The sequence below is a fragment of the Gordionus sp. m RMFG-2023 genome, chromosome 2, assembly GCF_954871325.1.
Source record: "Gordionus sp. m RMFG-2023 chromosome 2, tfGorSpeb1-WG-v2, whole genome shotgun sequence".
In the NCBI taxonomy this organism is placed as follows: Eukaryota; Metazoa; Nematomorpha; class Gordioida; order Chordodea; family Parachordodidae; genus Gordionus; species Gordionus sp. m RMFG-2023.
This window is the reverse complement of record NC_088776.1, coordinates 63957677-64013782: the sequence shown is the minus strand read 5'-3', so window position 1 is coordinate 64013782 and position 56106 is coordinate 63957677. Positions and strand designations below refer to the sequence as shown.

General features: G+C 30.1%; 3 protein-coding genes and 1 non-coding gene across 4 annotated transcripts; 2 read left to right on the top strand and 2 right to left on the bottom strand.

Annotated features, from left to right (window-relative positions):
- Positions 1-2905: 2905 nt before the first annotated feature.
- On the top strand, positions 2906-22301 carry LOC135924714 (pre-mRNA-processing-splicing factor 8). The gene is made up of 47 exons (XM_065459820.1): positions 2906-2966; positions 3013-3193; positions 3235-3403; positions 3514-3678; positions 6360-6575; positions 6711-6923; positions 7051-7176; positions 7447-7552; positions 7699-7901; positions 8017-8136; positions 9032-9221; positions 9585-9704; positions 9933-10067; positions 10113-10322; positions 10438-10554; positions 11107-11223; positions 11332-11585; positions 11654-11780; positions 12048-12240; positions 12520-12586; positions 12821-12941; positions 13350-13514; positions 13865-13938; positions 14153-14299; positions 14484-14697; positions 14821-14937; positions 15328-15575; positions 15675-15854; positions 16174-16309; positions 16558-16727; positions 16846-16975; positions 17023-17169; positions 17260-17420; positions 17515-17712; positions 17852-17961; positions 18110-18237; positions 18424-18579; positions 18658-18819; positions 19048-19206; positions 19581-19714; positions 19895-20025; positions 20082-20315; positions 20476-20573; positions 20792-20932; positions 21095-21234; positions 21463-21680; positions 21921-22301. The coding sequence occupies exons 2-47, from the start codon at positions 3022-3024 to the stop codon at positions 22073-22075; spliced, it is 7194 nt and encodes a 2397-aa protein (XP_065315892.1). The 5' UTR covers positions 2906-2966; positions 3013-3021; the 3' UTR covers positions 22076-22301.
- On the top strand, positions 3936-4032 carry LOC135925601 (small nucleolar RNA U6-53/MBII-28). Its single transcript, XR_010571686.1, has one exon. It is a non-coding gene; the product is annotated as a small nucleolar RNA U6-53/MBII-28 (small nucleolar RNA).
- Positions 22302-29738: 7437 nt separating the features above from the next.
- Positions 29739-31680, bottom strand: LOC135924548 (uncharacterized). Its single transcript, XM_065459610.1, has 4 exons — positions 31652-31680; positions 30965-31224; positions 30533-30670; positions 29739-30481 (listed from the first exon to the last, which is right to left on the bottom strand). Exons 1-4 carry the CDS (start codon positions 31678-31680, stop codon positions 30369-30371), a joined length of 540 nt encoding a protein of 179 aa, XP_065315682.1. The 3' UTR covers positions 29739-30368.
- A 95-nt stretch (positions 31681-31775) lies between these two features.
- On the bottom strand, positions 31776-39305 carry LOC135924547 (gamma-soluble NSF attachment protein-like). The gene is made up of 9 exons (XM_065459609.1): positions 39172-39305; positions 39058-39125; positions 38920-39004; positions 38859-38876; positions 38616-38756; positions 35923-36063; positions 34907-35065; positions 33533-33665; positions 31776-32063 (listed from the first exon to the last, which is right to left on the bottom strand). The coding sequence occupies exons 1-9, from the start codon at positions 39234-39236 to the stop codon at positions 31776-31778; spliced, it is 1098 nt and encodes a 365-aa protein (XP_065315681.1). The 5' UTR covers positions 39237-39305.
- Positions 39306-56106: the final 16801 nt, after the last annotated feature.

The window sequence follows — 56106 nt, the reverse complement described above, 5'->3', positions numbered from 1 at the left end:
TGACTAAATTAACTTCTATTAAAGGGGGTGAAAATTTTAAAAAATTAATATAGAATTGTTTAGCTTATTGAGATTATTTCGAAAATGATATTTTATATTTTAAAAACTGGTATATTCAGCGTCTACATGAGCGGAAGGGGTATGAACAGTTTGCATCCTATTTTTTGAAAGGGTATGGGGTAAGCTGCTTTAATGGGGGTAGGATAAATTTTTTGGCGGGTTATCTATTAAATTTTGAGATGAAATAGGACAAAATTTAATGCTGTAAAAATTAATACTTTTATTATAATATTATCATAATACAATTCATCGACCAAATCTATATATTGCAAATAATCATACACATGGTTTTGCAAATAACTATCCTTTTAAATGTAATTTAAAAGTTTTAGATATAGCAAGCTCATAATGCCATAATAATTATTTCATTGTAAATAATGGAGGTTTTAGATAGATTAATTTAAGTTATTCTTTATAAATTCTTTGAAAAGAGTATCAATAAATAAATAGGTAATAATAATAATAAGAGACACCGCCGCCGAAGACTGCGAGAATTTTTTAGGGGGGTAGGCAAAGGTTTTTGAAGGGGGTTTGCATCCAGTAAAAATCTTGTCATGTAGACGCTGGGTATATTAGTAAAATATCAACAATAAAAAACCTTTTTGGAAGAATAACAAGCATCCCTGGCAAAGTCATACGCATTCGATAATAATCCACTATTTAAAATATATTCGATGGAATTCATAAAATGCTAATATTAGTTTTACTTAAGCATTCTATATTAAAGGGACTAAAAAAATTATTATTGATTTGGGTTTAGTTTATTGAGATGATATAGAAAATCTTATTTTTAATTTTTTAAAAAACTTGTAAATTGGTAAAATTCAAAATAATTTTTGGATAACTAAAATACACATCCCCGACAAAGCCTTACTCAAATTCGATAATTATGGGCTATTTTTAAAAAATAAATACAAGTTCATGTTTAGCTCTTCGAGGGTTTTGTTTTATATACAAATTTTCATAGCCCAACTATGCATCAATTATAAAAAGGATTACAATTTTAAAAAATTATTATAGATTTAAGTTTATCTAATTGAGAAGATATAGAAAATCTTATTTTTAATTTAAAAAAACTAGTAAAAAAGTATAACTAGGGGGTCGCCCTAGCCTTAAATTTTTTTTGGTTTATAAAATTTTCTTATACCCATCAGGGTTTAAGGTTTAAAAGATGTTAGAGAATAAACTTTAAATTTTCGTGAGATAAAATATTTACATATAAGAATTAAATATATAAATTAATTTTAACTTTTTGCTTGAAATAGAATACTCTGCAATTTACAATTTCTGAAGCCCCTTTATTTCAGAGATTTTTGCAATGTGGCTGTGATAGGGGGGGGGGGGATTGAAATGTCATCTCTCCTTCCCTCAACCCCTCCCTCCGCTGGCTATGTGTTAGTATTTCTAATATTTTTGTCAAAAAATATAAGATTTAATTATATTTAGGACTGATAAAATCAAGATATATTATGTTTTATATTCTTAAGTTGATACATCTTAATTTATATATATTATACAAATTTTATTAAATTGAATACATTATTTATATTATCTAAAATCCGGGATCACAAATGTATTTCCGTGCAGTTGGAGCAATTGCATATTACAAAAAAATCTTGCATAGAGATGTTACAAGCAGTGGCGTAGCTAAGAATTTTCCGTAGAGGGGGGTACATACAATTAAAATAGTCTGGGAAGCGAATCCCACCAGACCCTATTTTAACGGACCTTCGGCCATATTGCTTGGCCAAACCGGCTTTATCTTAAAAATTATATTTGTTTTTCTTATAACATAAAAGTCCTAGAATTATTGATCATGTGTTGTTAAACGGCTTGATTTGAGCCGATTTTTATAAACAGTTAACTCAATATTTTAGCCAAAAAAATATTGATCAAGCTTAGAGATTTCACGGATAATGTCTAAATATTTGTATCATCAATGAGAAAAATTTTCAGGCTTGCATAATTTTCTGGCTAATATATTAATAGCCATATCGGCTCAAATTGGCCATTAACAACACTAATTTTAATTAAAATAACACATTTCGACATAACTTTTATAGATACACGTTTCAATTTATTATACTTTTTTAGAAATCAATTTACAAATAAAAAGCGATTATTAATATAAATATTATATTGCTTTAACTATAAATATTATATTGCCTTAATTATAAATTATATACTTTATAACTATCACTAATACACATATAAATTGCTGATTATAAATGATATAAATTGCTTTAATTATAAATGTTATATTTTATAATTAGTAGTATTATATAACACATTTAAATCCTTCCACAAACGTCAAAACCAGAAAAATATAAATATTCATGATATTTATTCGATATAAAGTCACTTTTGAGTCTTTCGAACGTGTAATCTAAAAAAAGTTTGCTCTGGAGGGGGGTCGAAATTAGAACCCCCCCCTCTTAGCTACGCCACTGGTTACAAGATTAAATATAATTTTGTGATTCATAAAGTTATCTTGTACGCATCGCTTCGATGATTTAGATTTAAATAAATGTAAGAAAGTATGCTTTGAATTTTTGTTTTATAAAATATTAATACACAGAGAATAAACATTAAATTAATCTTCACTTTACTAAAATTTAAAATAACCTGTATGAAATAGAATAGTTAACAATTCACAAAAACCTTATTTGATAAAATTAAAAATATTGATAAACCAAAAGTAAAATATAGAAAAGATTCTTTTATATAATATTGACTATTACTCTCTAAATTGGATTAATATCTAGATAATCTTCTAATAACTATATCTAAATATTTAATTTACATGTATTAAATTATTTCAATTGTAATAATATCAAATATTGCTGTTTGTGTTAAGCATGCATATTGTTTATGAATGAATGAGTTATTAAACGTTTAAAGTCAAAGTACGTGAAAATTAATACATTTAAAATAATTTTATTGTAATTTAAGAAATAATAAATGTCTATAATACCTCCTCCTTTTCCGCATATGATGCCAGGAGGTAGACCTCCTATTCAACCAATAAATGTGATACCTCAACATGCTATTCAGATAACTCCTCCACCAGCCCCTAAACCTCGGGCTCAACAGATACCTGAATATTTAAAAGACGAATACCTACAAGATAAAGGTAATTATATTACAATTTAATCTTAAACATTTGTTTTATAGCAAAGAAATGGCAACAATTGCAGACTAAAAAATATGCTGAAAAGAGAAAATTTGGTTTTGTCGATAACCAAAAGGAAGATATGCCACCAGAACATATAAGAAAAATTGTCAGGGATCATGGGGATATGACAAATCGCAAATATAGACATGATAAAAGAGTATATTTGGGGTAAAAATTATTTGATATCTCAAAATTGGTTACAATAAGATTTTTAAAATATTTTATTTTTATAGATTGCCTAATTTTAATATTTTTTTATTATTTAAATTTTTTTATAGTGCACTTAAATACATTCCACACGCCATTATAAAATTAATGGAAAACATGCCAATGCCTTGGGAGCAAATTAGAGATGTTCAAGTACTCTATCACATTACTGGTGCCATAACATTTGTCAATGAAATCCCATGGGTTATAGAACCCCACTTCATAGCACAATGGGGGTATAATTAGATAATATTTTTTAAATTGATAGGACTTTTTCCAGAAAAACTCATACAAATTTTTTTAAACTTATTTTTATTTTATAAACTATTCTATCCTTGAAATATTTTAAACACTGCTTATAATATGATATAGACCTATAATTCTGAGGTAGGATAAACAACGCATATTAATATAATAGAAAGATAAATTTTCTCCTAAAGTAATACCCAAGTATATTTATATTCATTATTAGTTTTACGATGTTATCACAGCAAATCAATGATGTTAAGCCATGCTAATACTTATACAAATGGGAGTATTTTTAATATTCACATTTGCAAATGAGTTGAAAATTTGTATTTCTGAGATTTGCTTTTTTGAATTTTGTTTAAAAAAAATTAAATGACATATGTCAACTTGAAGGTTGAAGTTTTTTCCATTCTTTAAGTTGGAAATTTACAGTTATAAATTAAATCCTTATATAGTAAATTATCACCAAGGTTTACAAAATCTTCATTAATAAAAATTAATTTATTTTATGAATAATTTTATTTTTGTATGTAAATAAAATCGAATATGCATGTGTAATCACTTGGTTTGTAATTATTAAAAAGTTATATTTTCATATGAATAAATTTTAAAGTAAGAAGTTAATTTTATTGCACAAATTATTATATCCTTTTTTTCATCAGGGTTCACCTATATATATATATATATATATATATATATATATACATTAAACAATAAACATTAATGCTAAATAGTAATTAAGGTGTATAAATTAAAAATATAAATTTATACAAATTAATCATTAAAATACATTATTTACAATAACCATTGAAATAAATAATTATAATAATGTTATCCACCAGGCTTTTACAATATAAATTTATACAAATTAATCATCAATGGTATTAACAATAAAATGAAATAAATAATATTAAATACCAGGCTCACTAACTATTTACAATATTTACAGCATTTTGAGATTTATCAATATCTCAAAACAGGGTATACATGGGCCTAAATCTGGGTTGGATCGTATATTTTAAAACGCCATTATTAGCAATAAAAATTATTAGGTGCAAATGATACCTTTCAGGTTATATATATTAATAGTAAAATATAAGTTTAAATTTATAGTTTTTAAAAAAAAGAAGTTTTATTACTCAAATGAGTTTTAGGTGGGCCTGAAATATATATATATTTTTTTTTATTATTAATTCACCAAGAAGAGGAAATGCTGTCACAGATTTACCTTATCGATTAGCCATAAGTTGATCCACCAGTAAAGATAATATTACATTATTACAAAAATCATGGGATTTTTGGTAACTACCCATTAATACTTGTACCAATGAAGGAACATTTTATTCCTTAACAACAATAAGAACATACCAGAGAAGTAGTTTTGTTAAATGACCACCAAATTTGACATTGTTTAAAAATGGCTAACTCAATATTTTAGCCTGAGATTTGGCTAATAGATGTCCAAATTTTTGTGCCATCTATGAGATCAAAAAATATTGAATCAATATTAATTAAACAGGACAAAATAACACATCATCTTAATTTAACAATATTATAATGAATTCTTAATTAACATTACATCAAATTATTTACATACTAAATAAAATTTAACAATTAAATAAAATGTTAACATTGGAAAATGACTATTATTTAAATAAAAGCAAATAAAAGAGAAAATTATATAAACTTTGAACTTGTTCATCTATCCCTGTCCGATGGCAAAATATTAGATGGGTTTCCAAATATTCTCTTCTCTGGTGATAAGAGGAAACATCCCATTCGGGATTACGCGCTGTCTCCCAGTTCTCTAACTATCGAAAATATCCGATCTTAACAGTCGAAAGATGCAATATCAGGAAGTATTACCATCTTTCAAATCTTCATATCACCCCCCCCCCCCCTCCAATAGTTATTGGGGCTGGGCTCTTAGATCCCCAAGGCTACAATCTATTTAAAGATTTTAGATACAAAAGATTCCTAGAGTAATGAGGATCATGATTCTTTTAAAATTATACAGTCAGCTTTAATCGTGGTTTCTTAGATAACTGTTTATATTTTTCTTCTGAACTAAATTAAATTCACTTCTTATTAGTAATACACATACTTTCTATATAAATATGTATATATTGTCCATTTGAGAGTGTTTTTATTTTAAAATTCATAAAATAATAATACAATTTAAATGAAATATTTTTATTTCTTTATCATAGTAGACATTTTATAAAAATATCCATATTTATTTATTTATTATCCCTTTAATACAAGTTCCTATTTGGAGTTTTTAAATTCTTTGTTTTGTTTTTAAGAATACATTTTCATTATTTTTCCTATGTTTATTCATACTTTCTCTCCTACTAATCTCACTTCTTTTTCCCCCATACTATTAATATTTATTATATATTAACATAACATCTTATATTTTCCTAGTTTTTTTAAAATATATCTTACGCTAAATATTTGAAATATATACAGTGAATGGACAATTTCGATTTCTAAATAGTTTGAATTTTTAACAAATAAAACACTTTTTAATACAACTTAATCATCCTTCTGGTCATAGTTTATTTTATTTATTTGAACTCCATGTGGTTTGGGAGGAGAATTTTTCTCATTCCATTTCTAATCTTCATTTCTTTATATACCCACATTTACCGCCTTTTTTCAACAGCTCCATGTGGATCATGATGAGACGCGAAAAGCGGGATCGGCGCCATTTTAAACGTATGCGTTTCCCCCCTTTTGACGATGAAGAACCCCCATTGGACTATGCGGATAATGTTCTCGACGTGGAACCGTTGGAACCTGTTCAGATGGATCTGGATCCAGAAGAAGACAGGGCCGTTCTACCTTGGTTTTATGGACATAGGGCACTCGTCGGAACAAAGTTTTGATACAAAATTTTATATTCTAATTTAGGTAGGTTAGTGATCACAACCATATGAGCTTTGATTTGAACCTTGATTATAAGAATGAAACAACAAAAATAAAACAATAATTATTTATCTATTATTGTTTAAAGGTACATAAATGGTTCGACTTACAGGAAATGGCAACTTAGCCTGCCTATCATGTCCACCTTGTACAGACTCGCGAATCAGCTGTTGACCGACTTGGTAGATGATAACTATTTTTACCTCTTCGACCTGAAGTCCTTCTTCACCGCAAAAGCTCTTAACTTAGCTATTCCTGGTGGGCCCAAGTTCGAACCCCTAATCAAGGATTCCCAGATCCAGTTATAACCCATCGCTTTTTACCTGTTTTTAACTGATCTTTAAAGGAAATTTTTGAATAAAGGAACTGCAGTTTAACTCAGTTATTTTAACAATTTAATCGTACAATTTATTTTCTTGCAAATAAAGGGATGAGGACTGGAACGAGTTCAACGATATCAACAAGATAATTATCCGACAACCAATCAGGACAGAGTATCGAATAGCTTTTCCATACCTTTACAATAACATGCCCCTCTACGTTCATTTATCTAAGTAATGCACTCACTACTCGGCTCCATTTCGGAAAATGACCCGGTCAAGATTTTTAGCCAAAATAATATTCTCGTAAGCCAGGAGATTTTGCTCATATGTGACAGAAAGGTTTGAACCTCTCCTTTCCAAATCTCGAGGCTAATATTATTGCGGCTAAAATCATAGTCGGGTCGTTTTTCGAATCGGACCTTTTTAACAACCCCACTTACTAAGATTGATAACTGCCCATAACGTAGTTTTTATTTGGGTTATTTATTTCAATTTACTCAGGTACCACATGCCCAATGTAGTCTACATCAAGACCGAGGACCCAGACTTACCTGCCTTTTACTTCGACCCGCTGATCAACCCCATTTCCCACAGGCACACCTTCCGAGTAATTTCCATTTTCCTTCTTCCCTTCCCTCTCTTCTTTCATTAATTCATTCAGTCGTGTTTCGTTATTTGTTTAATTTCCCATGTTTCCTTTCATTTGTTACCACTTTTTAAAATAATTGCGCTCCTTTAAAACGTGGTGTTTAGCAACAAGAAAACTCACAACTGCCGACCCCCGAGGAGGAAGAAGCCTTCACGCTTCCACCCTTCTTCGAGCCCGTTCTCAAATCTCTTCCCCTCTATACGGACCACACGGCTAATGGTATAGCCTTACTTTGGGCTCCACGACCTTTCAACTCGCGTTCGGATAGATGCCGGAGAGCCATGGATATACCTCTAGTCAAGATTTGGTAAGGAATGTATTAGGAATTCTGAGAGAAAGGGGAGTTTGTTAGTAAGAGGACTAAACGGAAAAAAAATGAAGATCGTTTAACATTGTTTAATTTTTGAAACGAATCATTTTAGGTACAGAGAACACTGCCCGGCTGGTCAACCTGTCAAGGTCAGGGTCAGTTATCAGAAATTGCTAAAATATTTTGTTCTAAACGCTTTGAAACACAAACCGCCAAAATCACAAAAGAAGAGGTTACCCTTTTATTTCATTTATAAAAAAAATAGATTTAATGTCTAACTTTTTAAATATGACAATTTTACTCATCAACTTAACTCCCAATGACAAAATGATACCTAGACTGACATGTGTATACATCAACCGAAAAACTTCTGGGAACGCCATTTTGGTTACCCCATATTATTATTAAAAATTTTAAACGAGAGGCCAATTTATTCCTTATGTCTGACACAAACTTTATTAAAGTATTGCCCGATCATCGGGATAATAAGCAAGTTTATCAATTTAATAGTAATTTTTAACATGAGAATAATTACTATACATGTTACCAAAATGGCGGGTCCAGCTGATTTGCATTCAACGACGTTTTCAAATGCATTATCACGAATGGATCGTCAGTCTAGGTATTATTATATGTCATTGTTTACTCCTCAGTGGCGAGGTGGAGAAGTTTAGCAAATGAAAATGTAGTTCTTTTTGAAATGGTTTTTTTTTTAAATCTATACTAAACTATGTTTCTATAAAGTTAGTTTCATTTCGTTTTTCTGTCGAATAGATTCCTAATTTTGAGATGTTGTTTGCTTACATTTGGACTTGAAAGATTGAAATAAATTTATTATCGTTTCGATATTTAAATTTTTTTTTAGAGTAATATTTTAAACGTTTTTAAATAATAATTATTAGCTATTTATTTTTTTTTTTCCCATCAAATTTCCCTAAAATCTTTATCAGAATTAGTATTTGAAATATCATAACAACATAAATGATAATGTATTAGATATGACAAGGGCCATTTGAGAAGTTACAATGCCAGGTTAGGTTCTCTTTCTCTCTCAAAAGTAGGATTACTTTAAATTACCAATTATGTAAATTTACTTGCGCCCCCCCCCCCCATCTCCAACCCGATAGATATCTGTTCCGTTCTTTCAAGGCCACCAAATTTTTCCAAAGCACGAAATTGGATTGGGTCGAGGTAGGTCTTCAGGTTTGCAGACAGGGCTATAACATGCTCAACTTGTTGATCCACAGGAAAAGCTTGAATTATTTGCACTTGGATTACAATTTCAATCTCAAACCAGTCAAGACGCTGACCACCAAGGTATAAAATTAAGGAGGAATCAATGATAACTTTAAAATAGTTTGGGATGTTGTGTGAATCGATTAACGGGATAAATAAGATTAGAAATGTAATATAGCAGGATAGAATTTCTCAGTCTAACTGATAGGGCCATATTTTTTGAATATTTAAACTAAGCGAGATAAAACTATGTATAGAAAATTTTTTTTGAATTTTTTATTGACTTGTATGATTTGATTTTGAAGAATGTCAAAATCAAATTAAAATTAAAATTGCAAGAGATTACCAAATATATTATAAATGATTTAGAAAGAGTATCAATATAATACAGATCATAAACAGGAAATGGAATATAAATTTTTTGTATATATATATATATAAAAGGAAAGAAAAAAATCGCGTTTTGGAAACGCTTTCCATTTGTGTCGAGAAATTTTAAGGCTCACCAAATTAGTAGTAGACGCTCACGTCCAATATAGGCTCAATAATGTGGACGCTTTCCAGGTTGAAAATTTTTTTTAAATCCTATCAAAACAAATAATAAATTCATCCAATCGAAAGAGAGCTAAAAAAAAGCCCCCATTTTTTTTCGTCTAATTTAGTCATAGATGCAAGTTGATTTAAATAATAATATGCAATGAAAAATCTTTCCTTTCTTTACGATTAATTTATAATTTTCTATTCATTTTGTTTGTATGGTTCCATTCTTTTACTATAAAAAAAATATATAAGCTTGCTGATGGTTTGCAGTACATATTTTCCCACGTCGGTCAGCTGACCGGCATGTACAGGTACAAGTACAAACTCATGAAGCAAATACGCATGTGCAAAGATCTCAAGCATTTGATATACTACCGATTCAATACGGTTTATTTTATCACATAAATTTGATGTTACAATATAATTTTGCAGGGTCCGGTAGGAAAAGGTCCGGGATGCGGTTTCTGGGCAGCAGGGTGGCGGGTGTGGCTCTTTTTCCTGCGAGGGGTAACGCCCTTGTTGGAAAGGTGGTTGGGCAACCTTCTTTCTCGTCAATTCGAAGGGAGACACTCTAAGGGCATCACCAAGACAGTCACCAAGCAAAGGGTCGAAAGCCATTTTGACCTGGAACTCAGGGCTTCCGTATATTCCTTTTAATTTTTTTTAGTATTTCCTGTATTTCTCTTCTTTTTCCATATTCTTTTTATTTTATTCCCCATATTTTTGGTTCCTTCACTTTACACACGTTAAATTTTAGGTCATGCACGATATCCTAGACATGATGCCAGAAGGTATCAAGCAAAATAAAGCCAGGACCATTCTACAGCACTTGAGCGAGGCTTGGAGATGCTGGAAGGCCAACATTCCCTGGAAGGTTAAAAAGAAAAATTATTAAAAAAAATACAAACATCCTAACTTTTTACCCTTACCACATAAATATCAGTTCTACATATAATAAAAAACAAATCCATGATTACATAATTTAGATTTTCGATATTTATTTAATCATTTATTTTATTATAATGTTATTAAAACCCTAACCCTCTTTTCTCGCCGAATTGATTAATTAATCTCATCAAATTCACATGTTACTATCCAATTAGTAGCCAATTTTGTTTTGGCTAGCTAAATTTCGGAATCATATTATTTCAGAAAGCAATATGAGGAAAAATGGGGTTTGATTTTTTTTTAGAATTAAAATGTATTATGAATTTTATTTAAAACTTTGTATCTTTTTAAATAATTTGAATAATTCATGGTAAATTAGTTGGCATGCTTGGACAAACAATTAAATTGGTAAAAAACACTTTGCGACTTAATTTAGCTGAGCTAGGACGAGGTATTAGGAAAATAACGCAATTCCCTAAAATATTTAAGAGTAGGTTCATTAAATTTTAATCCATGCTTATTTTTTTTTTATGTCAAGGTTCCAGGCTTACCACTTCCGGTCGAAAATATGATTCTTCGGTACGTGAAATCGAAGGCCGATTGGTGGACCAGCACCGCCCATTACAACAGGGAACGTATAAGAAGAGGAGCCACTGTACACATACATTAATTTATTTCATTAATTTACTTTGAAGTTATCTAAAGTTCATTTCGATTTTTCAACCTTATTTATTTCTTTCCTTCTTTTATTTATGAATGCTAGGTTGACAAAACCGTGTGCAAAAAGAATCTGGGTCGTTTAACCCGCTTGTATCTGAAAGCGGAACAAGAGCGTCAACATAATTACTTAAAGGATGGTCCTTACGTGAGTGCGGAGGAAGCTGTGGCGATATACACAGCGGCCGTTCATTGGCTGGAGAGCAGACGATTTAGTCCAATTCCATTTCCTCCGCTGAGTTACAAACACGACACGAAGCTGCTAATTCTCGCGTTGGAGAGACTTAAGGAGGCATATAGGTTTGCAAATTGTTTTTTCTAGAATAAAGTAGACTTATATTTGCTAAATGACAAATTTTTTTCCATAGCGTGAAGAGTCGTTTAAATCAATCCCAGAGGGAAGAGCTTGGATTGATTGAGCAGGCTTACGATAACCCCCACGAAGCCTTGTCCCGTATTAAACGGCATCTTCTTACCCAGAGAGCCTTTAAAGAGGTTTAACCATAAAAATACTCGATATAATTTCAAAAATAGTTTTTTTATATAGGTTTTATCCTATAGTTATTTTATATTTTTAAGGAATTATTCATGGCATGAATAGGTTTGTATAGAATTGTTGTTCCCTTCTTAGGGATGATGAGGATTTATGAAATAAATTGATTATTTACAGTGAGTACGTGGAATGTAACTCGTTTTTAAAGGAGGACAAATAAAGAGAAAGGAAATGAAAATCTGTACCACATTTTGATAAATATCTTACAGGTGGGAATAGAGTTCATGGACCTCTACAGCCATCTGGTACCTATCTACGACGTGGAACCACTCGAAAAGATAACTGACGCGTATCTCGATCAGTACCTGTGGTACGAAGCGGACAAGAGGCGGCTCTTTCCACCTTGGATTAAGCCTTCCGACTCCGAACCGCCCCCTCTTCTTGTCTACAAATGGTGCCAAGGTTTGGTATATTTTTTTTAACCTCTTTATTCTATTCCTTTTGGAATTGTGATTTAAAGAGGAAAGATGGTGACGATAACATAAAAAATAACGAATAGGTTATAGGACGATTGGATTTAAATCAATTATGGCTATCAAGCTGGCAACGAGATCCTTTTTTTTTTCTTTTTACAGATGGACATTTGCTTTTAGGAATGTTTAGAAGGAATAAGCGAAAAAATGAAGCAGAAAATTAAAGGAATGCAAATACGATGAATAATGATTATTTTGTATTTTAAAGGCATCAACAATTTACAGAACGTGTGGGAAACCTCTGAAGGAGAATGCGATGTCATGCTGGAGTCAAAGTTTTGAATAATATATATATTTTTTTGAAAATTAAAATAGGATAATTTCTTTCTCTCTTTCTTTCTTTCTTTCTTTCTTTCTTTCTTTCTTTCTTTCTTTCTTTCTTTCTTGTCCTTTAAAGTCATAACAAATTTTAGCTCCGACTATATTCACTCTTTTTTTTTGTCATTTGATTCATTTATTACTTTTTTAAAAAGATAAATTGTAATACACAAATATTTAACTCTTTGAAGGTTCGACAAGATGTACGAAAAAATTGACCTGACGTTGCTTAACAGGCTCCTCCGCCTCATAGTCGATCACAACATTGCCGATTATATGACGGCCAAAAACAACATCGTCATAAATTATAAAGTTTGACTTCATTTCTTTCCATTCCTTTTCTTTCCATTCCTTTTCTTTCCATTCCTTTTCTTTTCTTTCCATTCCTTTTCTTTTCTTTCCATTCCTTTTCTTTTCTTTCCATTCCTTTTTATTTTATTATTAATTTCTATTTTTTTTAAAAAATATCTTTCCTAGTGTTTTAAACGTTTATGATGAATAATGTCATGCTAATTCCTATGTAGAAGGGCCTTAATTTATTTGGCGCCTTTCGCATTTGACGAAAAATATCCTTGCACTGAAAACGTTTACTTTGAAATTTCTTATTTTTCCCTTTTATATTTGTTTGTTTTAATAACTTTTCCTTTATTCTTATTTTCTTTCCCATCTTTTTCTCCTTCATTTCTTAATAAGTGATATACGTGTACATATTTAATTTAGGACATGAACCACACCAATTCCTACGGTATCATAAGGGGTCTTCAATTTTCTTCCTTCATGACCCAATATTACGGACTCGTTATGGATTTGCTGATCCTTGGACTCCACAGGGCCAGCGAAATGGCGGGCCCACCACAAATGCCCAACGACTTTTTGACCTTTCAAGTCAATCTCTCACTCTATCTTTTTTTAAAAACCCCAAATATACATTTTATAAGCGTGATAAAAAAAAAATTAGAAATTAAATCGAGTGTTTTTATAAGATTAAAATTAATTTGTCGTGTTTATTATATATATATATATACACCCTCCAATCACTTTTTTGCAGAATCGGTTAAAGGTCTCCAAAAACCCCTTTTGGATCTTCCAGAGTCTTTATTAACCAGTCTCATATTAATTTAAGATAATTCTACGAGTGGAGGGGGGATTCTGTTCAAGTAATCATGTTGATTGTTGAGTCTCCATCATAAATTAGATGTATTTTTTAAAATATCTTCACGATAATTAATATATAGGATGTGGTAACGGAAACATCTCACCCTATTAGGCTTTACTCCAGATACATTGATAAGATTCACGTCTTCTTCCGGTAAATTTTATTTCATTTCCTATTTTATTCCTATGATGATCTAAAATTGTTCTTTAAATCTCTTTTATTTATAAATCAACCACCAGGAAAATTAAAACTAGTGTAATTAATTTGGTTATTTCATGATTTATCTTGAGGAAATTCTCTCGACTATTTATCCAAATTTAAGATTCAATTTTCATTCCTTCTGATTCTTCCTCTTTTCTAAATTAAGGTTCACCGCCGAAGAGGCGCGCGATTTGATTCAAAGATATTTGACGGAACATCCTGACCCTAATAACGAGAACATAGTCGGTTACAACAATAAGAAGTGCTGGCCAAGAGACGCCAGGATGAGGCTCATGAAGCACGACGTTAATCTGTAAGTCACGTGATAAATGGAATTTTAAAAAAGGAAGTAGGAGAGAATAGACAGGCTAAACAGGATATGTTTTTGTTTTGGTTTTTTTTTTATCGTAGCCCTAGAGAGAGATCAAAAAAACAAAATAAGCTAGAGAAAATTATTCGGTGGCGAATTGCGTGTTTATATACCCTATATGTTACAGAGGCCGAGCCGTCTTTTGGGACATCAAGAACCGCCTTCCCCGTTCAGTCAGCACCGTGATATGGGAAGAAAGCTTCGCCTCGGTCTATTCGAAAGACAATCCGAATTTGCTATTTGATATGAGCGGGTTCGAATGCCGGTTATTACCCAAGTTGAGGGCCCTCGTCGGGGACGAGTGCACCCACAGGGACGGAGTCTGGAACTTGCAAAATGAGGTCGGTTTTTTTTTAATATTTGGATTTATTATACCATTTTTCGCATTTACTTGGTGATGCCAATAAGATTGTATTCATAAAAAAAAATTAATTCTAATTAAACTATTTTTCAAAAAAATGGAGGTGACTAAGGAACGCACAGCTCAATGCTTTCTCCGTGTGGACGACGAGAGTATGCAACGCTTCCACAACAGAGTCAGGCAAATTCTCATGGCATCTGGATCAACTACGTTTACTAAAGTAAACATTCCTCTCACTTTGTTCATTTGCCCGTCATAAATTTTGTTTATTTTTTTTCTATACACGCAAATTTGATTAATAATCTATAGATAAGTTGTTATATCTATTTATGAATTAAAACATTCTCTAATTATCGTTTATATTTTGGGCAGTGGTTAATATAAATTTGGGTGTCGAAAATACTTGGCACAAATTTGGCAACTTAATTCAAAATTATCCGTTGAAATTTATTACAGTTAAATTATTCTGAATTTGATTTTATATATATAAAAAAAGTTTTTATTATTCATATAATTACACAATAAATTTTCCCAAAGTTCCGTTCCCAGAACGTGTTTACAAAAACGGGACAAGGCAGAATGCTTTTCTTATAATTATCGTTCATTATAGATAGTAAACAAATGGAACACGGCTTTGATTGGCCTCATGACTTACTACCGTGAATCTGCGGTCAACACTCAAGAGCTCCTGGATTTGCTGGTCAAGTGCGAAAACAAGATTCAAACCAGGATCAAGATAGGCTTGAACAGCAAAATGCCCAGTCGTTTCCCCCCAGTTGTGTTTTACACGCCCAAAGAGTTAGGAGGATTGGGGATGTTGAGTATGGGTCACGTGCTCATACCCCAGTCTGATCTCAGGTTTGCATTTTGATTAGAATGAACCACTTTTGGATGTTATAAATATACTTACCCGCTAAAAGTTTGGTCATTATTTATTATTCCTATACTCACTTACAGATGGATGCAGCAAACCGATGCGGGCATAACTCATTTCCGGTCGGGTATGAGTCATGACGAGGATCAGCTGATTCCCAACCTTTACCGTTACGTGCAGCCTTGGGAAAGCGAAATTGTGGACTCGCAGCGAGTATGGGCGGAATACGCCCTTAAAAGGCAGGAGGCCAATGCCCAAAATAGGTTTTTAAAACATACATTATGGTATGATATGTATTTAATGAAAGATTAGAAAATGAATTTCAAAATGAGGAATAATGTAGAAATATTCATGAAGAAAAATTATATATGGTTCTGTTAGAATACGGTTGCATTATCAGTTATTATGATATTTGTGTTTCCATAAATTACATTATATAATTTATGGATACATTTTCTCCTATTTCAATTTATTTATAGAATACGTGGCTTGGCATTGCTATAATACAATTCATAATGCATTCTCTTAAATGAGGATCAAATTTTTATTTTGATCCAATCTTTCGTTACTATATATTTTTAGGCGTTTAACGTTAGAAGATTTAGAGGACAGCTGGGATCGTGGCATACCAAGGATCAACACATTGTTCCAAAAAGATAGGCATACCTTAGCATACGATAAAGGATGGAGGATTAGAACTGATTTTAAACAATATCAGGTACATAGATGGCAAATAATATTTTTTTGGGGGAGCTAGTGTTGTAAGTTACTTTTTATAAAGCTTAAGCTGTTACATTCCAAAAAAAACAATTATTTTTTCCAAAAATGTAACTATATTTAGTAACACTAGTGGGAAGAAATGAGAATAGAAGCAAATATTGGAATGAATGAGTAATAAATAATGTTAGATTGATAAATTTAATAATTTAAAAATCGAATTTTCGATTAAAAACAAAACACCAAAAGGTTCTAAAACAAAATCCTTTCTGGTGGACCCACCAAAGGCACGATGGCAAATTGTGGAATCTCAACAATTATAGAACAGACATGATTCAGGCTCTGGGAGGTGTCGAAGGAATACTAGAGCACACCCTCTTTAAAGGAACCTATTTCCCGACCTGGGAGGGACTTTTTTGGTTTCATTTCTATAATATTATTTTTGTAAAGACTGTGGGAGAAGGACAATAAAACCTTATTTGCATAAGATAAAAAAAATAATGGCGTATCCCACATGATGTGACTTATTTTATACAGGGAAAAGGCAAGTGGCTTCGAAGAATCCATGAAATATAAGAAGCTGACCAATGCACAGAGGTCCGGTCTCAACCAGATACCCAATCGACGTTTCACTTTATGGTGGTCGCCTACTATCAACAGGGCCAACGTATATTCATTCATTCATTGGTCAACATAAATTATTCTATTTTTCAGGTGTATGTCGGTTTTCAGGTGCAACTCGATCTAACGGGGATCTTTATGCACGGAAAGATTCCCACTTTGAAAATTTCTCTCATCCAAATTTTCCGGGCACATTTGTGGCAAAAAATACACGAATCCATAGTTATGGACTTGTGTCAAGTCAGTTTCTCTATTCCTTTATTTATTTTTTTTAAGACAATTTTTTTTTTTTTTTTTTACAAACACGGAAATTTTTAAATTTATGAATAGGTGTTCGACCAAGAATTAGACGCCCTCGAGATTGAAACGGTGCAGAAGGAAACCATCCATCCCAGAAAGTCTTACAAGATGAACAGTTCTTGTGCCGATATTTTACTATTTGCCGCTTATAAATGGAATATATCTAGACCTTCACTCCTCGGGGATTCCAAGTAATACTTAATTATATTTTTTCTGCACTCACTCTTTCAAATTTATATATATTTTTTTTAACCTATTCCCTTCTTTTTCTGTAAATTCTGTAAGGGATGTCACGGACGCGTCAAGCGGTGGTGGCCAAAAATACTGGCTTGACGTTCAACTCAGGTGGGGTGACTACGACTCCCACGACGTGGAACGTTATGCTCGCGCCAAATTTTTAGACTACACTACCGATAACATGAGCATCTACCCCTCACCGACAGGTTGCTTAGTAGCTGTGGATCTGGCTTATAACCTTTACAGGTTACTAATACTCTATATAATAAAACCCACTGCTTAACCCATTTTTTGATAGGCCACTTTTTATGCCTATGAAATGGGTCTTATATCACATTCCATCATTTCAATTCATTCAATATATTTATGGAATTTAACCATATAGCGCTTATGGCAATTGGTTTCCAGGGATCAAACCACTCATTCAACAAGCCATGGCAAAGATTATGAAGGCTAATCCTGCTCTTTACGTTTTGAGGGAACGCATCAGGAAAGGTTTACTTATTTTCACTCTTGCCAAGCTTGTAATAAAATTGACCATTTTCTGGTCAATTTAAGGCCATCGTGATATTAGACCTAAAATTAAAACGATAATCTACCTTTTACCGTTAGGTTCAATATATTCACATATTTTGTCATCCAGGTCTGCAACTCTATTCCTCGGAGCCGACTGAGCCTTACCTCTCTTCACAAAATTACGGGGAACTCTTCAGCAATCAAATCATATGGTTCGTTGACGATACCAATGTTTACAGGGTCACCATACACAAGGTCAAAAAATTGATTTTATTACTGAAGGACAGGTTAGGCCACGTGTGAATGAAAATTTAACCAATCTAAAAAGATAATAAATTTTTAAATAAATGAGGACATTTAAAAGGGATTATAGTTAACCAATATTTATTTTGCGAGCTTTTCTAAAGGCCTAAAAGAAATAAAAATAACAAAAACATTTAGACGTTTGAGGGCAATCTAACCACCAAACCCATAAACGGCGCCATTTTTGTATTTAACCCGCGGACCGGTCAGCTGTTTCTCAAAATTATTCACACCTCGGTTTGGGCTGGTCAGAAGCGATTGGGTCAGCTGGCTAAATGGAAAACTGCGGAAGAAGTTTGTTCTTCTAATTTTATTTTTCCCCTTGTTTTTTAAGGTAATGAATTAATCCTATCCTTTAATTATGTTATAAAGGTGGCTGCTCTAATTCGCTCACTCCCAGTCGAGGAACAACCCAAACAGATCATAGTTACCCGCAAGGGCATGTTAGATCCGCTAGAAGTCCATTTGCTCGATTTCCCTAATATCGTTATTAAGGGGAGCGAATTGCAATTACCGTTTCAGGCTTGTCTCAAAGTAAAGTTCTAATGCCTACCTTTCCATTATTTCAGTTTATAACACGTGGTTTTTAAGTGGAATAAGGGCGAAAGTCTTTTTTCTCATATGAATGTATTTTTACAACCAATTTTATAAATGCTGGATAGATTTAAATAGAAGAGCCACCGCCACGACGCTCTATTGCTATGGAACAATTTATATAATTTAATGGATTATAAATTTATTTATTAAATGATTTATTAACAGATCGAAAAGTTTGGCGATTTAATTCTCAAAGCTGGGGAACCACAAATGGTGCTGTTTAACCTTTACGACGATTGGCTCAAGACCATATCTTCCTACACAGCTTTCTCTAGACTCATTCTCATCCTCAGAGCTCTTCACGTCAATAACGATAGAACTAAAGTTAGTTAGCTTGTTAGAAAGTTTTATCCGATATTTCGCCCTAAAAATGATCGATCCTTTTATCTTCCCCAGATTTTTCTTAACAAATTAAGTTTATTAGCAATACCCATAATTTAGTTCCAACCCCATCTAAACTTCTCTCTGATTCTCCCAATCATTAACCTGGCGATTGTGGGATCAGTCGATAATCTAACATGGCTTACTTCATTCTGTTCATACACATGCTTATTGTGTCTTTAAAACATTTCTAAAAAAGAAATATGATTTACTAGTCCAAAAATATTTGGAAATACTTTTAAATGGCTCCCTCCTAACCCATTCGATCTCCTAATCATTCATGAGCCCTTATACAATATCCTTATTCTTTTATTTAGGTTATCCTCAAGCCTGATAAAACTACCATAACCGAATCCCATCACATTTGGCCAACACTAACTGACGAGGAATGGATTAAGGTGGAAGTCTCCTTGAAAGATTTAATTCTCGCTGATTACGGAAAGAAAAACAAGTAATAATTTTTTTGATTAAGGGGAAAAAAATATTGAAAATAGAATGGAAAGCGAAATAAATTGAATAGAAGAAATAAAGAAGGGAAAAGATTAAAAAAAATAACGAATAAAATTGGATAAGTAAAGATAGAAAAATAAAAAAAAATTTGTTTAATTTTTGTTGCAATATTATTTTCCAGTGTCAATGTGGCAAGTCTGACTCAGTCAGAAGTACGCGATGTCATTCTTGGCATGGAAATTAGTGCCCCCTCTGCACAACGGCAGCAGATTGCAGAAATCGAAAAGCAAACCAGGGAGCAGAGTGGAACAGGTAATATTTTTTATCTTTATCTTATCTCTTCATTTTATTATATTTTCCTTATTAAGGCGTGGCCGAACCTGACAAGCAACAACACCTCACATCAATCACGACTCGAACTGTCAACAAACATGGAGACGAAATTGTTTCGGCCACTACGAGCCAATATGAAGCCTCGGCATTTGCCAGCAAGACCGAATGGCGGGTTCGCGCGATTTCAGCCACACATCTTAGACTTCGTGCTGCACATATATATGTTAGCGGCGTGACAGAAGGCGGAGCGTTGGGCGGGGAGGGAGAAAGTAAATGGAAATAAATATGTATTTCAAAAAGAATGATAGGTATAAATTGAAGTGATAAAAATATAAAGAATGAAAGAAAGAACGATTAAAAATCTAATCCTTAATCGAACAAATAAAGATGAATGCTTTTATAATTTATTCCTGTATATTATTTGATTAGGTAGGAGATCTGGGGCCAGTGGATTCAACAATTACACTTACGTTCTTCCAAAAAATGCCCTCAAAAAGTTTGTTTGCATCTCTGATCTTAGAGCTCAGGTTAATTCATCATATTAAAATTTTTAAATATTTATCAGCGGCGTTTTCAATTTTTTATACCATTTCTTACTTAATCTTCTAAAAAGAACGATAGTAATTTGCTTATTAGCATCATACATAATACACCCGGAGCTGTTTTCAAAGATCAGTGACTTCTACGACTAGTTGTTAAAAAACTTTTTACTTTATAAGGTAAGTTATATAAATATTATTTTCAGATATCTGGTTACATGTATGGGGTAAGTCCGCCAGATAACCCACAGGTCAAGGAGATTCGTTGCATAGTTATGGTTCCTCAATGGGGCACTCACCAGACTGTCCACCTTCCTAACGCTTTGCCTGACCATGAATACCTAAAGGTAAAATCATTTTTCCCTGTCATATTGTATTCCATAATTATTGTAACATAGTGTTCTAAAATCTTTCACAAGCTTACTTAACCGTTTATAGCTGCTTAAATTGAAAAAAAAGGATTAATAAATGCTATATAAATAAAACGATGGAAAAAAAAATATTATTAGGAAATGGAACCTTTAGGCTGGATCCATACTCAACCTAACGAATTACCCCAGCTATCGCCTCAAGACATAACTTTGCACAGCAAGATTATGGCTTCCAACCCAGAATGGGATGGGGAGAAAACTATTATCATCACCTGCAGGTTAATTCATATTAATAAAAAAATTAGTATGCTCAATTACTATAATTTATATGCACCTTGAAGGTTGTGTGTTCAATTCTAGCCATAATAATGGTTAAATTTTACTCTAGTGGTCTGTCTTGCTTGGTTTGCGCGAGGTGTTTAGAAAATTGTATAAAGATTGAATAGAAAAAAAATTTATGAAAATAATATGAACAAAATAAAATAATTTTGTAAACTTTAATTCAGTTTCACTCCAGGGTCTTGTTCCCTGACAGCGTATAAGCTTACCCCCTCGGGCTTCGAATGGGGGAAAGGAAATGCGTCCAACCTGCTTTCCACCGATCTCAACAACCCTAAAGGCTACAGCCCCGCACACTATGACAGGGTCCAAATGCTCCTCTCTGATAGATTCTTGGGATTCTTTATGACACCAACCTACGGTTCCTGGAATTACAATTTTATGGGTAAAATCCGCAAGTTTTCGTTATATAATATAAAAAATATTTTAGTTGACTTCTTTTCTTTTTATTGCTATAAATAATATTGATTTTTAAAAATCATCTAATCCCTATTTGGTTATCTCACACCTAGAAGATGGATTTAAAAAAAATATCAAGTATAATATGATTAGAATCTGTTCAAAATCCAATTATATTTCAGATATTCAATTGGCATAATATTCATTATTTTTCTTATTTATTTAGGTGTTAGACATGACGTTAACATGAAGTATGAACTGGCTCTGGCTAATCCTAAAGAGTTTTATGATGAGGTCCACAGGCCTTCCCATTTCCTTAATTTCTCTTCTATAGAAGACACCGAGCAAGTCGTTGCAGATAGGGAAGACGCCTACATATGACGGATGTTCATCCTCGCAAAGCAATCATACATTATTAACTTATTTGTAGATCATTTTTTTAAATATTCATTTTCCATTTTATATGCGTTTTTTTTTCACTTTAAAATATCGTGTAATATATAATATATATCGATTTATTATATTAGTTTTAAAACTATAAATGACTTCAACTTAATGTATTCTGGAAAAGGTTGTACATCATTTGGAAAATAAAATTGATTTTTAAATGTGTCAAGCGAGGAACATTTATAATAATTTTATATAATATGTTATATAGTGATTTGTATATAAATATAACTAGCTTTATCAATCAATATTTATTAATTCTTGCGGGAATTTATGTCTTATTGAAAATAATTATCGAATAAATTTTTTAAAAAAAAGAGAGATCAAATGTTGCAAAATTTGCTAATATAAGTTTACATATCTTTATAGTAAAAACTAAACACTTTTACCTAAAAGGCGATTAGCTTATTAAGGACGAACGCTACGTTATATGTAGGTAGTGCAACTTATTTGGTCATAACTATTTGTGACATCGATTTTTGTCTGTCAACATATATCCATCGGGCTGTTTGATTAATATCTCAGGATCTATTTTCTCTGTTTATAACATGATTGAACCCTGTCTATGTTTTTTGAAATCTAAAGTTCTAGGACAACTTAAAGTAATAAGTTTGGTTAATTCATTAAATGTTATATTTGGATTTATCTTATACATTTTTGATATTCCCTTTCGATATTTTGATTTTCTTTCTATACAATCTAAATAATTTTATCTTAATTGCACATGTATCAAACAATTAACGAATATAATTATCTATTGATAAAAAGAATGGCCGTATATTTTATTAATATTATAAATCCTGAAAGTACACTCAAACATTATAAAATTTACTAAATCCCTTTAAAATCTGGGTTTGTGCACACAGCGTTTGGGTTGGCTGAAAAAAAAATATTTGTCAGAATTTGATTCAGTTATCGCTTGGAGTCAAAACATATTTTTCGCCTTTATTCGATATTACTTATACAAAAAAAGGTGTAATATAAATTATAAATAATTAAAAGTCAATTAGTGTTTATAAAAGATGAAATATCATTCAACCAATTAAAAACAACTTTGTAAAATGAGTATATATAAGCTATTGCAATCTATTTGACTATCCTTTTAGCCACCAAATATCATTTCCTAATAGTTTGTACAGAGCCAAAAAGCTGACTTTATGACCTCTACTTCTTGTGCTAGAGGAAGATGACGACGACGAAGAAGAACTTGATGATGAATGGTGGTAATGGCCTACGAATTTTTTTCCGTGCCTCTTAGCCCTGCTCAACACCGCGCTACGCTTTTTCCTATCTTTGCTAAAATTAAACAAAGGTGTTTCCGAAGGTTCTAAAGTTTTAAGGAAATCGGGAAATTTGGCATCACCCTTGGGCAAACTTCTGCCTTTGCCACCATTGTCGGCACCATCTCCTACGATATCTAACTTGGTGATATTCGAATAATTTTTATCATGGTGATGTGATTTTTTGGGATCGTCATTGAAGATAACGTATTCACTCTTTTTATTGCTTCTCGAACGTTCACTCTTGAGGCGGTATAAGACTCTTCCGTACAATTTAGCCGCTAAGATGGTCAATATCTTCGATAAAATAAATAAATAACCATTATATTTCATGAAAAAATAAATTAAAAAAATTGTAATTATAGGAATAAGGGATATCCAGTCCCTTATAAATATAGAAATTGGAACCCTACAGCTGGCCTATGTTTTCTGATCCTATTCGAAAAATAAAATTGTTTCGACCGATTTCGACTATAAGAAATATCATGTTCCGACTTAAAATATATAACGAACTGATCTTAAAAAAATGAAATGTGCAATCAAGAATAGCAGAATATTTACGAGCACTGGTGTATTTTACTGGTTATTTTTATTTAAAATAATATTTAATAAAAAGCATTTGGGAAAACAAAAATAGGTTAAAATTTTGCCAAGATCCGAGCTAGGAATATTTTGCTACACGGAAAAAAATAAAATTTAGGACTCGATCGAATTCCAGAGTATATTTGAACAAATCAGAATGAACCGAGGTTCTGTCAGATGCGCATGCGTTTAATTTGTATCTTCGCTCAGTTATAGGGCAATTTTTACGAATCGGAAATTTTCATGTAGTCATAAGTGAGCATCAAATCAATTCACTTTTAAATATGCTCTTTTCCCTATCAAATTGTCGCAAAAAATGTTATCGACGGTTAACGTGTAGAACAAGTTAAAATTTCTATTTAATGTATAATAAAATATCTACGACTATATTATTTGTGAGTAAATTTTTAAAACCGCGACTTTTATACTGATATCCGTAATTGCTATAACTATAAATTTATTTTTATATCCCCCTTTCCCAGTTTAATTTCCACTTTTAAGATCGGCTAAAATTAACCCATGTTTTTTTTAAGACAATTTAAAACACAATCTAACTTCCATTACAAAAAAGATAATGGGTAACCATTCATTTTGCCGAGATCATCAAAGTGCTGTGTTAAACATAATATTTACGGTTTAAACATTCCCCTTCTATAAAATCAAGTTTAGACATGCCAAAATTAGAGAAAAACCAACAAAAAATTTTTTTATTTTATTTTATTGCATTTTTTTTTTGAAATTAAATAATTTAACTAATCATACAATTTTAATATAATATTACAAGCATTTAAAAATTGGTCAAAAATTGCTTCCAAGCCTGATTATAATATTCGCTATAACCGTTCTTTTCGGCTATAACTATCAGTTACAAGTCAATTTTGAATGTAATGAACGATCCACAAAGAAGCTGTTATAAGGATATCCAATCTAAAGCGTATTCTTTCTTTCTTTCTTCTTCTTCTTCTTTCTTTCTTTCTTTCTTTCTTTCTTTCTTCTTCTTTCTTTCTTCTTCTTTCTTTCTTTCTTTCTTTCTTTCTTTCTTTCTTTCTTTCTTTCTTTCTTTCTTTCTTCTTCTTTCTTTCTTTCTTTCAATAGCACTACTTTCAACTTCTACTACTTCATCTTCAATCTTACTTACTTATTTCTTAATTAATTAATGATATACATTATAAATAATGTTAGTAAAGGTTTTTAAGTATGAATAACATTCAAATAGACATTCGAATGGTTCACACTCATTAACTTAATACTCATTTATAAATAATGAAAAAAAAATTATAAAGGCCCGGCCCGGATTTTTTAAAATACATATATATTTTTTTATTTTTGATTTTTTACAGCTAAAAATGGCGATTTCAAATATTTGGTTTTAAAATATACGGCCCGGCCCGGATATCTGGCTCGGCCCGGCCCGGATATCCGGCTCAGTATATTTAGAAAAATTGAAATACCGTCCAGGCCGGGCTAAGGGTCGGGTTTGCAGGTGTCTGAAAAATATACCAATGATTTGATTTTTGCGAGATAGTGAAGCAGAAAGTTATATCGGGTTATTTTGCCTCCCTAATTTCCAGATAAATATTAACCTGGATGATTACTAAAAAAAAATGGCGCACTCCATACGGAGACCCATTTTTCAGATCATGCTCCTGATCCGATAAAAAAAAAATTAAAATTTTTTCACTGATCGCGACTTTTCAAAAGTAAGGCGGAAAAATTATAAGATTTGGAGGGAAAAAAATTTTTTTTTTGTATTGAAATTGATCACAGGCTTTCACTGGTTCAAATAAAGTTTATATTGTTTATAATGTTATAAAATAGTTTTTACTTAAGCCATAGTTAATAAAATCTATATTTTCAGTGAAACTTATGCTTCCCCCCCTCTTCTCTCTTCTCTTCTCTTCTCTTCTCTCTCTTTCTCTTCTTCTCTTCTCTTCTTCTTCTCTTCTCTTCTCTTCTTCTCTTCTTCTCTTCTCTTCTCTTCTCTTCTCCACATACAAAAGCAGTATAGAATCACTAAGAAATGTATATGTAATTTTAAAGCATTTTACCAAACATTGGGATAGGATAGAAATTAAATTCATTCTTTTTAATAAAATATTTTATTTTAATGAATTACACCACAAATGGGCTTAATTTATTATTTAAAAATTTTTTAAAATTTAATTAAGTTATTTTTTTTTTTAAAATAAAATGTTTGAATTTTTGTGTATTTTTAATTTTGAAATATAGTGTCAATGCCATTAAAATTTTTTTTATTTAATTGGGTAAAGTTTGTGGAAAGTAGGTGGATAGGTTATAAAATACTTTGATTATAAAATATTAAAAAAATTTGATTTTATTACATTAAAAAACACCCTTTTTTAAAAAAAATAATATTTTTTTTTAAATATAAAATTACGAAAAAGGAGATTAAAGGTATTATTTGGGTTTTCATTTCGATTTGAAAAAATTAGGTTTATTTACATAATTATTTATTAATTTTCTTTCTCTCCTTCTATCCCAACTTAAACATTTCTTCCCTGGTGGAATATCCATGGACTTTTCGGACAAAATAAATAAATTTAAAAAAAAAAAAATGATCAATGAATTCAAATATTTTCCCCATTAAATTTTATGATAAAAGAAAATATTTTCAAAATGTGACCTTCGACTTTTATTAAATATAATGGTTATAATAGTAACTCTCTTATCATCTTATTAGATATATATTTTTTTGAATAAAGATGTTTTTTTTAACATGGTAAAACTGAAATTTTGTTACACAGTTTAAAAATGATTATCACACACACAAAAAATATTTAAGTAAGTTGATAGAGGAAACGGCTATTCAAATCAATATGATTTTTTTTTCTTTCTTAAAAGCTATTATAAATAGTCTCATCATAAACTTGTTATATCATATCACAAAAATTTTATCACGGATATTCTTATAATAAAAAACTTTATTTTTCCGAACATGAATTCTTTATTAGCACTTATTGTGGTAAATTCTCCAAATATTTATTATATATATAAAAATTTTTACAATTATGAAAAATCAAATTCTTTATATTTATTTTTTAAGATTTTAAGATTTATATATTATTTTTTTTTAAAAATCAAAAAAAGTTTTTATTGGTCGCGATGTACGCCAAATCTCAGTATTATGGAGGATACCCATATGGCGGCTACCAATCACCATATGGGTACGGCGGTTATCCTTATACTCCGTATTCGCCGTACTCCTCGTATAGCTACAATTCCTTCCCTTATTCTCTGTATTATGGATAAGATAAGCCAGGGAAATAAATAACCTTTCCTTACCGCAATTTTCTAGTCAAATATTTATACCTTTATAAAATAATAATGTAGCCAAATATTTTTTTTTTAAAAATAATATGATTATTATTGAATAAAATAGGAATTTTAAAATCGATTTACAACTATTTAGATTTTTGGGATGGTTGTGTTACTGGTAAACTTGCACATTATTTCATACAAATTTACAAATTTATCAAATTTATCTAATAATTGTCATAAGAACTTCTAATAAATTTTACACCATATTTGACCGCTAAAAAGTCACTTGAACGGTCACACACTGGGTAAAAACAAATTCAAAAAAAAACTTTTCCACTTTCCACTAACGATAAAAAGGGGAGGACGGTGATAGGAATACCCTGTAAATACAGAAATTTTATTTTAAAAATCTCCACATTGTACAAAATTATCAACGTTATATTATAATATTGTTTATAATTTATATTACAATTCATAATGATTGAGTGTAAAACGATATAATTTTGGTTGAGATGTTTTTAAATAATTATCTTTAATGATAAAAGACAACTGATGCAGGCTATCTTGAGATACATAACACAATCTTTAGAATTTTTCTAAACTATTTTTTAACAACCTTGATTTTATTAACTTAATCCCTTTCAGAGTAATTATTTTCCAATAGAGCTTAATTTATTTATGTTCTGAAAATTAAAATGGTCGTTTAGATTAAAAAATTTTTTTTTACATATTAATTTATATTAAAAAAAATTGGAAAAATCTTTTGATCTTTAGGATCTTCTTCTATGCATTCTGCAATTATTTTTTCAAGAACTATCTTCCAGTTGGTGGTTTAGGTTGATTCATCATTGTTTAAGTCACAGATTCTACAATATAATTCAACAATCTTCAATTAATTATTCGATACTTTCTGGAATGATGTTGGCCTATTTGTTAATACCTGATTTAAATTAGTCGTTTCTAACAAATATTTGAAATAACTAACTAAAAAATCTGATCTGTCCTTTGTTTTTGAATGGTCAGGCTCATATTCCTTATTCTGAATCTTGGCATTTGGATCATTTACCAAATTAACCTCATTAACATTATCTCCTCTCCTTACTTTTTCATTACAATATGGGGGGGGGGTGCGATTGTCGTTATCAAGCATCTTCAGCAGACAAGAATAATTTATTCAAAAAATATATTCCAAAGAACCATAAGAATCTTAGAATTTTTCAAAAAATTATTTGGAGGGAGGCAGCAGCTAGATGTTTTTTTCCGCTTAAAAATAGGTCTTGAATCTTGCTTGTCCAGACCCAATAGATCTTAATCTTCAACAATAGAATAAAAATATAATCGACAGTTTTCAATATTCTATTCATCTAGGGATGAATTTTTTTTTCTGTCCTAGGTTTTTCGTTTACAAAAACATGTTTTAAATAAATGGAACAGGTTAAAAATTGCCACTTGCAATGAGGAAAGATCTGGTCGATTTCTAGATATTATTAATACAAAATTTCAATAAAAAAATTTATTTTAATCTGATTATTGTTACATTTGGGTAGGATGGTAAAAATTATATTGATTCCACGATATACTTATATATCGTCTGGCGGGTATATTAATTGTAATTGGTCAAAAATATTATTAGATCCAATCGGTTTGATACCCTTGCAACATATACTATTTTAAATATTTTATTTGTAACACAAAAATACATGTCGAAAATACTACAACTAACTATTTTCGAATATCAATTTCATGGAATCCAAAAAAATCTTCCAAATCATTGCAGGGTAAGAAAAAACCACTTAAAATTGTTTTCACTATAAAAAAAAAATACAGCAATGCACAATAGCGAATTTGGTCATTCAACTATAAACACGATAACCAGTGTTAGATTTGTGTTGTTAAACGGCTCGTTCTCAATATTTTTTCCAGAAAAATACTTAGGCAAGCTTGAAGAATTTGTCCCATAGAAGGAACAAAGGTCTAAGGCATATATTGTCGAAATCTCGAAGTTTAGGCAATATTTTTCTGGCTAAAATATTGAGTTGGCCGGTTAACAACACTGAGTCAGATAAGGATTGAGGTCTAGCCAGTTATACGAAAACGATGGGTATATATATATCTCATCTACCGATGGTTTTAATTTTTTTTGCTTACCCTTTATATTTAATCCGGTAATGGAAAAGTGCTGGCAAAATAAGTTTCCATATCAAGTCAGAAATATAGGCACATTAAGAAAATCTAATTTTAAATGCTAGCTCCTAATTATTATTATAGATAATAACTAAATACACATAATAACGTACAACGATTAGAAGAAATATTAATAATACAAATATTTTTTTAAATTTTAAATACAATTATAAAATAAATAAAATTTACACAAGGGAAGATTTTTTTTGTTTAAAATAATTTTAGTAAAAATTTTTAATAAGATGTCACAAAAAAAATATTTATGTAAATTGCAACTAAGAAACGATATTTAAAATTTATATAAAAAAAATAAACATATATGGTGGATCTTTTAACTAAATATATATTTAATATAATTGATCAAAAATGATAACACAAAAAAGTATAATTTTACTATTAAATAAATGTAGTAAAATTTTTATTGCATTTTTTTTTAAAATATACATATATAAAAATGACATGTTTTGGAAGAAAAAAGGAAAGGTGTGATTTCTCCAAAAAAATAACCGGTTTAAGGAATGATCCGATATGGAATGGATTTAGATCTTAATTGTGACACTAGGAATTATTCATTTTCAAATTTATTGCCGTTCTAAAAAATAGGAAGGCTTCTTTGGTGTTAGGGCATATCTAGGTATACTATTCCCTAAAACTTTAAAAATTTGGTTTAAAATATAAGTTTTAGAAAATATCAAGAGGGAAGAAGAGAGAGGTATGATAAGGGGGGCAAAAAAAAAGGTTTTTATAAATTGTGAATTGGTGTGAGGGTAAAAATAAATTGACTTATAATGGGTAAGATTATTTTGTTAGCAGAATATAATAAATAATTTTTTTTTTAATTATGGATTTAATAAAGTGGTAATATTTTAGTTTATATAATTGTTGCGATTTAATATTTTGATTTATCTGAGATCGATATCCTCTTTATCCTTGTCAGTTACGTCAGTTATAACCAGGTCCAAATTGGGCGTTACGGGGGTTACAGCGGGAATGGGGGATTTTTGGTTCTTGGATTCTTGATAAGTAAAATAATTAGGTTAAATTCGGTTGTGAAAAGTAGTCATACCGTTTGTCGTTAGAATCTCTTCGACATTCTTCGCGTCTTCCGGCTCAACCTCTATAATGCTCTCGCCTTCGGTCGTGAAACTTTCCTTCCTTTTCCTGGTGGAAGGAGATGGCGTAAAAATATGCGGCAAATTTGCGTCTCCGATAAAAAAAAAATAAAAAATTGGATTATAAATTTTTTTTCCTATAAGACCGGAAAAGATTTGAATTCCAAAAAGAATTTTAGGAGTATTTTTAACAGACCTTTTGGGGGGGAGGGGGATAATCTCTAGTTGGATATTTTAAAATGCTTCGAATACGAAAAAAATTCATATTCATATACAAATTATAATGATTTAAGAATTAAACATTTCTTTTCTTTTAGTTCCCAAAACTTATCTATCCCCCCTCCGTGTCGTGTAATTAAAATATATTCTTTTTTTACAAAACTTACCACGCTCCTCGTAGTTTGATTTATCGCGCGAAGCGTTGTTAGGACTTTTGACGCTGCTGGAACTTATGTCGTTAGGACTTTTGGCGCTGCTGGAAGGACTTCTGATGCTGCAAGAACTCATGTCGTAAGGACTGTGGACGCTGCTAGAACTAAAAGTTTGATTCTTGCTGGAATCGGAAGATTGGGTGGAGCTATTAGTGTTATTAGAACTATTCTTACTCTTGGTGGAAGATTTCTTCGGGCTAGCAAATAACGCGTCCCTAATAAATTATTTTTGAAAAAAATATATGGTGGTTTTAAAAAAATAATAATTATTATTTTTGACCTAACTATAAGGAGTAATTCGATTTATTTATTTTATTGTTTTCTAATCTATCCGAAACTCTATCAATATCTTATGTTTTATGGCAGCTCTAAATATGACAGGAATTCTAGGAAATTATTATCATTCGAATCTCCGCATATCCATTTTTCTTCTCTTCGATATTAACGAGAATTTTGTAGCCTGGACTAAGGAAGGTTCAGGTTTTCCTATTTCTTAAAGAGGTTTTTATTTCCGGGTATAAGATTTTTGACCAGGTTTCAAGTGGTTCCAGAGGAAATGGAATTAATTTAGCGAAATATAGAAACAGCACTGAATATCTGGAATATGTAATGCCCGATTAGCAGAGTTGTTAAAAGGTATACCTTTTTAATGAATCTATGTAGAGATACATCGTCTAAAAAGTTATCTAGATATACGATACACTTTTTAAAATGTATCTTGGCAAAGATAAAATTTAAATAGCAGTTCACAGATAAATTGTCGATTTCAATATTTCTTTCGAAAAAAAAAAAACCTTTCGTTTGACGCACTAGCTCTCTTTCCTTTGCTATCTTTCCGAGCGGGAAGCTCGTTTTGATGCAAGGACAACCGCTTCTGCAATTGTTCGGCGAAGTTCAACTTGCTCAATTCCTGGCGTCTTCTCTCCTCATCGATAGTGTCCTTTTCTAAATCGTCGTCCGAATTTTCGCGCTTACCACCCGAAGGATTATCGTCCTCTCCGCGAGATCCTTCCATCTCAAAAGGCGTTTTAAGGTTCCTGGCCAATATCAAGTACTTATTTTTTTTTAAAAAAAATAAATATAAGTAAGAGTAAATCCCTCTATTTGATCTCTTTTTCGGGATGCGGCCCAAAAACAGAAATCTAAAAAAAATAAATTATATTAATCGAACCCGGTCCCAATCAGCTGAGTTACGGTTAAAAAATTTGCATAACCCGAAAAATTAAAAAATATTATTTAGGTCCGAGTCGGCTACGATAATTAATAGGCAAATAATTCTCTTCCGATTCGCACTATAATCGCTAACTCATATTAGCGATCAGGAGTTATCGGAAATAATTTGGTCGATTGTTTAATAACATATTATTTATAATTTAATTTAATTTATTCAAAAAAAAAAAATTAATGAATTTTTAAATAATAAATTGATTTTTCGCGGGGAATAAAAAAAAATGATGGAGATTAAATTTTAACAAAATTTTACAGAGAAGATCAATAAATAAAAAATGGCGAGTTTTGTTTTAAAAATGAATAATTCAGCAGACGAAACTTTATAAAGGAGGTCAACTAACATTTTTAAAAATAATATTTCTCTATACATTATATTGTTGTATCATTCATTCGGTAAGCAATTCAGGTTTTTGGTGTTAGAGTCAATATAAAATATCATATCAGAGACCTGCAGGCCCGGCCCTGAGCCCGACCCGGATACACGGGCCGGGTCGGATTGTACAAATGGTACCTCTGCAGATCTATGAGATAAATAAAAATCCAATAAAAGAGTCTCAGCAACGCTTCAACAGTGCATCTCGGGGTTAACAGATATAACTTTAGAAATTTTGGGCGCTTTATTTGTGAGTTGGACGTTTTTCTACATAATTTACGACCATACAGGATCGGCCAATCTGATTTATTACATGTCGCGGTATAAGGCGCAGAGCAGGAATCCAATAGCGACTATAGGTTCGGTTCAGATTCGATTAAAATAAAAAAAAAAATATCAGTTCTGGTCGAACCTTTAAAAACAGGTTAGAAACCTTTTCGCATTCAAGCATATTTTCAAGATTCTCTTAGAATAAATTTTAGGACCGTTCACTTCCATGCTAACTTGAGGTGACTGGTACCATCAAATAGCAATAATAAACAAAAATTCGCTGAACACTTACCCAGTCAATCAAAGCTGATTATCGATAATCTCTTTAAAAAGAGTTAATATATCAACAAAAAAAATTCAAACCCGTTTTCACAGGCATTTTTGAGGTTTGGTTCGGGTGACAAATTTTTTTAATGGTCCCGGTTAGGTTCGGTTAATAACAAAGATTAATACCGGTTTAACGGTTCGGTTTGACTCCCGGTTTGGAGCAAACAGTCGCGATTTGATTGAATAATTGCCATCGATCTTTCGTTCCATATCCCAACTTTTCTCTCATCAGCTCATTTAAATGTTATAACTTTATTCGAAAATAATTAATATTTCAAAATATAGGCTATATTATAAAAGGGTTAGATAAGATTAAGATTAACCTCTGTATCCAGATTCTTGATAGTGTTATTTTGCGTTTGGAGTAGCTTAAGTCCCTGACCATCATTTTCCTCGTAACTTCTGATTAATTTCAAGCATACTTCGCAAAAGGCTGAACCGGAAAATTCTAAGGAGCTGTTTTGTTGTGGGGAAAAAAAGTTGTATTCATATATCGAGTTCTCAGGTATATTGATCTAAATATTTTTATATCATCTTTTTCTGTATGTGTCCGTTCATATTAAAGAGAAAAACCTTAATATTTCTATTCAAAATACATGGGAAAAGTAGACTCTAAACATTTTTTTTACTAAGCTTCGAATTATAAAATCCATAAAATGATTTTTAATTTGCACTGTTACAAAGCCTCTATTGGATAATGCACAACATGTTGAAAAGGAGGAATATTGCCTGCAAAATTCTGATTTTGGAAAATATGTTAAATCATACGCTTTTCAATTGCTTCTAATGAATCAAAGATAAAAAGATAAAAAAATATTGAATATTTTAGAAATGATCGTTTTGCCATGTAAAAGATCATACTGAGGTAACAGATTATTCCAAACATATTTAAGTTAATGACAATAGGAAATTTATTGGCAAATTAATTTATCGAAAAGTTATAAGTATCAGCTCCAGGAGATCTGTTAAAGATACTAATCTTAAGAACAAAATCATATTGCAAAAAAAAATCATCGAACACCTATAGACTGGCAAACGTGGTATAAATAACTAAAAAACAAAAGTTTAGTAACATGTTTACAACCTACAATTGAGTTTTTGGAAAAATCTAAAATATAATTATTGTAGGTATAATGGTAAAGCAGCCTTTTGGAACTCTCTAGAACCAATTTTTTTCCCTTTCGATCAGGCTTGAACTAGAAAAAACTTGAAAATTATTTTCTCATTTTAAATATTTCATTCTTCCTAAAATTTTGTATCTAATTTGTTATTGTTTGAAATTCACATTTTAAAAAAAAATCCTAGTTATATATACTACACTCTCTTGAGTGTTACAAAAAGATATAAATATCTTTAAAAAAAGGCATATACTTAATAATGTACTCTTATTAAATTCCTAAAATATTCTTTAAAAAGGTTATATTCGTGGTAAAATATCAAGTGATTTTGTAAAAATGTTTAGTTTGAGTTATAAAAAAAAAATCGATTTAAATCAATAATTTTTTTTTTAAAAAAACCACTTGATTTAAATTGCGAATGAAATCGGAACTCATTCTCAACTTCCGCCACTCCCCTGCCACACCCCATTTTAATGCCTCCCGTGAGCAGTTAAAGCGCTAATAAATCTGGTAAGGAGGGGTGGTAAGGGGGGGGGGAAGGTGATACTATTTTAACGTAATAAATTTTATGGTTTAAACGAGCAAGCTTGGTTCATAGCGTTTTCGGCGGAAACAGAGTCCCCCCTGGTTAACTGGACCAAGACCAGGTTTAGACAACAACGGCCCACCTCGTTGAAATTGTTTGACTTCAGATCGCTATCGAGTTGCTTGGTGAGGTAGAAGACGGCGTCGAAATATCTGAAATTAGTAAACAAATTTTTTAAAAAAAAAAATTAATTAATTTTCCTATAATCGGTTTTTAAATTATCTCTTTTTTTTAGAAAAAAATTATTTTTTCCGTTTATTGCCAGCCAGCTATAACTGTTTATCTTCCGTAATTTGTTTATTTACGGTTAGGGTTATTTATTTTTAAAGTTAGTGGAACTGATTATAACAGGATTATTTGCCTCCGAGTGGACTCGTTATTCAAGAGAGAGAACCTATTTTAGAAACAAAATGGTTGTATGTACATATTCTAACAATAAAAAAATTGGGTCTGTAAAAAAAAAACATTCCAGTCGAACGTTCTGGAAAAGTTCTGTAATGCCTTCTTCCGATTCTCGGGAATAGATCGAGATAGAAATTTTTAGGTACATTCCCAACATTACGATGACCTGAACGGAATACATCATTTTAAAAGTAATTGGAAAGAAAAAAAAGAAGGAAGTTAACTCCCAAGCAAAAAGGAATGGGGGGGGGGATCGTTGAAGTGCTAAATGTCATGCTTCTACAATTCACAAATTGGAAGCTAATAAAGAAGCAAGCATATGCTCCCAATTTCTAAGGAATAAATCTCCCGCCAAAAAAGCATATTTCGAAATTTTTTCCTAAGTGTAAAAGGTGAAGGATAAATTATTGACCCTGACTACACGTCGATCAAAAACTGAGTTATAATCTAATTATGGCCATGATATATATATAAAAAACAACTTGTTTTATTTAAATCGTGTTAAGCTATATATTAAAAAAAACAAATTGTTTTTTTTAAATTGCGTTTAAGCTATTATTATTATTATTATATACTTTTGTCGTAAAAAATATTTTTAAAAAAAAACCGATTTAAACGGACGTATATCTGTGCAACTTTGGCGCAAAGTTGGCTGAATTGATTGGAATCTTCCTCCGATCCAACGATCTCCAAGGCTTTGATATACAAATCCGCGCTCTTCTCTGGCAGAGGGGAACGTTCCAGCATTCTTTCGTTGTTTTAGTTTAAAATAAATATATACATATCAGAGACCTGCGGAGGTACCATTTGTATGGCCCGACCTGACCCGGCCCGGTTTTTTAAAAATCACAATATTGCGATATCTTTCGCTGTCGGCCAAATATTGGCGGAAAATCCTGCAAACGGAGATGACCAAGTTCGAAAAATGATTGCACATATATTTAAAATAATCTAAAGAATATTCATAAAAACGCTCGATTCATCAAGTTTAAAATTTATCTGTTTATGTTTGTGAGTTTTATTATAGCAGGTTTGCACTCACCCTAAAACCTAGAACATAAACAAAATATTGATGATCTCTAAGGGCCCAAGCCTAAAAATTCGGGATGAGGGCGTGGGGGTGATAAAATGGCTCTTTCTGCCCAGGCTTCTATAGACCCCGCAAGCCCATGACGATATTAAAAGATAAAATATACCAATCTAAATGATGAAGACGGAAGTTCAAGTCCTTCCCACTTTAAATACGATAATAATCTTGGGCTATAGTCCCCCTCCCCTTTATCCCCAAGTGACAGTTGTTGAAGTACCCATAAATTATCAGTGTGCCGATATTAAATATCGGATCGATACCTATTACTTAAAATATCGAATAGGGTCGCTATTTCTAAGAAACCCCTATTCGATATTTTTGGGGTTATTTTATAAATAAATAATTTTAGAAAAACCCCGATCATTTTTTTTTAAAGATGGAGTAAGCTTAAAAAAAAAATTCGACATTATTTTCGTTAAAGTATTTATTGGCCAACAAGAAAAGAATTCAAGTATATAATATTCTAACGAATCACATTATAGCTAAGGTTGTTAGTAGTGTTGTTTAGATACATTTTAGCCAGATAAATATTGTCTCAAGAGCCTCTAGATCTCGCTAATAGATGTCTAGAACCTTCGTGTCAACTATGAGCAAAATCTTAAAATACATTCCTGAATATAACATTGAGTTAGCCGTTTTTTAAAAATCGGCTCAAATCGAGCCGTAGTTTAAAGGTACAAAAGTAAACCCGGCCCGTATCCGCCCCGAACCCGTATCCGTCCCGAACCCGACCCGAAAGTTGTTAGGCTCTGCCAGTAAGAACGACCCATTTTTATAACTCGTGACAATTTAGGCCACACAACTCAACAATATGATAAATATTAGAATTTTTTTGACAAGCTATACAATATGGTTAAAGGTTTTGCCCGAGAAAGAAAGATTTGGGAACGAGTCACGTGAGCTAAGGGTGGTTAGGTTTGATTTAAGCCGATTTTTAAAAGCCACACATGGTTGAAGATTTTGCCGATCGGTGGCGATATTATGAGACTTGTGTAATGATATTCTGGCTAAACCTGATTTAGCTGTTGTTTAAAAACAGCCATTCAACGACATGTGTTCAGCCATGAAAATGATTGACATTCGTGAAAGTTGGTTGGGTTTTTTTTGAATGGAAAATGTCGAATTTTCGTGACATTACATTTTGATATTAATATAAAGGTGACAAAAAATATATATTGGATGCTGCATTATAGTGATTGACCGCTTATACGTCATGGCGTAATTTTTCTAATAAACGTAACGCGTCCCTTATTCGAATTATTAATTATCTGTCGATTCAAAATTTTAAATTATGTTATCGTCTGCCTTCTTTATTTCTTTTAATTTCTAAATATTTCCATTTTTTAGGATTATAAGTAAGTTATTTTATATATAATATTACAAATGGAAGAATAAGAAAGCCTACTTGCGTTTTTTTAGATGGTTGTTAACGCCAAATGGTAATTTTACTAATTTGCACAGGGCCTATGAAATGCACAACGCTTCAATTTATAGGCACTATTAGGCAATCTTTATTATGGCTAAACTATTGATATTAAATCTATGACTGAACAAAATCCCAATTATAATTAGATAAAGTAGCTAATTATTTTGCCCTGACAACATTAAGTATCAGTTTTGGTATCAGTTAAAAAAAATGGTACAAGTGCATCTATGATTATGGCGTGGAGTGTGTCAATATAAGCTGGAGATTGGCCCAACCCACAAAAAGGTTTTCAGGGTGGACCTAACAAATCAAAATTTAGATGTTTCTTAAGTTGATAATTAGACAAATTTATGTCGTTTTTCTTCATACACGCATAACTAACATTTTATGGGCCTAGGTAAAAATAATTATAAGTTAAACATATAAGATTCTAGATACCTGCACAACCTTTAAAATAGGCTAATATCAAATAATAGTATATTTTTGACTATTTTTATAAACATAACTCAAATGAAAATTTTTACTTAAATATTAATCTGTAAAAGAAAAATTCATTATATTAAAATTATTGTTGAATAACTATAAATCTCCATCTTAGTGCACGTCATCCTTTATTAATATTATTTTTCAATAAATTTTTTTCCTAGCTTAAATGTAAATTTTATCATTTTGATATTCACTAACACAATTTAATTGATTAGTTGTCTATATTGGGTGTACAAATAATGTATTTAGTCATTCAAAAATCGAAAGATAAACAATACAATTTATATAGGCAACATACTTTCCACCCTTATTTAAACATAAGATTGCTGTTGTCGTGGTACCTTCTTGTTGAAATAAATCACTAGCTTTACAAATAGCTTGATAACATTCATTCCATTCCTTAATTTCTTTGTGTATCATAGCCATGTGCTCATAACATCTGCGAACATATATATAGGCATTACATTAATAAAAAATTCCTGTTAAACAATATAATGAATTCTTGTCAATAATTGTAAAAACTTGGTAGAACAAAACATACCTGGCTGCTGCAGATTGCCTAAAAGAAAATATTTATAGCAAGTAACTTATATTTTGTTTACGAGTTTATTTTCAAGTAACAGTCAGCTGCTTTAATATAAGCATTTTTGCATTCTTCATAAGCCTGGGCATTTTGAAATGAAATTGCTTTGTAACAGAGAATAATTAATTAACTTTTAAGCATATTTTGAAAATAATACCTGCTTTATTAAATTCATCTGCTGCACTATCATTATCAGCTGACCATTTGAACAAAGATCTTTTAACGCTACGTAATAAGTATAACATATAAACAATTAATAATATAATTTTACTATTTTTCGGCTTTGTCTATATGTTTTAAGCCCTCTAATATTCTTGAATCGCTTGTTGATGTCATTTACAATATTAATTTTTTCAACAAAATCGTTAATCTATTAAATATTGGTTAATATGGTAGCATTATATATAACGAGGAAAATATTACATGATTAATTATATCAAGTACAATTTTTAATTATTTGAAAAAGTAAAATATAACTTTGTTAAATTGAATGATTATATTTATAAAAACTTGAAACTTTTTAAATTTATTTTTGCATGATGTATACAACTCTTTAATCTTCTTTCTATAGTAATATCTCAAATTTAAAACTAGTCTTAATTATATATATTGTCTTACTTACGAAGCACATTTGCAGGAGGGAAGGAGAATAAACCCCCTCAAAGCCCAATTTTCCTATTTTATGATTATAAATTTATATTTTATAATAATCATGCCCACCTCTAATCCCGTATATATTCGATATTACAAATATTTATCATATTAATAGCATAAATTAATAAGCTACTAATTTATTCTATAAATAATATCGATTACAAATTTTCCTCGGCAATATATTTATCTACCATTTTAAAAATTTCCCATAAAACGATTTGAAACTTTTTTACTATATAAGGTGAAATATTTCAAAATGTCATCGATTTGATTAATACATCGAACATAGCTGAACTTAACGAAAATAGGGCAAATGAACATTTTATAACTTATAAGTCATTGTTGAGTTAAAGTAGGGCTTAATGATCTCAATAGTTGCCTACGTCGATTAGTAGCAAGGCAAGTCCATATGAACTAGAGTCAGTCAGAGAATATTATAAAATAAATCTCTTCATGCCCCTCTAGGATACTATTATAATTTGATTGAATAAAGGATTCTCGATTAATCAGATAGCAAGATAATTCCCCGCAAAAACTCCCTCCCTCAAAAAATTTCAACTGAAAATGATTTAATGAAAAAAATTTTCTTTGAATAAAATTATTTAAATTGAAAAAAAAAATTCTCTATAAATAAAATATTTTAAAATTTTGAGAAAATCAAAAAAAAATCAAAACAAATCAGTAAAATATATATATGGGAAAAAATTTCACATATAAAATTTTTAACCAAAATTGCAAAAGTAGTGTTATTTTTAAATTTGATCAAATTTTAAAAATAATATCTATTAACCCTAATCCATATAATGTGAAATGTGAAATTTGTTTTTTTTTAATTTACCCTCGAAGTTTAGGTATTTCAAGCAAAAAACAAATTAAATAAATTTTGGTTCCCTATTAAACATCTATCCCAACTTTTAGATATGTATAGAAAAGAATTTAAACACTTTTCGTGACTGAAAGAAATGTTACAAGAAATATCCTTAGCTGTTTTTTCCTTTTGAAAAATATTTACTTTTTATAATTTTACAAATTTTTAGAAGATGGTTTTTAGAAAACAATTATGAAATTATTAGTAATCTCCAAATTGTTTTTTACAAATAAATAAGAATAACATATCTAATTGGGAGATTACAATTGAAGATTTATACATCTTCAAAAATAGTGGGCCATACGAACTTTTTATTGATCATCTGGAAAATAATATGGAATAGATTAACATGAATTTACTCTTCATTTTATATATTCTCGTTTAAAAAAAATAAGTTTTTTATCACAGCATTGTAAAAATAATCCATTTTAATTGTTTCTTTTTATCGCAACCTCTCCATCTTTAATTTGGATGACATTTTCTTTCCATAATGTCAAAAATCTATTTGACTATGCTATCGCTGCTAAATTATATAAGTAACCAGATTTATTGACTCATTTTTTTACCCATATCAAATTAAATTTACATTATAGCCCTCATACCAAGTTCCACTATTAAGACCAAGAGTGAATAGTATTATTTAGTCAAAGAATATTTTAAATATTTTTTATTTGTTACCCATATCAATATTTTGTGTTGAAAAATTCTGGCCCCTCAAAGCTTTCACTTACCTATTAGGAGTAGATTAACCTATGTAATCATCAAATTAAAACTGAATGCTAAAAAATATTACACGCTAAGAAAAATTATTAAATGTTAGCACTTATTTTTTTAATACCAATGATATATATATAACTAGATTGACGGTTCATGCATAAAATACTTTCTCATATTGAAATCAACTGTAGTGCCATTTTTGTAGCTTGTACGTTGATATATATATATATTCATTGTTTAATACTTATAAAAAAATTTGTTAAAAAAATGGATTCAATTTAAAAGATAAATCGTTCCAGAAAATATATGAAACTAGATATTTTTTTATCTTTATACTATTGATTTTAATTTTTTTAAAAAAGTCAGTATTAGTAATTATCGCTTTATTAATTTTTGCGCTTTTCCTATATTGACCTCGCGTTAATAAATTTTCTATATATATTATTCTCAAAATAGCTTCCTCTATATTAAAACGTTTAATTTTATATTTTATTGTTACATATCGATTTATACATCTATAGTATTTTTTAACCATATTATATTCGCTCTTAATATTTTATATTTTCCAGATAGGTGTGTTCAAAATAAACATATTTTAAAAAAATTATTTTTTTAATTTTCTTGGTTAGAAGGGGCAGGAGTAGATCAATAATTTATATTAGATTATACCAATATTCATATAAACATACAAATTTACTAAGTCATTATTTCCTGTTTCCCTTCTTGAATTGATCATAGATTTTTTTATAATGTCTTTTAATAAATTTTTTATTTATCTATATACCAACCTGTCAGTGTTCTACAAAGTGGTACTAGTGGCCAATTCATCTAACAGCTGTACTTGGAAATGCTAGAAATTATTTTGACAATTTATCAACAACTTCATATTAAAAAACTAAAATGAAAATAATATTTAACTTAAATCAAAATGCCATTATCATTTAAAAAGATGTATAATTTTAATATTCTGACAAAACATATTTATCACATTCAAGAAAATAACTATCATATATGTCATAATTGGGAGACTTTGATTTGTAAAATTTGATTTTTGGTAAAGTCAGTATGTATTGCGTTTGATGAGTCATTTTTATTTTTATAATTTTATGTTTTAGTTAAATTGGTTGTTATTTTTATAATCTTATGTTTTAGTTTAATCGCGTTAACATTTTATTTTTAGATTTATAAAAGTTAATTATTGTAAAGTCATTATGATGATGGGATTTAATTATTTATTTGTGATGATTATCGCTTCCCTATAAAAGGGAAGCGAAAATTGTAAATTATCAATTCATTTCTTTTTTTGAATTCATTTTTTTTAAATTAATTAATTTTTTTTTAACAATTAATTTTTTTTCGATTTATTATTATTAACTATTTTATTTTTGTTTTTTTAATATATTTTTTTTTTGGTTGTAATAGTATATATAAATTTTGAAATAAAATTATTCATTTTTTTTGTGTGGGAAATTCAATAAAATTATTATACTCGGAGTTTTGCTTTCTATTCGGACTTATACGGCACAACGTAATAGTTGGTGCCGTGACCAGAAAATTAAAGTAAAAACAATTATTTTTATAAATTATTTTTGGGAAAACATTTTTGTGGAGCGTTGTGGTGGATAAGATCGTCAATTTGAAGAACCGTCAAGAACAAGTACCGTCAAGAGCAAGTACCGTCAAGAGCAAGTACCGTCAAGAACAAGTACCGTCAAGGACAAGTACCGTGTGTAATAAGGGACCGTTTTGGGTTGAAAGACCGTCAAGAACAAGTACCGTCAAAAGAGGTGACCGTGGAGTGAAAATTTTCAAAAGACGTAAAGTACACGGAAGTGCTGCCCAAATTTTTGCCGATATAAATCTATTAGACGAAAATCGAAAATTTACTAAAAAAGTAGAGTACACGGAAGTGCTGCCCAAATTTTTGGTTATATAAATCTATTAGACGAAAATCGAAAATTTACTGAAAAAGTAGAGTACACGGAAGTGCTGCCCAAATTTTTGTCTATATAAATCTATTAGAAGAAATTCCCAAAAAAGATTATTAGAAAACAAATTACACGGAAGTGCTGCCGATTTTTTTTCAAAAGACGTCAATACACGTAAGAGATTAAAGATTAGCGGAAGGTTTTGATTTTTTTTTTGGAAATTGATAAATGTATATGTGTATTATTGGAGTTTTTACCTTATTGATTTTATCTTATTGTCTGACATTACAAGTAGTTAAGATATTTTTGGTGAAATTAATTATTAATTTTTTGTAAATATTTTTATAAAATTTAGTGTTGTTAGAGAAATAAATTAGGAAAAATTTAAATACGTAAATATTTTAATGAAGGGTTTTAAAATTACAAAATATGTGGAGTTGCAATATAATGTATTGGGAGCGGTGGTAGTGTTGATGATATGGTTGTGTAGTTTATATTTTGGAAGGAGAATGCGAAGAGAAAGGAGTATTAGGATTCGTGGGCAATCGTTGTTGGTAGAGGGGCATAATGGAGAGGATGATAGGTTGGGGAGAGTGACGTGGTTACCGGTTCAAGAAATAATGAAGGGTTGGGTCAATAATGAAGAAATTGACCGGTTAAAGAACGAGAGGATAGATGACAGACATTTGGATGTATACCGTGGACGTCAAGATATGCCAAGGCCGTTCAACAGTGGGGGACAGAGAGGTCGGAATGGTAGATGTTATAAATGTGGGGAGATGGGTCATATTGCGGTGAATTGTAGAGATGTCAAATGTTTTGCGTGTGGGGAGATGGGACATATTTCGACATATTGTCCGGGACAGAGCAGAGAGAATACGTTGCACGGGTTGTGGAAGATTTGGACATGTGTTAAAGGATTGCCGAGTGGGAAAGGTGGAAACAAGGGCAGGTTTTCCACAGAGAGGAGAGTCGTCGGGGGTCGTGAATATGAGGAGTATGACGGAGATAGTTGGAAAAGAAGGAAAGGATATTGGAGAGGAGATGACGTGTTTCAAGTGCCGAGAAAGGGGACATTGGGCCAGAGATTGTAATAAAGATTGACTATATGATGGGAAGGAGAGTAAAATAATGACCGTGGCGTTAGGAGGAGGCAAGAAAGAGTTGAGAGTTAAAATGTTGCAGCAGGAGGTTCAAAGGGAGTTAATGTATCTGCCGAGTCCAAGGGTATGGTTCGATATCAACGGGAAGATGGTATCTATGTTATTTGATACCGGAGCAGCTATTTCGGTGATGGGATATGAGGATTTTAGAAGACTTTGGCCGGGTAGTAATATAATTAGAGACGTTATGCAAGTAAGGCAGTTTGATGGATCGGAGATGGAGATGATGGGAAGAGTGCATATTGGGGAGGTAGGAAGAGAAGGATGTAAAATGTTGGACTTATGGATAATTAACCGAGACGTTGAGCCGGTGATGGGATGGGATTGGATTACAAATGTAGGGCCGAGGTATGGATTCTGGGGAGTATTTGCCCGATGGGGAGTATTTGTGGCGATCGAAGAAGATATTCGGGAAGACTTGATAAATATGGTCCGAGTGAATGAAGAGAAGAGAATGTCGAGAGGGAATTTGGAATGGATGGAGGGCCTAGATAATATTGAAGTAGACGATGGAAGATCCATGTTTTGGGGGGAAAGCGAAGAGAATGCGAGAGAATATATGTTGGGGAGAGGTCCGATTTATGTAGATGGAGAAATAGGAAATGTCCAAGACAGTAGATATGGAGTATTGAGGCCGCTGGTTAGTGAGAAGAAGGGAGAGAATTTTGTAGAACAAGGAGTTGCGAAAAATTTGTGGGGGTGTGGAGAGGGAATAAAAGATGTCCGAAAGGAAATGGAGAAGCTAGTCGGAGAGGTATGGAGAAATATTTGGGGAAGAGTTGGGTTGTCTAAAGGGTTATGAAGTGGAGATTCGGATGAAGGATGGATGTGTGCCGAAGTATTGTGCTGTTCGCAGAGTACCTTTTGAATGGAGGCAGGCGGTAGAGAAGGAGTTGGATCGTTGGGTAAATGAGGGTATCGTGAGTCCGGTTGAATACAGCGAATGGGCGACGCCTTTGGTACCCGTAAAGAAAGCCAATGGGAGTTTGAGGTTGTGTGCGGATTTCCGGGTAACGTTGAATCCATGTGTGGTGGAGGTGAAGTATCCGTTACCCAGGATAGAGGAGATATTGGCCAGTTTAAAGGGGAGCAGATATTTTTCGAAAGTGGATTTTTCGAACGCGTATTTGCAATTACGGGTAAAAAAGGAGGCAGAGGTTGTTGACTATAACAACGCCAAAGGGCTTATTTGCTTTTAGAAGGTTGCCGTTTGGGTTGAGCATATCGGCACCTATGTTTCAACGGACGATGGCGGTAGTTTTTCAGAGAAGATTGGAGGGAGTGTTTTATTATATCATGATGTAAAAGTAACAGGGGTTACTCTAGAGCAGAACAATCAAAGGTTAGAGGTGGATGAGTATTTGCAGCGTGTTATTGGAGTGGTGGAGTCTTTTCAGCGTATATGCAAAAGTGGGAGTCCGAAATTTATTTATAGTAATGAAATAAATTAAAAGGATTTTAGGTTGTAGTTACTCTTAGAAGAAGACGATGGAGGAATAATAATTATGGAAATATGTTCGAATAATCGATGGTCAAAGGTGTCCACTTACAACAATAACAGAAGAATTTCTAGGGGTGATCAAAGGGATTGGGGTCTCAAGGATTGGTTAAAGGGGGGAGGTGTCATAATTGGGAGACTTTGATTTGTAAAATTTGATTTTTGGTAAAGTCAGTATGTATTGCGTTTGATGAGTCATTTTTATTTTTATAATTTTATGTTTTAGTTAAATTGGTTGTTATTTTTATAATCTTATGTTTTAGTTTAATCGCGTTAACATTTTATTTTTAGATTTTTATAAAAGTTAATTATTGTAAAGTCATTATGATGATGGGATTTAATTATTTATTTGTGATGATTATCGCTTCCCTATAAAAGGGAAGCGAAAATTGTAAATTATCAATTCATTTCTTTTTTTTGAATTCATTTTTTTAAAATTAATTAATTTTTTTTTAACAATTAATTTTTTTCGATTTATTATTATTAACTATTTTATTTTTGTTTTTTAATATATTTTTTTTTTGGTTGTAATAGTATATATAAATTTTGAAATAAAATTATTCATTTTTTTTGTGTGGGAAATTCAATAAAATTATTATACTCGGAGTTTTGCTTTCTATTCGGACTTATACGGCACAACGTAATAATATATATATTTATTATATTTATGAATTCCATATCAATAACACAATAAAAATAATATATAAAAAATTAATTTATTATCTTATTGAAAAAAATATTGAAAAAACGTCCATAAATGTCACTTACAAATCGACAGATATAACAATAACTATTTATCATTAAAGAAAATTAATTTGGATCATTCTTATATATCACTATTTACTATGGTAACAATTACAAGATAAGCCAATATTTTTTCAACGAGGTTCGGGTTAAAGACAGATATTAAGTTTTGGTGCATTAGGGTTTAGTCTGTTAATGTATTACCCTTTATATACATATATATATAGCGTTAATTTGTGTTATATATATATGTTTTTTTTTGTTATTTGGTCAAGTTATTTTTATCAAAATTATTATTGTTATTAAGTCAAATCTTCTTTATCAAAATTAATATTGTCATTTTGTCAAGTCATCTTTATCAAAATTGATATTGTAATTTTAGTGATTCAGCATTATCGTAAAAAAAATATATATATTATTTTTGGAGAAGATTATTAACAAATTTATGTTTATTTTCAAAAATTACAAGATATAAAAGCTTTAAAGAAAGAAAAAATTATCATTGTTAAATAAAAGGAAATTTGTTTTTGATTTTTAAAGGGAATTGTTTTCGTTTGGGATAAAAAAAGCAAATATAGTAAGGTGAAATTGTAAAAAAAAATTTTTGAATTGTTTTTTTTTTGTAAAACATTGTGGAGTTGAAGTAAATGTTGAAAAAAGAATGTTAAGGTTATGAAATTAAAAAAAAATTTTTTATGTTGAAAGTTATGGTAAAGATAATTATTAAAAAAAAATATATATATGGTTGAATAAACCGGTAGTGAAGAAGGAATAGGCGGCGGAATAATGTTAAAGCGAAGATAGTTGGAGGTTCATATCGCAGGAGGGACAAACGGGCGGAAAGGTGCGGAGGAAATTGTGGAATGAGAATTGTACGAGGAATGAATAAGATAAAATAATAATAATAAGTGTATAAAAAATAAGGGAGAAAAATAAAAATAAATAAATAGTAAAGAGAATAACGGGGTTATGGTTGAGTAATTTTATGTTTTAATGTTTTATTTTATGTTGGCAAGAAATTGAATTGGAAAGGAGTAAGAAAATAATAAGATACTAATAAAGGGGGTAATGGTTGTTTGTTGTTTTTTTTTATTAAAAGAAAACTAGTAAGAGTTACAAGGTTTTTTTTTTGAGGTTAAATGGTAAAGAAAAAAAATAATAAAATAAATAATTTAACGAAAGTAAAGAAAAAGAGAGAGAAGAAATGAAGTTAGTGAGATTTGGTATTGAAATATAAGGGAAAATGATTTACGAGTAAGAGAGTGTTGAGAAAAGGAAAATTTTTAATAAGTCGGAGAAGACGAAAACATAAAATTTATAATCTATTTTTTTTTTCTTGGTGTAAGAAAATAAAATTTTATTTGGGAATGCCTATATTGAATAAGTAAATTTTTTTCTATATATATGGGAAAGGGAGTAAAGGGGGAAAGCCGAAAAAAAGAAAAATAAATAATAAGAGAAGGTAAATGATTATTTGATAGAGCAAAGGGGGAAAGCTGAGAAAAAAAAAAAATAAAATAAAATAAAATAAGAGAGGGTAAATGATTATTTGATATAGGTATGTAGACCTTGGTACTCATTTGATGCGTAATACGATCATCAGCGCGGATGTAGAACCACTCGCTAGTGAATGGAGGGCTCTAGCACAGGAAGGCACGAGAGCAATTGAGGGGAAAGAAGACCACCGGAGCGCTCAAGAGAAACAGTACGTGTAGAAAGAGACCGAATCATATGTTATGGTTGTGGAACGGCGGGACATATCCGCCGGTGGTGTCCCAGGGAGCAGTATGAAATGGTGGGAGGGCGAACCCGAAAAGAGATGGAGCCAACCGCAGCCTCTTCCGATGGCAGAACGATACAATCATACCAATGGCGCCGGACACGCCAGTGTTACGTGTAGGGGAAGAGGAATATAGGCAGTTGTTGGAGCCAACAAGGTCTGATAAAAGGGGGAAATGTCATAAATGAGTGACATATTTGATAATTTTAAAAATATTTATTGCGTGAATATTAATAAATAAATTGTGCAAATTCATTATTAAACCGTATTTTAATATTTTGTTTTATTTTTAGTTATAGAAATTAAATTTTGTAGAATCATGAGGAAAATTCTTTTTTTGCGCTTCCCTACAAAAGGGAAGCGAAATATTGTAATTGGAACAACTACTACTATTTTATTTTATTTTATTTTTAATTATTTGTTTTTTTGGGTTTTGATTATAAAATTTATTTTAATAAAAATTGAATTGTAGTGGTTGATTTAAATAAAATATCAACAATCGAATAAGAAAAACTTGAGTACCAGGACGGCACAGAGATTTTTCATCCATAATTAATCATAATCAATCAAAATTTGAATATATAATATATTTTTTTAAATAATTTTTAGAAAATTTTTTTTAATGTACATAAATTAATTTTTTACTATCAAATAATTTATAATTCTATTTTCACGTAATATTATTGGGAAAAAAACATATTTACCAGCTTATTACAACTTATTTTTCAATTGCAAAATTTAACAAATATATATCCATAAGAGGGCGTTAAATGTATAAATATGATAATATATTCTTAGGAAACCAGAATTATTATTGGATAGCGCTTTTTTTTATATTTGGGTGTAAATACATGTTGATATTTAATTAATGAGTAGGTTTAGCATCGAAAAATATTAGAAAATTTGTAAGGCGTATATTGCTGGCGTTATTGATCTAAATCTATTCATTTTTGGTTTATACGTGATATTTAGGTGTTAAACATTATCCTAAAAAATATTTTGAAAATATTATGATTTGACCGAATGCCAAGCTCAAAACCGACCACTTACTAAATATTCGATCGACCAAACTTGGTATTTATATTATTTGGAAAATGATCATTTTTGGTTTATTTATCTATAAATACGTGTAAATCATTATCCCAAAAAATATTTGAAAAATATTGTGATTTGACAGATAACCGATTTGAAACCGGGTCAATAACTAAATACTCCATTGCTGGCATTATCCATGGAAAATTTTTATTTTTGTTTATACGTGTACAATAACGTGCTAAGTATTATCCTAAAAAATATTTTGAAAATATTATGATTTGACTGAATGCCGAGCTCAAAACCGACCACTTACTAAATATTCGATCCACCAAATTTGTTAGTAATATTATTTGGAAAATGTTCATTTTTGGTTTATATATCTATAAATACGTGTAAAACATTATCCTGAAAAATATTTTGAAAATATTATGATTTTGCCTAATGCCATCAAACCCCACCACTTAATAAATAATGTAAATTATAATAAATTTTTAATGTTCCAAAAAAATAATTTCAATATTACAAAAAAATTATTCCTCCCTCAATTTTAGTCGAGATTACCTGAATGTTTGGTATTTTATCAATTTCATGATAATTTAAAACTCTAAAAATTTTTAAAAAATTATATTTTGGCATTTCCATAAAGCTAAAATAAATGAAAAGTGAAAGTACGTAAAAAAAATAATAAACAAATAAATAATAATTTCAAATATTAGCAGTTAAAATTTAAAATTATTATATAATTATAAATCATATTATTTTTTTAAAATGTCTGATTTCCTGCCATATTTAATTTGGTAAGCTGAGGCCGTGTAGACCCTTCTAATTGTCTTTATTTAAACTACATATCTACAATTTTAAAGTAAAGACGATTGATATAAACAATTATCAATATAATACAATTGACTAAAATATGGCGCAGTTTACATTGTATATAAATCATGGCTTATTACAAAATGTTCGGAAATTTTTAAGGGTAACCCTGTTGAGTTAAAAAGGTTATTAATTCAAGTTTGATAAAAAGTAATTTTATAGACTTGTGTTGGCATTTATATGCATAGGACTTTATTTCTGCTCACCCGAGGAGGGTATCCTTAATAAGTTTCCGACCCTAATACAAGGGAAGTCTATAGACTTTACAATGCTTAGCAAATAGATCTATCGATTATACATAAGGGCTTATCGGCGCTAATAAAATTAAGTATTTGGGTTTGGCGGACTATTACCCCCTATATTGGTGTTTTATTTACAAAAATATGTGTACTATATCAATTTATGATTGCTCTATAATGTATTAGTGCCAAAGGCTATCAAGTATTAAAGAGTATGTACACCTTCCTCGTAGCCAGATGGCTTAGAGTTCGTCCGATCTGACCGTATTATTGCTTTCGGTTAGATTTAATGTTTAGTCGAATAAAACAAAAATGAACTTTTCAATTAATATTACTATCAAATTTGATCGAATATTTAGTAAGTGGTCGGTATTGAGCACGGCATTCGATTCAAATCATAATATTATTTTTTAGGATAATGCTTAACACGTTATTGTACACGTATAAACCAAAAATAAAAATTTTCCATGGATAATGCCAGCAATGCAGTATATCGGTTTCAAATCGATTATCGGTCAAATCACGATATTTTTAAAATATTTTTTGGGATAATGATTTCACGTATTTATAGATAAATAAACCAAAAATGAACATTTTCCAAATAATATTAATATACCAAATTTGGTCGATTGAATATTTAGTAAGTGGTCGGTTTTGAGCTCGGCATTCGGTCAAATCATAATATTTTAAAAATATTATTTAGAATAATGTTTAACACCTAAATATACACGCATAAGCCAAAAATGAAGAGATTTTGATCAATAACGCCAGCAATATGTGGTTTACAAATTTTCTACTATTTTTCGATTCTAAACCTACTCATTAATTAAATGTCAAAGAAACCTATATTTTTAAAAATTTTTAAGGTTTTTCACATGTATTTACACCCAAATATAAAAAACCAATAATCATTCTGGTTTCCTAAAAATATATTTTTATATTTATGCATTTAACGCCCTCCTGTGGATATATATTTGTTAAATTTTGCAATTGAAAAATTAAATTTATTGTAATAAGCTAGTAAATATATTTTTTTTCCAATAACATTACGTAAAAATAAAATTATAAATTATTTGATATTGGATATTTAATCTGTCACAATTGAGAGGTTTTGTCATTGGAACTTAAGAACCTAAATATAAAAAGAAATATATACTAAAATTATAGTTGAATTTATTAAATAATAATAAATATAATTAAATACAAAGTGAAAAACATAATCAAAATAAAAGAAAATTAAACTAATATAAGAAAAGAAAAAGTATTTTTTGTTAAAAAAATATAATTCATTTTCGCATCATAATTTATCCATTATATATTCTTTTTCTTTAATCAACATTTACATAGTCTCCCTAGCGAAGAATAATAAGTTCTACATCCCACTTGTTAAAACTGTTAAAGTATGAAAAAATCTACAAATATCACGCGTTTTTTTCTCATTTACATAGACGGGGATATTTTAATAAAACATTTTTGTTTACGATATGCATAATGCATTTTTTTATAAAGCAAAACTGCAACATAATCTCAGTTTTTTACTTAATAAAAAATTGATTCATGTGCATTAAAAAAAATGTTTATGAAAATTATTTAAAAAAAAAAATTATATTATCAAATTTTGATTGATTATGATTAATTGCTTTTTAGCAATGCAGTATTTAGTCATACCCATTATTAAGATCTTGGATGCTTGGAAATTTTTTCCAATAGTACAAAAAATGTATAAAATCATTAAGCAATAATTATAAATTTACATAATTCATTATAATAATATATTACAATATTCATGAGTGTTGGATATCAAAGTAATACATTAAATATATATTTTTTACAAAATATTACAAATTATTCATATCATCATTAATATTTTATACATTTATTACTCAATAAAATACAACATTCTTAATTTATTTTTAAATAGTAATTATTTTTATAAAAGCATTTTAAAATATAATTATAACCCTGATCTTAGAACAAAAAAAAGTATAAAAATCATTAAGCATTATAAAAAATAAATTATTAGAATTTACTTAGTATATGATATTATTTTATAATTTAAAAACAAATTTAGATTATTTAAGCATCCTATGTATTTTTAAGGCTATCTATTTTGTCGGGCCGCGCAATATACCCTTTTATCTCTGCTGAATATTTTATCTAACTAACTGAAAAATATACAAAGTACATTAATTATAATACTTAACTAAATTAATATAACAATTTTTAAGGATCCTACTTTTTTTTAAAAGCTTACTAATTTGTCGGATCCACCATTGTTCTATTATCCCTGCTGAATATTTTGTATAACGCACAAAAAAAATATACATAGTACATTCTTTTTATTATAAATAATTTTATATAGGATTTTATTTCTATTCCAAAAAAATCAATATATATATACAATATTTATTTTCATTCAATTAAAATTATATATTTATTCTTAAGGTTCCTACCTTTTTTAACAATACTCCTTTTTATTCTTTCAATAAAAAATACTAAACAGAGTTTTCTATTTTTAGGATTTTATAAATACATTTTACGGTATAAGGATCCTATTTTTTTTAAGTGCCAATTGGTCTCTCCGAATAGTATTTTATTTTAATCCTAACTTATAAAATTGAGAATTATTTTTTTTTACTTCAGAAAACTGTCCCCATCTTATTTCCTCTTTATAATTGTTCAAATATTGAAATATCAGCCATTAATGATGAACAAATATTAATATATCAGCCATTAATAATGAACAAATGCAAAATAAACCTTTAGAATATCATAATAGGCTTGATAAGTCCCCCATAAAAATTTTTTGATGATAGCCCTCCAACTACTAGAAATATTCATCTAATATTGACTCATCTACTGGTTTACATTATTTTAATGTTCGTTTTATTTCAATAATAATGTTTATTTATATTTTAGCCTGATTTCTTTATTTGTCTAGGCTAACCCAACCTTAATCCCTAACATTGCTACAAAACATGATGAATCTATTATTAAAGATAAGCAAAGAAAATAATGACGATTAAACAAAAGCCTTACCCGTTCTAGAGTTACTGGTAACCAAAATAATAAAGAACTACGGTTGAAATGAACTCCTCTGGAGGTTTATTTTGTTTTTTTTTATTATGTTTTATATCTATGTTTATTTTATTTTTACCAAGTTCTCCAAATGATATTTCTATCACCACCACCACAATCCCTATGCTACCTCTGCCTATTTTTTAACAAATATAAGAATTCAATTCCGTACTTTCATTTACTTCCCTAAGGTGTTATATAAATATTACTTTATCCGATTATCTGAGAAACTTTCATGAATATTTAGAGGTATGTTTAAACTTGAATGTACAGTACGGCCAATTTCATCAACTTTATTAATGGAAAATATACAGTAGTTCTGTTGTGGCCTTTATAACAATACTTACGACAGTTTTATGGTTGAGTTAACATTATAGGATGGTTAATTCATTCATATGAGTTTACTCTAACATGAATACAGGCGCGTACGCAGGAATTTGATTTGGGGGTAGGGGGGATAATAAAATTTTTTAAGAAATATTATTGTAAATTAAAAATACTAAGCATAAATTTATTAGGACTAATAACTTTTCTAATACACAATTTTAAACTAATGTGAATTAAAAAAATTATATATATAAACAGGCATTGAAAAACTATAAAATAAATGTGAATTATAAAATATAAAGTGAATATAACCCACGATATGAATCACTTAAATGACCCAAAATTGAAATTTGAATTTTTTGATATAAAGTATAAAAAATTTAAATGTTGGAAATATAAATTAATACACAAAAATTTTCTTAGGAATAATTGTATTTGTATGTTTTGAGCTAATTTTTCAATTATCTATCCTTGCTTGGCGTTAAATGCCTTTGAATATTCAAAGGATCCAAATTCAATCTACTTTCAGATGTTGTATTTCATAGGTATGTTTTTCACAGACTTGCAGGCCCGGCCTCCGAGCCGGACCGTATTTTAATTTTTTTAAATATACCCAGGCTGGGCCTGAAATTTTTTTTAAAAAAAATATCCGGGCTGAGCTGTATATTTTAAAACCAAATATTTGAAATCGCCATTATTAGCTATTAAAATCAATAAAAATATAATATATTTTAAAAAATTTGGGCCGGGCCTAAAAATTTTATTTTCAAAAAAGCCGGGCCGGGCCTGAAAATTTTTTAAAAACCCGGGCCGGAAAAAATTTAAAAAAAAATCTGGGCCGTGTCCTGCAAATGTTAACTCTGCAAGGCTCTGTTATTCTTCTTAAAAAAGAGATTGTTCTCTCATTAGTTTACTAAAGAGCATTTTAATACATTAGGAGTATAATCTAAAATGTGTTTGAAATAATGCAAAGCATCCATAGCATTTTTTGGGACTCTATCAACCATAGTTAATCTTTTAATCATAGTTATTCAGCTAATAAGGTCTCATAAGATATTTTAACATCTTCATAAAAATCTAACAAATATTTATATTTTTTTTCTATCACCATATGAAAAAGGTTAGGAGAGGGGACATTTGTTTTATAATACTCTTCTACTGATCCTATATTAATGTTTTGAAGATGAGCTTGCTTGCTGCAAGTCGAGGGGGACAAATATTAAACACGTATAGCTCTGCTTTTGACTCAACAATAACATATAAAATATGAAATTCTTCATCAACATTAGCTCTAATTTCCTTGAGTTCTAATAAAATGCTCTCCGCTAGTCTCATCTTCTTAATCAAGTCAATGTTATGTTTTTGAAAAGTATTACATAAAATAGTTGTATAATTAAATAATACATTCTAATGAGAAAAAAATTTGGAATAAGTATTGAATCCAATAATTTTCTTGCTTCTGAGGAAATATTTCTTTCAAGCCATTGTGATATTTCAGTAATAGCATTAATAATCAGCTCTTATAACTCCAAAATAGCTGTTACTGCTTGATGGTGGAGACTCGATCTCGTTGGAACTTGCAATTTCTTTCCCCCTGTTGGACAAGGAGTTTCAGAGATAATTATTATTTGATTAGAAATTTAGATACGCCACTAAAATTTGAAAATAATAGATAAATTACGCCAAGGAAAACTTGAAATCAAAATTAATTGATAAAATAACTTAGTAGATGAATGTGATAAATAAATGTAATTAAATATATATATATGAGATAGGAATAAATATTAACAATAATATTTTTGAAAAATATAATCCGTTATCTGCATTTTTTGGATGCCGTATTAACTGCCAAGTGTTCCTGTCTATGAGATAAATATTTTGAAAACAATTGTTATTATAATTTAATATGAAAAATTTTTTATAAATAAAAATATCTTTTTATTCGCTATATTATATTATATTATATAAAATTTTATTTATAATTATATTATTAAAATAAAATTTATTTTTTAACATGGCTAAAATATATTGTATTAAAAATATGCTTTATTATTACATTTATAAACATTTAGAGTTTAAGTCAGAATTAACGCTATAAAAGTTTATTTATATTAAATTAAATTAAAAAAAATTTAACATAAAATTTTGAACGGTTTATGAACGTGAACGCGTTCCTTTTTTTTAAACATGAACTTGAACGTAAACGCGTTCGATTTTTGTCAATGAACGTTGAACGCGTTCGATTTTTTTAGAAATGTTTACAGCACTATAATTTACAAAATAATTTTGTTCATTTGAATGA

What these genes read in the sequence shown, in the direction of transcription:
- LOC135924714 (XM_065459820.1), top strand. Translation starts at nt 3,022, where the DNA reads ATGTCTATAATACCTCCTCCTTTTCCGCATATGATGCCAGGAGGTAGA. An exon ending in ATACCCCAGTCTGATCTCAG is followed by an intron (nt 15,576 to 15,674) that starts GTTTGCATTTTG and finishes ACTCACTTACAG; the next exon opens with ATGGATGCAGCAAACCGATG. An exon ending in GAGGGAACGCATCAGGAAAG is followed by an intron (nt 17,962 to 18,109) that starts GTTTACTTATTT and finishes TTTGTCATCCAG; the next exon opens with GTCTGCAACTCTATTCCTCG.
- LOC135924548 (XM_065459610.1), bottom strand. Translation starts at nt 31,680, where the DNA reads ATGTATCTCTACATAGATTCATTAAAAAG. An exon ending in ATCAAACTACGAGGAGCGTG is followed by an intron (nt 30,671 to 30,964) that starts GTAAGTTTTGTA and finishes TTTTTATCGGAG; the next exon opens with ACGCAAATTTGCCGCATATT. An exon ending in AGAGATTCTAACGACAAACG is followed by an intron (nt 30,482 to 30,532) that starts GTATGACTACTT and finishes TTACTTATCAAG; the next exon opens with AATCCAAGAACCAAAAATCC.
- LOC135924547 (XM_065459609.1), bottom strand. Translation starts at nt 39,236, where the DNA reads ATGACATCAACAAGCGATTCAAGAATATTAGAGGGCTTAAAACATATA. An exon ending in ATAGACAAAGCCGAAAAATA is followed by an intron (nt 39,126 to 39,171) that starts GTAAAATTATAT and finishes CTTATTACGTAG; the next exon opens with CGTTAAAAGATCTTTGTTCA. An exon ending in GCTATGAACCAAGCTTGCTC is followed by an intron (nt 33,666 to 34,906) that starts GTTTAAACCATA and finishes ACAACAAAACAG; the next exon opens with CTCCTTAGAATTTTCCGGTT.